Source organism: Nomascus leucogenys, chromosome 20, assembly GCF_006542625.1.
Source record: "Nomascus leucogenys isolate Asia chromosome 20, Asia_NLE_v1, whole genome shotgun sequence".
In the NCBI taxonomy this organism is placed as follows: domain Eukaryota; kingdom Metazoa; phylum Chordata; class Mammalia; order Primates; family Hylobatidae; genus Nomascus; species Nomascus leucogenys.
In genome coordinates, this window is record NC_044400.1 from 44,371,531 (window position 1) to 44,443,139 (window position 71,609).

Below are 71,609 nucleotides of genomic sequence, written 5' to 3' on the forward strand. Positions count from 1 at the left end.
GAGGTTTGCACCCCTGCAGCAAACTTCTGCCTGGACATCCAGGCATTTCCATACATCTTCTGAAATCTAGGTGGAGGCTCCCAAATCGCAATTCTTCTGCACACCCACAGACTCAACACCACATGGAAGCTGCCAAGGCTTGTGGCCTGCACACTCTGAAGCCAAGGCCTGAGCTCTACCTAGGCCCCTTTTAGCCACAGCTGGGACACAGAGCACCAAGTCCCAAGACTGCACAAAGCAACAAGTTCCTGGGCCCAGCCCACGAAACCATTTTTAATTCCTAGGCCTCTGGGCCTGTGATGAGAGAGACTGCCAGAAGACCTCTGACATGCCCTGGAGAAATTTTCCCCATTGTTTTGGCAATTAATCTTTGGCTCCTCTTTATGCAAATTTCTGCAGCCAGCTTGAATTTCTCCTCAGAAAATGGGTTTTTATTTTCTATCACATCATCAGGCTGCAAATTTTATGTTCTACTTCCCTTTTAAACATAAGTTCCAATTCCAAACCATATCTTTGTGAATACATAAAACTTAATGCTTTTAACAGCACCCAAGTCACCTCTTGAACACTTTGCTGCTTAGTAATTTCTTCCGCTGGATACCCTAAATCATCTCTATCAAGTTCAAAGTTCCATAAATCTCTAGGGCAAGGGCAAAATGCCGCCAATCTCTTTGCTAAAACATAGCAAGAGTCACCTTTATTCCAGTTCCCAATAAGTTCCTCATCTCCATCTGAGATCACCTCAGCCTGGACTTCATTGTCTGTATTACTACTAGCATTTTGGTCAATGCCAAAATGCTGTAGGAAGTTCCAAACTTTCCAGCATCTTCCTGACTTCTGAGCTCTCCAAACTGTTCCAACCTCTAGTTACCCAGTCCCAAAGTTGCTTCTATATTTTGGGGTATCTCTACAGCAGTGCTGCAGTACCTGGTACTAATTTACTGTATTAGTCTGTTCTCACACTGCTATAAAGAACTGCCCCAGACTGGGTAACTCACTCACTATCACAAGAACAGCAGCATGAGGGTAACCACCCTTATGATTCAATTACCTCCCACCAGGTCACTCCTATGGCAAATGGGGATTATGAGAACTACAGTTCAAGATGAGATTTGGGTGGGGACAGAGCCAAACCGTACCATTGATGATGATGATGATGACAGCCAAAATTACTAAGCATTATGTGAAATACTATGCTGAACACTATATGTTTCAGCTCATTTTACCATTTCACAAAGTATGGGGTATTGTTATTCCCATTTTACAGAGGAAAAACAGGTCACACAGCTACAAAATGATGGCAACCAGGTCTGTCATACTTCAGAGCCCTAGAGACTAGTCACATTATACAGTCATACATTGCTAATGAAGGATTACATTCTGAGAAATACATCATTAGGTGATTTAGTCATTGTGCAAACATCATAGTGTATTTACACAAACCTAGATGGTATAGACTACTACACAAATAGGCTAGAGCCTATTGCTCATAGATCACAAAGCTGTACAGCATGTGACTCTACTGAAGACTGTAGGCAATTGAAACACAATGGTTGTGTACCTAAACACAGAAAAAGTACAGTAAAAATACAGTATAAAAGATTTTTTTTATAAAAGGGTAGACCTGTACAGGGCACTTATCATGAATGGAGTTGTAGGACTGGAAGTTGCCCTGGGTGAGTGAGTAGTGAGTGAATGTGAAGGCCTAGGACATATCTGTATAATACTGTAGACTTTATAAATACTATATATTTAGACCACACTAAATTTATTTTTAAACTTTTCTTTCTTCAATAATAAACCTTAGCTTTCTGTAACATTTTTTACTTTAAAAACTTTTTGACTTCCCCCCCACCCACCGAAGACAGTGTCTCTCTGTTGCCCAAGATGAAGTGCAGTGATGCTATCATGGCTCACTGCAACCACCAATTCCTGGGCTCAAGCTATGTTCCCACCTCAGCCTTCCAGACAGCTGAAACTACAAGTGTGCACCACAACACCTGGCTTGTTTGTTTTAATTTTTGTAGAGACGAGGTTTCACTATGTTGCCCAGGCTGGTTTCCAAATCCCGGGCTCAAGCGATCCCTCTGCCTTGGCCTCCCATAGCACTGGGATTACAGGTGTGAGCCATTGTACCTGGCCAACTTTTTAAACTCTTTTGTAATAACACTTAGCTTAAAACACAAGCACATTGTACAAATGTACAAAAATATTTTCTTTCCTTTTATCCTCATATTCTATAAGCTTTTTTTCTATTTTAAATTCTTGTTAACTTTTTAAACTCTTTAAGTTAAAAAGGAAGGCACAAACACACCCCATTAGCTTAGGCCTACACAGGGTTAGGATCATCAATATCACTGTCTTCCACCTCCATGGTCCACTGGAAGGTCTTCAGGGGCGGTAACATGCATGGAGCTGTCATCTACGATAACACTGCCTTCTTCTGGATACTTCCTGGAAAAACTGCCGGAGGCTGTTTTACAGTTACCTTGTTAAGTATGTGTACACTCTAACAATAACCAATAACATAAACCAGTGACATAGTTGTTTATTGTCATTTTCAAGTATTACCTAATGTACACAACTGTATCTGCTATACTTCCATACAACTGGCAGCACAGTAGATTTGTTTATACCAACACCACAAACACAATACATTGCGCTGCAACATTAGAAGAGCTAAGGCACCTCTAGGAGATATGAATTTTTCAGCTCCATTTTAATTTTCTGGGACCACCATCATATATGCACCATTGTTGACTGAAAGTCGTTCTTCAGCTGTGACTGCAGTGATTTCCAATGATACTGGTTTTATCCCTGCTTCTTCCTAGGTGCCTCAGGATAAAAATCAAGTCTCTACCAATTTCTGGCATAATCCCTAATGAAAACAGAATTGTAATTCTGGTCTCTATTTTCTAAACATTACAGACACATTTAGTTTTGAGCATTTCGTAGACTGTGTTTGCATTCTTCTTATGTATTCATTTGGGAGGGTTTAGAAGGAGCATGGTTTTGAAGAGGACTTATAATCATTTCCTGATTTTGAAGATGTACTTCTGGAGAGTGCTCTCACAGTTACAGAAGTGAATCTGATTTTGCTAAGTAATAGCACTTTTGCTTTTTATCCCTTGCAAAAGCCCCAAAATCTCACAAATCACTAAAGAACTTACTCATGTAACCAAACACCACCTGTTCCCCAAAAACCTATGGAAATAAAAGAGAGAGAGTAAAATAATTCGATTGGTGACACAGATCCAAAGCGTTTTTTCTCAGAAAGGTGACTTAAAATATGGTCACACAAATTTTAGCCAATACCAGCTCATGAAGTATGGTCTTGGGGGAGGTTCTTTTAAATTCCAAGAGTCCCAGAATCTCCAAAGGTAAAATGAGAAGCATAATATAAAATGTAGCTGTTTGTTCATATAAATCTTTATAGTATACAAATACTTTCACATACACTACCTCAAATAATCCTTTCCTAGCCACATTCTACAAATGAAAATATTGAGGCCCAGAGAAACTAAGAGAATGTCCACAGATTGGAACCACTATTTGAGGACTTCCTGCCATCACTCCTGATGCTATTATTTATAACTCCTTGATAATGTTTTAACACTTGGGCTGCTAAATTGGATGTAGTGTGCGATTAGCACACGTTTTTAAAGTTTGAATGCTTTTAGGCAAACCAGGTACTTTCCAGCTCAGTTCAGTCTTCCCACTACTACCAATATTATCAATTCATGTGTGTGTGACATCATCTTGTGTTTATTTTCCTTAGGTAATAGTAATCACCTACTTGAACACTTGGGGTCTGGGCCATTTATTTTTTCTTAAGAGCCTGATCAATATTCAATAGCAACAATTTTTTAAAAATTCCTCAAGAGGCCGGGCACGTTGGCTCACGCCTGTAACTGCACCACTTTGAGAGGCCGAGGTGGGCGGATCACAAGGTCAGGAGAGCGAGACCATCCAGGCTAACACGGTGAAACCCCGTCTCTATTAAAAATACAAAAAATTAGCCGGGTGTGGCCACTGCACTCCAGCCGGGTGACAGAGCGAGACTCCATCTCAAGAAAAAAAAAAACAACATTCCTCAAGAGTCTATGTGACTTTGTACCATGATTTAGAACCAGATTTACTAAGTGGTTAATTTTGATAACCCAAACTTCTTTTGTACTCTTCAAAAAGGCTTTTTGCATACTCTATTTAATGGTGAAACTAAAAAGTGAAAATATAGATGGGCTAGACAGTCTATAAGTTAAAAATTATTAGAAATAATTAACCAGTGTTAAATTCTACTGATATCTGTAATAATGTATTGTTTCAAGGCAAAATAAATGGAATATTCGGTGTATGGATTATGCAATACTTCTTTTCCCCTTGGCATGACATAAAAGATCCATTTATAAGAGACCCATTAATAGTCAAAAATGTTCATTTGCAAGAGTAGAGTATCTCCCCTTATCCTTGCTCAAAACTCTAAAGACATCTAAGAGTATCTGAAACCATTCTTCTCAGACTGCACCAATAGCAAATGTATTCCACAAATTCTATAAATTTTTAAAAAAGAATTAATCATGTGAATGCCCAAATTATGATGGCATCCCAAAGAACATTCACGGGCACATTTCTGACACTGTTACTTACCATATAAAAATGCACACTTCAATGGCTGGGCGCGGCGGCTCACACCTGTAATGCCAGCACTTTGGGAGGCCAAGGTGGATGGATCACAAAGTCAAGAGATGGAGACGATCCTGGCCAACATGATGAAACCCCGTCTCTACTAAAAATACAAAAATTAGCTGGGCGTGGTGGTGCACGCCTGTAGCCCCAACTACTTGGAAGGCTGAGGCAGGAGAATCACTTGAACCCAGGAGGCAGAGGTTGCAGTGAGCTGACATCACGCCACTGCACTCCAGCCTGGTGACAGAGCGAGACTCCGTGTCAAAAAAAAAAAAAAAAGCACACTTCAGTGAACAATATCTGAATGAGGACTGTACTCTAAAGCTTTCCTTCACAACTATCAGTAAGAAATTTACTGACTTCTCAGTGGAATTTTAGTTTCTCAGTCTTAAATTGAGACCCCAAAATGTCCTTCTACTTGTTGCATAAATATAATGGAAAAAATTTGCTCACTTATGCACCTTGAAAACTAGTAGTATGTATTAACAAATGATAATGGTCTAAATTTTTTTTATAGCATGAAAAGGTTAAAATCATGACCAGGAAGCCCTTTAGAACCTTGCTTAGATAGGTTAGTGTAAAAACCAGCTGGAAATAAAATCAACAGTCAAAACCTGTTTCCTTTTCCCCCAATTTTTTTTAGTTACAAGCAAAATGAGAGCCACTAGAATTATTTTTCAGAAAACTTGCCACCAGGGGGCAGTTTACTTGTAATTAAGGTAAGATTCTAATGTTTCAAAATTTAAGAATCTGATAATTACCAGTAAGTGGAAAATGAACAAAGCATGATTTTATAAACCTGCTTTAAGGTTGAGTATATTAATAGCAAAGATTTAAAAACACTGATGATACTGAAAGCATATTACCACTGTATGTATGTATAACATTATAGCAGCCAAAAAACCATTTCAGAATAAGTATAATGAACACAAAAACCCAAATAGACTTGTAATAAGTCTCCTTACGGATAACTTTGCCACAATATCAAAAGGCAAACACCATCACCAAAAAACCCTCTGGTAGGTTATTAGGATGTTTACTTTGAAATTTTTTTCTTATTTCCAACAATATATCCATATAATTAAAAACATAACTAAAAATATAAAAGAGCACAAATGAAAATATTTTCCTTGAAATGGTTTCATATTTTTCTTTTGTTTTTTAAAGGAGATGAGGTCTTGCTGTTTTCCAGGCTGGTCTCAAACTCCTGGGCTCAAGCGATTCTCCCACCTCAGCCTCCCAAGTAGTTGGGATTACAGGCATGCAATCACCATGCACAAAGTCCAGATTCAATATTTTTCCAAGAAATGTTTCTTTTGCTTATATTTTGAAATTAAGAACTGTCCTCAGGACAGGAAAATATAAAGTTCATTAAAAAAATTAATTCAAAATAAGCCCAATAGCACAAGAGCACAAAAAGGAAGTTTAGCCATCCAGATAAAGTAGTTTTTTTTTTTTTTAAAGCCCATTTCTAAACACTTCAAAAGATGAATTACATGCTTTGGATATTACTAAGTTGAAGTGCCAAACACAATACTATGAATTCATAGTATCAAGACCCATTATTTTAAAGAAATCTAAGTATATGACTGTATCTTGTATAAATTAATGACAAAAAAAAAGAAGTATCTTTTTATTCTGGATCACCACAAGTTTTATTTCTGTGTCTTCAGAGTCTTGGTTTGTTACTTAAGTGGAATGGTCTATTACTGTTGGAACACTAGGCAATAATGGTTGTAAAGCTCCAAATTTGTAGGATTTAAAAAAGATACAAACTACTATTTTTTTAAAATATATAAAATTTTAAAGTAAACCTGTGATTAAATTCACAAACTGACAATCTAATTACTTGATATTTATTAATATTTGTTTTAAGGGCAACTTAATGAAGGCAATGGTACCAATATTAAATTTATCTTAATTTAGTGGCATAGCCCCAACTTACCCCCACCCCCTTCTTTGGTTAACAGGACTCCCTTCCTTTGTGGAACTTAACTGCCTCCTATTCTGTTTCTGGCGACACCACCAACCAAAACCCCATATACTCAGGTTTTCAGGGAAAAATAGTTGGATACACTATCTCCACTGGGAGGGAGAGAATAAAAAGTAGAAAGGCAAAATCTCTTTCTATAACTTCCCCAAGAAGGAGATGTTTATCTCTGCATTTTCCGGAGGGCAACAATATATGGAGAGAAGTCTTCCCTTTACTAAAAAATATTGGAATTTCCCCCTCCCTTCATAATATACTGCAATAAAATCATGTAAGCCTTTTTACCATCAGGGCATTACTCTTAATCATTTCTAGTCATCCAACCTAAAAGACCTATGATAATTATCGTTAACTTTTTATATTGATCTTAAAAAGCATCTTAATATGTTAGAGATACATAATTAAAATTTTACTAAGTTATTTAAAATAACATGAAATGATTTAAACCAGGAGAAAGGAAAGTGAACAGGGATGAGGGTAGGGCACATTTCACCATAGCCAAGGATTGTGAGGGCTGGGAGATCAGAATATGGAGGTTCATTACACTATTCTATTTTTGTGCATGTTCAAAATTTGCCTTGATAACATAAACTTTTAAAAGACCTTTGTTGACACGTCACCTGCTTAGACTGATAATTCTCAAGGATCTCAGTGCACCACTTTCTTGGAGTTTCTCCATTCAACCAGCCTTGAGGAATGAAATATTTTTCCCTTCACAAAGCTCAGAATTATTTTATAAACAGCTCCAAATATTTCCATATGCTAAAGGAAAGAGCATTATGAATCAATAATGCATATGTCCCTAAGAACTCACACTATGAAATCTTTAGGAAATCAATTTTCCTAACTCATTTTATTTATTGCATTATCACTTTTCCCCTTATGTAGATAACTCATTTACTAATTAATATTTATTCACCTGTCAGAATTGCCTTTATACAACTGATTTCCATAATGCTCTTAGATTACAATCTCCAAACGGACAAGGATTTAACTTCCTTGTACAGTGTATTGCTTAATGCCACTTGTTAAAAAGCCGTAGAAAATTCTTAACACCTAGAAGGGAAATATATTTCTTTGTTATCCTGCGTTGACTGATGACTGTATGCTGTGAATCATTATAGGGCTATAACTGATCTCTAGAGTATAAATTTCACTAGATTAAAAAAAGTACAGAATCAAGCAAACAGCTGAGACATCAATGTAATTTTTCTTTCCTTTTTTTTTCCAGTTACACCTTAGATCACATTTTTACCAGTTTCACATCAGACCTCAAAATCACGGCATCTCTATTATTTATGATGGGCTGAGGATAAAAGAAGTGTGTTCAAATTCACCTTATTCTAACAAAGGCAATTAAGCTCAAAGGAAAGCTGATTTCTAACTACAAACGTTCTTAGTTCTTTTGCAAGATAACATTTTTGTATCTGCTTAAATCCAGAGAGATTTTTATTCCACAATTAGATTTTAACATCAATAAAATCTTATATATAACAATACAGATGAAGGAACAATTTAATTTGCATTGAAATAAATATTAGACATACAAAGTATATACAGTGAAAAAGGGTCACAATAAATTACAAGTAGAGACATTATTTCCCTCAATCACCAAAGAAAGCCCTTGATACTTCCAATTTCACACCATCAAATTTATCATTCTTGCTGATTTAAGCAGAACACAAAACAAATATGGATCCCAGGGCTTACTTTCACAGGTACCAGCATGGATAATTTACTATCGTGATCCAATTTGGAAATCAGTAGGGACCAGTAAATCACTGCATAAAAGAAAGAGTGAATGAGGTCCTTTTTCCTTAGTGTCAGCAGGCTATGATTATTATGTTTATTAGATTTTCTTGAAAGGACTTCACATTTTCTCAAATATGCAGGAGAACTGTATTTCCCCTCTAAGCCCTACATTAGCATTTATGTGCTTTGGTCTTGAATACAGGGGAATGAATTTTTCAATTTATTTTATAAATTTATATAGTCTGGATAGTATTGGCCTGAAGAATGTAACTCCCCAACCTGTACAATATTAGATATTAAAAATGGATTCAAGAGAAGTTACTAAGAAATGCTGACATACTGCATACACAAATTTTTAGTTCAATATATGCCATTATACAAAGCACCAAAAGTAATGCATTTATAAATCAAGCCATTTTTTATGACCCTGTTTCTAATCTTTGTAACCCTTTTACATTTGTTCCAATATACACACATCATAAATGTCACTCACTCAACACTTCACCGATTTGGTCTCAACTTAAAAATATATACGTAGGCAAAAATTAATGTCAAAAGGAACTGTTCTAACGGTTACAAGAGAAAATAGTAAATATTTGGAATTAAACTGTCATGAACCAAGAAAAAAAAGGTTAGTTTCAAAGTGCTAGGCATATCAAGTGAGTAGCTTCAGAAGGCTAGATAACATGAAAAGATTCTTAGGCCATTCTTTCTCCTGGAATATGAGCTAACTGTTAGATTTCAGCAAAGATATCCATCTATAATTTTTTCCTATTGTTTTCTAAGAAAGGAATCTGCTTTAAATTTTAAAATACTGTGCTTTCTTTATCTCTTGTCACATCAACTCACACTGCAGGTCAGACTTGCTACATGCACAAGAGGAGAAAGACTATATAGTGTTAATCCATCACACTTGACTATGTTCCTTCTAAAGAACCCATGTGAACATCGCCTTAAAACATAAATATTTCCTAGAATAGTTACTACCAGGAAACCTCCCAAACTTTTAGCAGCTCCTTTCTTCTCCTTAATAGCAGATCCAATCATAACTTATATAAGACTGCTCCCTTAAAACAATCTCTGGAAATAACTCCTAGATTTACACAGGTATGCCTTTGGTATACTAAATGTTGAGCTATAATATCATATAGGCTCTGTGGAATTCTCCTAATCCTAGAGAATTCCAATGAGTTGTTAAGGGAAACTAGTTGTCTCAGCCAGGCTTAGTGGCTCACACCTATAATCCCAGCACTTTGGGAGGCCGAGGCGGGCAGATCACTTGAGGCCAGGAGTTCAAGACCAGCCTGACCAAAATGGTGAATTCCTGTCTCTACTAAAAATACAAAAATTAGCTGGGCATGGTGGTGCACACCTGTAGTCTCAGCTACTAGGGAGGCTGAGGCATGAGAATTGCTTGAACCCAGGAGGCAGAGGTTGCAGTGAGCCAAGACTACACCACTGCACTCCAGCCTGGGCAACTGGGTTGAGAATCTGTCTCCAAAAAAAAAAAAAAAAAAAGAGAGAGAGAGAGAGAGAGAGAAACTAGTTGTCTCTACAAGCCAAGCTTAACTTTCAAATCTAGGTGCCATTCCTAATATAATATCTACAAATTTCGATATGCTTTTATATTACTATCAAAAGTCCAAATTTTAAAAGAGGTTGAACGGGCTATATCTAGTCTACCTACAAAATGATAATGAAAACATTTTAAGTACCATTTTTCTGCACATCTGAAAATGAAGGAGAAAGGTTAATTTTATATTAGTGTGTTTCGGTGATGTAGGCACTTAGCATGAAAAGAAAAAACTGGATAGACCATGATCTGAATGATGTCACTCCAAATTGTGGCCTATTTTACTGTTTTCCTAGAAAGCACATATTGACAGGGTACTTCTTTTGAATAATTCAGTATTTTAAGAACGTAGGCCAGGCGCAGTGGCTCACGCCTGTAATCCAGCACTTTGGAAGGCTGAGGTGGGCGGATCACGAGGTGAGGAGTTCAAGACCAGCCTGGCCAACATGGTGAAACCCCATCTCTACTAAAAATACAAAAATTAGCCGGGCATGGTGGCGGGCACCTGTAACCCCAGCTACTTGGAGGGCTGAAGGAGAATTGCTTGAATCTGGGAGGCAGAGGTTGCAGTGAGCTGAGATGGCGCCATTGCACTCCAGCCTGGCCAACAAGAGTGAAACTCCGTCTCAAAAACAAACAAGCAAACACACAAAAAATGCTTATTTAATATTTTTTTCAATCTTGAATGATTACATATTTAAAAGGGCCATGGAATTCAGGGAGTTAGTTTTATAGCTGACTCAGCACTTTTGGTGGCATTTAACCTTCAAACACAACATGTGAAAATGGGGGGCTACCTGAGGAAAGAGTGCCACCTACTGATTATAAGCATAACTGTCCATGGCTACTTCTTCCTTGAAGTTTTCATTTCAAAGTGTCAAAATCAGTCTAATTTGTGTGACAGCTTTGAGACTGTCAGATTCTAAGGAGACTGAAGAAGGAAAAGGTGGTGGTCAGAATAACTATGTTATTTAACTATGTTAAAGTAAACTCCTTAGCATTAGTTAAGGTTCTTTACCTCAATCTCTCAAAATTAATGTTATTCTGAACTAAAACTTTTAAAAAAAGAAAACCTAAATCTCTCAGTTCTACTTGTCTTATTACACATATACTCATCTTCTTTTCCAGAAAAAATAATATTCATGTCCTAAACTTAGAAACCTAACCTGAAGTTTTGATCCAGATTTTTAGGAAGAAGGAAGTATTGATAGTTTCATCATTCTTAGCTCCATAAAAGAACCTATTAATTTTTCATAACTTTTAGCTTAGTATTATAGTTGGCCTTGATTTTCTCTGTAAGGGACGTTCTTAAATATTCAAGTCTAATTTTCTTTAAAAAGTTCGCTTGCTTTCTTTCTTCCAGGAGGATCTACCTCTGAATTTTATTCCAAAAAAAAAAAAAAACTAAATACAAATTGCATTTAATAAATTTCTCTTTAGATTGATATTAGAGTTTAAATTAATAAGGTACCAACTATACGAAAGGACAGAGAATCCTTGCTAAAATAAAGTAGATTTTGTATAAGGCTTCCATCTATCCAAAAAGGTTTAATATTTAAAAATGCCAGAAGAACAATGGTACTACACCACTTCCAGAAGAATTAGACAGTCTGGATGTTAAATGAACTTCTTTTAAACCTGTAACTAACAATAAGTTCAACGATGCAGAAAGAGTTAATTTCTCTTACTACATTCATTCTATATATTGCTATTGAATTTCCTTAATTTTAATTTGATAGGTATACATGTAACACTATGATTTCAAATTCCAAATCAGCTGGTTGTAGATATTCCTATTGCAGAATTTCTAACTATGAGTTCATGCAAACTAAACATCTAGTAATGCTCAAATTGTAAAATTTACTTTTTTGGGAGTTTAAGATTACCTTTTTTTGTATATTAAACCTTCCTTTAAGAAACAAATCTGTTTCAACTTGTCAAACATGAGTATATCAGAAATATTATAACTCTGCTAAAATGACACAAAACCTCAATTTAAAGCACTGAGTGTTGTTTTATACTGTAGTAGTTTTAATGTTAAAGTGCTTTTTGTTAAAACCAAGATGGATTATTGACCAATTATCTTGACCAACAGTACTTTTCAAAATAAAGAGGAAAAACTCAAAACAGAGACACACAGATCTTTAAAAGACAATCATAATCATGGATCATGGTATAAACAGAGCACACAAAAGGAAAATAAGAAATGAAAAAAAAACTGTTGAAATTCAAATAAGTTTTATACTTCAGTTAGCAGTATTGTTCTGGGCTAATATCTTACTTCAGATAAATGTTCTACAGTTATGTAAAACGTTGACATGAGAGGAGCTGAGTAAAGGGTATGCAAAAGAACTCTTCTTGGCCGGGCGTGGTGGCTCACGCCTGTAATCCCGGCACTTTGGGAGGCCGAGGCAGGCAGATCACGAGCTCAGGAGATCGAGACCATCCTGGCCAACATGGTGAAACCCCGTCTCTACTAAAAATACAAAAATTTTGTATTTTTACAATACAGCTGGGACTACAGGCGTGGTGGCGTGCGCCTGTAGTCCCAGCTACTTGGGAAGCTGAGGCAGGAGAAGCACTTGAACCAGGGAGGCAGAGGCTGCAGTGAGCCAGGATTGCGCCACTGCATTCCAGCCTTGGCGACCGAGAGAGACTCCGTCTCAAAAAACAAAAACAAAACAAAAAAAACTCACTTGTACATTTCTGACTCTTCTATAAATCTAAAAGATCTTTTTAAATTATAGGAAAAAACTAATAGCTTCAAAATAAACATGACTTCAGCTGCCAAAATTTCTTGATATAATTCAAGACTTCATTTTTTAAAACATAATTAGAAATCAACGTTATGTTTACTTAACATTATAGTCATTTTATTGCTCTAGAAAGTTTAGTTTCTAAAACCATTAGATTACTTATATAGTGACAATAAGACTAGCCACATACACAAAATCAACTGTATGAGGCTGCTTCTCCAACTTAGTGGACAGATATTACAAAAATACAAAAATAGCTGATTATAGTTAAGCTATCAAGTATAATTTTTCATGTATTTATCCTAGGAATATCCCCTTTTTATAGATTAGGAAGATGAACAAAAATAAAACTAATGTTGCTGATAAATTACTAATGAATGTATTTGAGAAATCCAAATTACATGCAGACAGAAACTGGTCACAAAAACCATTACATTTCTCTATACTAAAACTGTACAATGTTTTAAACATTTCCAATCATGCAACGGTAACAAAGATCAGCATGAATTTTATAAGAGTTGATGGGAGTTCAATGAACAGGATTTAACACATTTTACAACCCAAATCAAAGTTGCATAATACATCCAATTCCCCTAAATTTATCTATGCATTAAGAGACTGAAATGCACACTATTCCCCCACAACTCCTCTCCCTACCCCATTCCCAATCAATTACCTTACCTATAAAACCTTCCATTTAACCTTTTAAGTCAGATTTGATGGGTAAACATGTAATCTACAGTATACTCTCCATTATTATTTCAGAATAGACACACATAGTCAGATGCTGAATCCTCGTTAATTCCTTTCAAAAGGCATCTAAACTGTTGCAATTGTCTATGAAAATTCAAGGCCAAGAAACCAAGAAAACTGGCAGTCAAGATTCTGAACTAGGTAGTTCTACAAACTATAATACGAATAATCTATATGTCCACATTAGCAAAAGAAGGATTTCCTATTTGAGAAATGTTTCTCAATGGCTCTCTGAAGGGAAAGCTGTGTCACTACTGCTTTCTGCTTTCAATGGCTAGGTGACCCCAAATATTTATCCAATTGGCTAAGAGGCTTACAGTTGAGCCTTTTAAAAAATTCTCAAGGCCACAGAAGTACTTATGGAAATAAAATTTTAGAAGATCATAGTTTAAGATACGTAGAATTCTTCTTATAACGGTACATTCAAAACACATCTGTCCTAACAAAGCAGCATAAAACCAATTAAGAAAACAATTTGAAATTAAATACACTGAGAAATGTTAAAATCATTAACCAAAATTACTGAATGGTAGAATACTGTTTCAAAATGTACTGAATTCACATATGTCTATCACCATAATGAACTCATGCCAGATATAAACTCAGGTTACCAATTAGGTTGAAACAAATTTTAGAGCTATTTTTTACAAGAGAAATAAATGTACTTCATGATATAGGCACAACAGCATCTTTTTTAAAAAATTGGTACATTTATCACTAGATACAGACTTCTTTAACCATTAGCAACACAGCGCAGTAAAATTTTCTCAAAACTTTTTAAGCTTGATTTAACATGCCAAGAAAATGATTATTTTTCCACTGAGATGCATTTATGTAAATTATGTAAATTGGACTGAGGTCAGTGTAACACCTGGAATTTACAACCCCTAGCAGAAGTACCAGCTGCTAATAATGCTTATACTATATTTGTAGCTTAACTAGATGTTAAACTATGGAACTGTTGGTGCCAATCTGCTTATAAAGGCAATGCTCTGGAGACAAAGTCTTCTCACAAACAGTGGGCAAGCAGGTTTCATTATTATGTGTTCAACAACAATCCTCAGTTCATTAAATAAGGTCCTGCAAGATAAAATAGTTTTCTTTGAGAAACACAAGGAAAAAGCAATACACAGGCTTACCTCATTTTATTGTACTCCACAGTTATTTCATTTTTTACAAATTGAAGGTCTGTTGCAACACTGCATACAGCAAGACTATCAGTGCCACTTTCCAACAGCATGTGCTCACTTCATGTCTCTGCGTCACACTTTGCTAATTCTTCCACTATTTCAAATGTTTTCATTATTAATCTATTATGGTGATCTGTGATCTATTCTGTTATGGTGATCTCTTTGGTGTTACTATTGTAACTGTTTTGGGGCACCACAAACTGCACAAATACAAGATGAAGCACTTCATCAAGGCCATTCCTGGTTGGTCTCTTTCCCTCTCCCCAGACCTACCTATTCCCTGAGACACAATATTGAAATTAGGCCAATTAATAACCCTGTAGTGGCTCAGGTGAAAGGAGGCCTCCCATGTCTGTTACTTTAGATGAAAACTAGAAATGATTAAGCTTAGTGAAAAAAGCATGGCTAAAGCTAAGACAGGCCAAAAGCTAGACCTCTTGTGCCAAATAGCCAAGCTGTGAATGCAAAGGAAAAGTTCCTGAAGAAAGTTAAAAGTGCCATTTCTGTGAACAGATGAATGATAAGAAAGCAGAACAGCCTTATTGCTGATGGTGATGCTATTGCGCACTTAACAGACTACAGTAGAGTGTAAACATAATTTTTGTATGCACTGGAAAACCAAAAAAATTCATCTGACAGCTTTATTGTGATATTCACTTTATTGTGGTAGTCTGGAACCACTCCCACAATATTTCTGAAGTATGCCTCTAATGCTAAACAAATGCTCATAAAGGAATATACCATAGCCATTAGAATTTGAAGTAAAAGAATAACTAGCATGCATTGTAGTGAAAACACAAAATACAATGAAATTCTCAAACTCAACACCTACATCTTTTATGGGTGGAAACACTCATTTAACAAAGGTATTTAATAAATGGCTATCTCTAAAACCTCAGATTATATTTAAAAAATTATATATATATATTTTAGAGTCAACTAGTTTTCAACTAGTTTTTTAAAACAGAACAAGAAAAAATATATAACATGGACAGTGTTATATATTTATTCACCCACTATTTCCTTAAATGTACATATTGTCCCTCAGAGATTTCCTCTTCTGTAAAATAATTCTGAGTTGTGGTGAAGTTTAAATGCAATACAGAAGATGCTCAATAAATGTTACTTCCCAGTTGGATCAATACACTGAACTATGACTCTTTTATGCCTTCCGACTAAAGCCCAAGTCCTCAGCATAACACCCAATACCCTCCACAATCTAGTCTCAATCTAATTTTCTGCCCCATCTCCTGCCACTCCCTGCCCTCGCTCCTATCATCGACTTATGTTGCATGTTTGTGCCCAAAACCATGTGGGCTTTGCCTATGCCTTAACTGTGCTCACTGCCTACAATGTATTATTCCATACTGTGCACATCACATATATTATACAGGCTAGTATACACAAAATCATGTATACTGTACTGACATTTATAAGTGATATGAAGGATCATCAAGGGTAATTTTAACCAATGACAATTTTCACCTTATGTGCTGACTCATCCTGTATAAAGATGCAACTACTATTCTACCTTTTTGTGTCCTGTTTTACTTTTATGGTTAGAAAAAAAGCAACAAATCTACTTTTCTAAACAAGTATTTAATATGCTTGCACAGAAAGACAATAATATTTGGAGTAATGCATAATTTTCCAAAACCTGCCCTTCCTGTATCTCCTGTATTCGTGAAAGTACCATTACAACTCTAAGGCTTCCAAGCCAGAAACCTGCGGGTCTTTAACTTACTCTTTTCTCTCGAGCCCTAATATCCTACCTCCTAATACCTTTCATATTTGTCCCCTTTTCCTTTTACCACTGGATTAATTCAGGCTCTAGACTACTCTTAATAGTCTCCAAATTGATATTTTTCTTCTCTTGGTGAGCTTGCAATCCATTTTCTGGAATATTTCTAAATCAGATTTCATCATGGGGGTTCCCAGCCTCTCCATGTTACAATCTTCAAAGGCTCTCCTTACCTCAAAATAAAATCCAAACCCTTTCATGATCTAGTCCTTTCTACCATCTACCTTTCTGGACACAGATATTTATCAATTCTCTACAGACTTTCTGAGCTCAAGTATGCTAAGCACTTTTCAGGCACCCATGTGTCAGAACTCAGGCTCATTCTTTAAAAGACTTGGCTTATGTTCCCACCTCCTCAGTGAATTCTTACTTGTCTCTGTCTGTTCTCTATGCTTTCAGAGCACCTTCATCATCACACTGATTTACATGGCTGTTTAATTTATTCAGCAGTGAGTACCTCTGAAAGAAGATATTTTAATTCCACATAAGTTCATCAACATACAATCACTGTTTTAACCAATCAGTCAAATGAATAAAGCTAGAAGACATGAGGACTAATGAAGTCAATTGCTTTCGCTAAAGTCACAGTTAAATCTTTTATTACTGGCTGCATCGCTGGCACAGACCAAGTCAGAGTTCCTTAACAGCACGGACAACAGAACTTTGAACAATGATAAAATTTTTGCATATCTGTGCTGAAGGAGCAAGTCAGAGAGTTCCTTAATGGCACTGACAACAGAACTTTGAGCAATGACAAAATTTTTGCTTATGTGTGCTGATCCACAGTTGCCACCAGCAACACATGGCTTTTGAGTACCCACCTGAACTGTGCTCAAAAGGAACTGAGTTCTAAGGTTTATGGATTTTATTTAAATGGTCAAATGTGGTTGCTGTGCTGTATTGGACAGCACAGCTATAGACAATTTGCACTAGAGATCCAAAAAGAACTGAAACCACCAACTTGAGAATAAACATTGTAGATGAAAATGGTACAAATTGTGAATACAGATGGTCTCAAAACCATTAATTAAAAAAAGTGTAGTATTGAAAATGTAGTTTTATAGCCTGTTTATCAATATTTACAAGCTGAAATATTTTCCATTACCTTTCCACTGGTTTGATTAAAATGGGTGCTTATAAGACAGCTTTGAAGATGTTTACCAGCACATATTTGTGTTATCTTGATTCACTGCTATCCTTTCCTTTTCAGTCCACTGAAAACTAAATTCTAGATGTACTAATATGATTTAAGGGTATGTGGAGAAAATCGGAATGGAGAAGGAGGCACAAAGAAGCACAGAAAAACAAATTTTCTGATTAAAATAACAGATGTCAGGGCAAGAGACTACAAGATAATGTCTGAAATGAATATAGGGACCAGAAAGAAAAAAGGCTAAAACTCAAGAAATCAAGTAAAAATGAATGTTAATTTGCTACTAGAGACTCACTAAGAACGAATGTCTAAAATAAGTTCTGTTTTAGAAAGTATTACAAAAAAGACATTGTCTAATAGAGCACAAAAACACTGAACAGAAAATCAGATCATAGAATAACGAAAATGAACTAGTAAGAACCTAACAGTCTAAGTACTTTTAAAATACTACTTCACTTCACCCCCAGGAGTTATTTCCTCTACCAATGAAGAAATCCAAATTTAAATAACTCGCCTAGTCACACAGCTAGTTAATGATGGGCCAGCATTCAAATTCAAGTTCTTTTTACTGTACTTCTGAAAATATACAGATTGCTGTAATGCACTCATTGGATTTCTGGCTGAATTCTACTACATTATTTTAAACTTAAAAATAGACTATGTTAATATTAGTATCTGAGTATCATGTTAGTTTTACTCCAATGCTTGAGATCAGAATGCATAATTTAGTGTATATTAATTTAAGCCTCCATTCCTGAAAACTACAGTAATTCCCTAAAATTTCTCTGCTTCCCCATTTTTCTGCTTCAAACTCTTCTGGCACAAGGCTATCAGAAGAATATTCTGACCATGTCAAAACCATCATTCCCATTCACCTAAAAGATAAATTCCAAACTTCTTCTCCTAAAACTCAAGAAATTTTATAATATGGCTCCAATATACCTTTCTAATCTTAGCTCCAGCAATTCACCATTCAGAATCTCCATTAGAGTCAAAACAGCTCTACATAAAGTTCCTCAAATATGGCTTGTGCTTCTCGTCTCTCTTGCTCCTACTATTTCCCCACCTAAAATGCCTTTCCCTATTTTCATTATTCAAAAACTTTACTCCTCCCACAATCTCAATTTTGTGAAACCTTCCTGGGCTCATCTATCTTCTGGCCCAATGATCTCTCTCCCTTCTGTGGACTGCAGTACTGATAAAACAAAGCAAACGTATGGCATTCATTATCTATTGGCTTGTGAATTCTGTATCCTAACCATTGTTTATCTAATTGACATGTGTTTTGTTTCTTCAACTAGGAAAGTTGAGAGTGGAATCTATGTCTTACACATTTTAAAATTTGCTAAGTTTTAGCAGTGCTTTAGAGGTGGCGTAGATAACTGCAGTCTCAGTTTCTAAAAAGAAGTACAACCACTTCCTCACCAACCCCAGTACATTCTAAGGCCTAGAACTTAAATTTACAAAAACACTGCTTGCTTCTGAATTCTAACACATTAGCTAAGTAACTCTCAAGATTTACAAATACTATATATTCACAATACTCTCAACAAATAAAACATGCCTAAAATAATCATCAGCTTACCGACAATATGGGTTTCTTCGAGACGAATATCGAAGAGTAAGAAATCTATAGTATATAAAAGGTTGGAGCAAACTTCCTTGACCACTGAAATAAACAAATACAAGCGTGATAAATATACATTATCAATTCATGTGTATACTCTCAAAACTTAAAGGCAGTTCAACTAGAGAATATGTGTATCTTCATTCATCAAATGGTCATAGTGAAATCTACCATGTCTAAATCCAAGTTATCCTTAAAAAGGATATAAAAGAATGTATATGATTGGTAAAGAGTAAAATGTTGTTTAATTTTTTATAAATGTATTCTTATATGTATTACTTTTGAAATTTTTTAAAATACTAAATAAATCAGAAAATGTTAAATAATTCCATAATTACTAATTGATGAAATCAAGTTGTAAAGCTTCATAAAACATGCAAATGAAAAATGACTTATTTTATATATATTAAAAAAAAAAAACACTCTCCCCCACCAAAAAAATTACACTGGCTCATTAGTAAATCTACATAGCCTATACTAATTATTGTTCTTGGTTAAAAAACACAATTACAATATCCCAAGAATTATATATATGTTTATGAAATACCAAGTCTGGAATTCTTCCCTAAGAAAAACTATCTGAATTAAGACATTCACTGAAATAACTACAAACAAAATGTGGCAACAACCTAATGTGAAGCGTAAGGAAGTAGAAGTAAACAACTTATATTACGGTTATTTAATGGATTTAATATGCAACTACCTAGAATCTTGGTTATGAAAATTACATAGCAACTTTGAAAAAAGCAGAATATAAAACTACACATATTATGACAACTGTATTTTTTTAAATTGGAAGAAATATATTAAGATGCCAAATGTGTTTTATTAGGTTTTTTAACCTTTTCTTCTAAATTGTATTACTTTCATAACAAAAAAAATTTTCACGATTACAAACTTACACTAAACAAATGCAACATCCATTTTCCCCAATAATTTGACAAATTTTTATCTTTTTAAAGTGAAAATGTAAGAGACACAACACAGAAAATATAAATAGAAAATATTCACTTAAAAAACAAGTTTCCCATCATCCAAGTTAGCCCCTTCCTCAAACTTAATACCACAATCTCAAATATGTCCTTTGAGAAATTTATATATACAAGTGTATATAATGACTAACATTAAGATGGTGCTCACTTTATAATTCACTAAATCTGTTTAACAACTCTAGGACAGAGATGGTTTATCATTTCCAAAAAACTGAGACAGAAACGTTTATGTCCTTACACACATACACCCCGCTAAATATAAATGGAGAACACCCTACACAACTAAGTTTAACTTATTATATATCTTGGTGATTATCCCATATCACAACACATAAATTACCTCCATCTTTTTTACAGCTTCAAATATACCATCTAATGCTTGGACTATTATGTAACAAGCTCCCTACTAATGAATATTTGGGTGGCTCCAGTCAATTAGAAATAAAGCCACAATGATCCTTTTATCTGTCTTTGCACACGCGTGCAACGCATGTGTAAGATAAACTCATAGACTATGCATCAATTTTTAAATACAGGGCTTGAAGCATTACTGGCACAAATATAACTTGATAAAGCCTCCTAATATTAGACAGTGTGTCTACCACAAAGGGTAGCATATTAGGAATAGCAGTAATGTAAGATTGTTCTTAATTTTATTGTTTAGGTTATATTCAAGCTACCTACTTAAGGCATTAACAGCTTTTCCTAATAAGAATTAAGTACAACTTTATAAGCTGATTTTAATTTTTCAAACAGAATTATTTCTCTATTTAAACATTTCTGGTAAATTCTCATCTTTTTTACAGTAATCTTAAAAAATTAAGATGGTAAGTTTGTACAAATAAACATTTAAATTAAACATTTAAGGAGCACAATTGAATTAACATACCAATGCAGTCAAAACCTGGTGCTCCTAACAAAAAATTCACTATAGTTCCAAAGTGAAGTTTTTGTCTAAGTTTGAACGGCATCTCAGAATTTCATTAAAATTATTTTAATCAGATTTAAGAGAAGCGTAAGAAATTATTTTGCTTACTAAACAGAATCCGGAGGTTTCAGGATATAAACATCAATTATATCCATATAAAAAAACTAGTCTCGGTATCTACCTTTTTTTTTGTTTGTTTGTTTTGAGACGGAGTCTCGGTCTGTCGCCAGGCTGGAGTGCAGTAGCACAATCTCGGCTCACTGCAACCTCTGTCTCCAGGGTTCAAGCAATTCTCCTGCCTCAGCTTCCCGACTAGCTGGGACTACAGGCATGTGCCACCATGCCCAGCTAATTTTTGTATTTTTAGTAGAGACGGGGTTTCACCATATTGGCCAGGATAGTCTTGATCTCTTGACCTCGTGATCTGCCCGCCTTGGCCTCCCAAAGTGCTAGGTTTACAGGCTGTGAGCCACCGTACTCGGCCTGGTATCTGCCATTTTAACTTTCATCTAGTTACATGAAACAAATCACAGAACCTGGTCTGACCCAAAAGCAGGATTACGTGACACAAAAACCCGAGAAAAATGAATAACAAAAGGGAGCAAAAAGTTCCTTTTATTAATTAATAATTAAAGTTTCTAAGTGTAGATCAGGATCACAAAAGAAAGAGGTGGAAAGAAAAACCTACAAACGATGGGAAAAACATTAGAATGATCTTGTCCCTTTTTCTGTTGTCCCAGATTACATTACCCTTTTCTTTTATATGCTTTCAGCTTCTAGGATAAGAGGAGGCTTTTATGAAATTTTAGGGTCAAGGTTTTAGAGTTAATTTACAAATACAACTGCATCAAATCTACTTGAGACCACACAACTTAAGCAACACCTGCCAGTCCTGGAGTTCTCAGAAGAAAGCACTACTTAAAAGAACGAAACAGATATATATTTATAAGGAAATCTATAAAGCTCTGTTCTTAGTTTGAAGAGACTGCTATAGAAAGAAGTAATTGTCAAGTACATGAAAACTTTACTAGTTAATCAAGGCAAGGTACATTTAAAATTATAAAATATAACTATATGATCAATAATGACAGTTTGTTACAAACTAACAAGATTATGAAAAACAGGTAATACAGACATTTTAAAGAACAATTTAGCATGGTCCATTAAACACAAAAGGCACCTAGCTTGTACTAGCAAAATCAATTCTGGTATCTATGTTAAAGAAAACACTGGCATTAAGTATAAGCAGGTAAAAAATAATTACTGTGTCCGTATTTGGAAAAGTAAAAATTTGGCAACAAATTCCATGATCAGGAGATAAGCTGGAATGCTATATGGCTAAAAAAAAAAAAAAAAAAAAAAAAACAACGGAACTGGATATGCCAAATCAATTAGGTTATGAAAACATACAAGTGGGAAAAAGGTACAGAATAACACCTTTTTTTTTTTTTTTTTTTTTTTTTGGTGAGACAGTCTCACTCTGTTGCCCAGGCTGCAGTGCAGTGCAGTGATACCAGCTCACTGCAGCCTCCATCTCCCAGATTCAAACAATTCTCCTGTCTCAGCCTCCCGAGTAGCTGGGATTACAGGCGTGCACCACCATGCCTGGCTAATTTTTGTATTTTTTTTTCTTGTTTTTATTTATTTATTTATTTATTTTATTATTATACTTATGTTTTAGGGTACATGTGCACAATGTGCAGGTTTGTTACATATGTATCCATGTGCCATGTTGTTTTGCTGCACCCATTAACTCATCATTCAGCATTAGGTATATCTCCTAATGCTGTCCCTCCCCCCTCCCCCCACCCCACAACAGTCCCCGGAGTGTGATGTTCCCCTTCCTGTGTCCATGAGTTCTCACTGTTCAATTCCCACCTATGAGTGAGAACATGCGGTGTTTGGTTTTTCGTCCTTGCGAGAGTTTACTGAGAATGATGTTTTCTAGTTTCATCCATGTCCCTACAAAGGACATGAACTCATCATTTTTTATGGCTGCATAGTATTCCATGGTGTATATGTGCCACATTTTCTTAATCCAGTCTATCGTTGTTGGACATTTGAGTTGGTTCCAAGTCTTTGCTATTGTGAATAGTGCCGCAATAAACATACGTGTGCATGTGTCTTTATAGCAGCATGATTTATAGTCCTTTGGGTATATACCCAGTAATGGGATGGCTGGGTCAAATGGTATTTCTAGTTCTAGATCCCTGAGGAATCGCCACACTGACTTCCACAATGGTTGAACTAGTTTATAGTCCCACCAACAGTGTAAAAGTGTTCCTATTTCTCCACATCCTAATTTTTGTATTTTTAACAGAGACAGGGTTTCACTACGTTGGTCAGGCTGGTCTTGAACTCCTGACCTCAAGTGATCAGCCCACTCTGGCCTCCCAAAGTGCTGGGGTTACAGGCGTGAGCCACTGTGCCCAGCCAGAATAACATCTTTGATGTAATAAGGACTAAACAAATTAACAAACAAAACTCCACATCCACAATATATATGTTCTACAAATTTGTATAAGTATTTTAAAGGACTACATACATAGACACATATTAAACTCCTTACACCTCTGGGAAGAGGACAAAATTGCAACTAGGATTCATATAGTCAAATGTTATTTTAGCTTTTATCTGTAATGTCTCATCACTTGTAAAACTAAAAATTGATAAAACAATCATCTGGGTAGCAAGGTGTATTGTTTTAAAATGTAATGCAAGAATTTCAATGCAGAGGTCAATACTATTTTAATGTTCATACTTTTAAAAGGATGGCTTTCTTTATTCATGTATTACTTCTATAAGATACAAACAAAATAAGGTGATAGTAGGCACTATTAATATAAGAACCTAATTTTAAAAGTTTTTCTCTAGTGTAAGAAACATCATCTCAATAGTGACAAAATGGACTAGATTAGACTTCATAAGATTCTTTCAAAGGTGGTAACTATGAAAGTAATTTTTAAAACGTTAAATGATAAATCACAAGGAATAAGACAAATTCCTAGGTCTACTACCTTTCAAGTTCTCTACTATAAATGACAAAGGTTAGATTAGGCGACTGCTAAGATTCGTCTAGCTCTGCATGTCAATACCTACCTTCAACAGATTTAAACAGAATAAAACTTGAGTTACTATCTTTATTACGTTCAGTCATCAGCCTCCCAAAACAAATATAATTTTTCCTTACCTAAACAGCATAAAAACTGTTGCAGGCATCAGGAATATTTCATTGCAAGCAATGAATTTCAGAATATTTTGTTGATTAGCACTTAATTTGTCCAAGACAGATCTCAGCAGAGGTAAACTATTTGAGCCCCTTGCCTAAAACAAAAGAAAACCAACATTGGAAATAAGTGAAGCATTTCTGATAACAGTAGTTTCTTTCTGTAGGTAAACAGCCTATCCAACAGGCAATACAACCAAATATACTACTTTGGAAATGATGGTATAAAGTTCACAAACCATTTAAGGACAAATATAGTATACTTTCCTGCTTTTTTATATTTTTAGACAATATAAAAAACAACTTTAGTAAAAGTACTTTTCATTCTTAGCTGCTTTTTCTCAAGAACGATTATTTAACAAAAAATAGTGGTTATTTCTCTCTAACTGTGACAAAATCTGACTATCCAGTAATACAGTTAAAATATCTGTGACTCCTTCCTTAGCTAATGTTAGAATTATACAGCAGTGTAATTACTGCTGTGACCAAAGAATTATAGGGATAAAGAAAATGCCCAATACAAAGCATAAATCTGGCTATTTTAATTCAAATTTCTGTAAATGTGCTTGGTAAATGTGCCTGGATATTTTAATTCAAATTTTAGTATATGCTGTAAATGGCCTGGTGCCAAGTTAGGTTTAATGCTCCAACCTAGCAATAAGAAAGAATTTCAGGAAAGCAGCAGTTCTGAAAATTAGTGTACAAGAGATTCATTCAGTACACTCAACTTATCAGGTATGCCAGAATTAAACATTGATAGAACAAGAGATCGGACAGCTCAACAAACTTTAGAGACACAGGTTTCAAAAAAATAGATCTATTTCAAACTTGAAAAATTCCCCTGGAGACTGGGGGGTGATTTTAAGTGCAATCCTTTATCTATAAAATGTTCTAGTTTGTGAAACTTCAACAGTAAACACTTTTAAAACTTTCAAATCGCTAAATAATTCATAACAGGTTTGTAAGGTGTAGAGGGACCTTTTGTGACAAATACCAAAATGTCTTAGAACTTGAATTCATGTCAATGATCTGTAATTCAGAAGTCAGACAAAGAGCAGTTTTACTTACATCAAGGACCTTTTTCGTATATGTGGCAGCATGAAGCAAAGAGAATAACAAGACTGGGAAGATACTCACTAAAGAAAACAATTAAGGAAAACATTTAAAAGTCATCAAGTATTCTGCAAAACAGACTATGTATTATGTCCAAATATACAGATGTGAAACACCTGCTAAAATGAGTTCAGTGGAATGGCTTGTTTTACTGATACACTTTAAGCCAAATCAAATTTTGTTAACTATAAAGAAGAAAGTAAACTATTTCATTTTCTAAAATTCACAGTTCTTTTTTTTTTTTTTTTTGAAATGGTCTCACTCTTCTCCCCCAGGCTGGAGTGCAATGGCACGATCTTGGCCCACTGCAACCTCCGCCTCCTGGGTTCAAGCGATTCTCCTGCCTCAGCCTCCTGAGTAGCTGGGATTATAGGCGCCTGCCACCAAGCCCAGCTAATTTTTGTATTTTTAGTAGAGACAGGTTTTCACCATGCTGGCCAGGCTGGTCTCAAACTCCTTACCTCAGGCGATACGCCTGCCTCGGCCTCCCAAAGTGCCGGGATTACAGGTGTGAGCCACCACGCCCGGCCAATTCACAGTTCTTTTCATGATAAAAATTAGTAGTGAAAAAAAGGTTTTTCCTTCATTTCTACTGGGTAACAATGTAAACACTTGCTAAATTAAATTGAAATCTAGGCCACCCCAAAGGGTGGTAAGTATAGCTTTTAACCCTACGACGGCTTTCTTGGTCACTCGAATTTAGCCTTCAAACACAGTAGTTTCATAGTGCTTTCACAATCTCAAACACTAAGGAAAGAGTCTAAGGTAATGGTTTAAAGAGTAATTCCCCAATTTTTAGTCCCAAAGACTAAAGATCTTTTATTACTTCTTTCCTACGAGGACTCCATTATTTTGAGATACTATACCTAACAAGTTGTCACGGTTATGCTCTCAATTTGTAAAACTTAAAAAGGCAGTATATATTTTGCTTTGTATATAGTCAATTGAAATTCTCATCAGCTTAATTACAGACATAAGGAAAAAATCCTTTTGAGTCCAACTGTTTGGCTTTATGCCATGGATAAACATACATTTTTCATTCAACTTTTTGAAAAATGGAAATTGTTCAAAAGACTCCATTCTCCACCCCAATTTCTGCCAAGTTGATTTAAAAAAAAAATTGTCAAGTAGTTCCACAAAATGATATAGACTGTTAGTCAATCACAAATGGCAAAAATACTTGTCTTAAAAATATTAGCAGTTCCTAAGAAATGAACCATTGTATTTTTCTATACTAACTGAAGGCCTGATACGACAGGAAATGGTGACTGCGGTAACATAACCTGAGTATCAAATTCATTATAACCATAACTCATTTAGGAATTCAAGGGTCCCAGTTTCCAACTGACAAGCAAGACACCAACCTATATCCAAGTATTAGAAGAACCCTAACTCTCTAATATAGTTCTCCAAATTAATATCCTGACCAACTCGTTCCCACCTCTAATAAGAATTAAGAAAATGTCCATTTCCTAAGTATATAAAAAGTTTAAATTTTTTAATGAATCATAGACTACTTTGAAACTGACGGAAGCTACAACTCTCTCCTAAAGTCACTATAAAACTGTTGATCCTTAAAGAATTTAAACTTTGACACATATCCAGACTGAATTCAATAAAAGGGGCAGTGTCAGGTAGTGAAAATAGAGCCCTGAACTGGGAGTCAAGATACCTGAGTTCCACTCCTGTCACTAACCTAATTTTCCTAGGCCAAGTTTCATGCTGTGGCAAATGAGTATGTAGAGACCAAAGCTAGAAATTTCCAATGAGTCTTTTATCTCTAACATTCTGTAGTTCACAAATCCTTGGTAAGAGATTCATAATCTTAGTCTTCAACATTACTTTTAAACTATTAATACAATGTAATTAGAAAAGAGGTGAAATGCCCTATCTGTTATTAATCGAGCAAGGACAAAATATCGCCTTTATAAGAAGAAAGATCAGAAAGCAAGTCTGTAATATTACTTAGAGCCTGCTTTTATTTATTACCGTATCACTTTAATAATCAGATTAGCATTTGCTGCCAATTACTAGTTTATGTTATTCCCACTGTTTACTACATTCTCTTTGTAAGAAGTTAAGGAATATGAAATCCTTAATCTTCAACATTCCCAGGGAAGAGGGGCTACCAAATAACCAACTGTATAAAAAGGCAGAAAGGTTTTCTTCACCAGTCATGAGTCTCATTTGGCAAGACCTCAGGATTCACTCAACAAAACTTACTGAGCACCTGGTCTGTGTGAGGCACTGTTCCCAAAGTTATTGACATATTCAGTTTACCCTACATTAAAACACATTTTCTGTCATTTCTATTTCTCCCTCCAAAGAAATTTTAAGCTACTAAAAGATATGACAAAAAATCTCTATATAACTTCCTGTTATAGCTCAGAAAGGCTAGAATTTTTAACATTGGTGGCTGCAAAGCACTTCAATCAACAGAGGCTGGTCAAGCCAATAATATGCCAAACAAATGTGATTATCATTTACAGTTGCAGTATAATAATCATTTAATGAGTTTTACCTAAAAATAAACCAATACAAATTATGATGGGACATTACAGACCCATGCATTGAAACGGGAAAAATTTTATCCTTACATTTCAAACTACCCACATTATCTCAGTGAAGCAAGTAATTTAAAGGGAATCTCCATATACTGAACATTTAAATGAAGTTACCAGCTTTACCCACATACAGAAAGAAATATTTTTAATGTACACAAGTATTACTCACCCACTAACTGTAGATAAGGTAGGGCTTTTAAGTTAGAAAGACCTTTTCAGCATTACTACTTACTAGCCAATGTGTGGGAAGTGAACACTGACAATCAGCAAATCAGCATCTTTATTAAAAATATACTACAACAATTTTTTTCAGAGTGCTACAAAGATTAAATGTCAAGTTCTTTTTTTTTTTTTTTTGAGGAGGAGTCTCGCTCTGTCGCCCAGGCTGGAGTGCAGTGGCACAATCTCGGTTCGCTGCAACCTCCACCTCCAGGGTTCAAGCAATTCTCCTGCCTCAGCCTCCCGAGCAGCTGGGACTACAGGCACATGCCACCACGCCTGGCTAATTTTTTGTATTTTTAGTAGAGACGAGGTTTCACCATGCTAGCCAGGATGGTCTCAATCTCTTGACCTCATGATCCGCCCACCTCAGCCTCCCAATGTGCCACCACACGTGAGCCACCGCGCCTGGCCTAAATTCAAGTTCTTATACTGGCAAAATTGGTGCTCAGGAAATTTCGGTTTCCTCCTATTTCTTTTCCTTAAGACTTATAAAAATCTATTTAAAAATTTGATACTTCAGGAGCATAGGTATCTAAATAGGTAATGTTCAGTCTCAGAGGCATATTTTATTGTGCTTTACATAACATACAGATGTATCATAAATATTCAAAAGCTCTTAGAGCAGCACTTCTCAATGCACAAAATGATTTGCAGAGATCATCTACAGAAAAAAAAAACAACCAAAAAAGTTAAGTTTAAAAAACCCTACTAACTCTTTTAGTTTCACAACACGTTAGAATACTGAAGACCCTACAGTAAAGAATCCTATTTAAAAATGTTTAACCTGGCCAGGCGTCGTGGCTCACGCCTATAATCCCAGCACTGTGGGAGGCAGAGGCAGGTGGATCACGAGGCCAGGAGCTCAAGACTGGCCTGGCCAAGATGGTGAAACCCTGTCTCTACTGAAAATACAAAAAAATTAGCCGGGTATGGTGGCAGGCGCCTGTATTCCCAGCTACTCGGGAGGCTGAGGCAGAGAACTGCTTGAACCCAGGAGGCGGAGGGTGCAGTGAGCCGAGATTGCGCCACTGCACTCCAGCCTAGGCGACAGAGCAAGAAAAAAAAAGCTTAACCTAGTGTTCACTATAGAACTTCTTCCCTATTTTTCCCCTCCTTTATGGAATACCCAGTATCATCCCACAACACACCTCTGAAATGTGAAAACATACAAATTCCAAATGAGTTATTTCTCATTAGCTTCATGGATTATTCATGCATGTCCTTATTTTCTACTCTATACACAGCAAATATTAACTTCTTTGTATTGATTATCTCATTACCTGCTTAAATAAGTTATTTCTTGGTTAAATTCCATTTGTGTCTAGTTCACTGGAGGTTAAGATGGAAAGAGCTGGCCGGGCACGGTGGCTCACGCCTGTAATCCCAGCACTTTGGGAGGCCGAGGTGGGCGGATCACGAGGTCGGGAGATAGAGACCATCCTGGCTAACACAGTGAAACCCCGTCTCTACTAAAAATACAAAAAATTGGCCGGGCGAGGTGGCGGGCGCCTGTAGTCCCAGCTACTAGGGAGGCTGAGGCAGAAGAATGGCGTGAACCCCAGGGGGCGGAGCCTGCAGTGAACCAAGATCACGCCAGTGCACTCCAGCCTGGGCTACAGCGAGACTCTGTCTCAAAAAAAAAAAAGATGGAAAGAGCTGAGGACCCCTCTTTTTTAAAGCAAGACATCTGGACACTTTGCCAAAAACATGAATAAAATGAAAAAAAATTTAAATATTAAAGGAAGTTCTGCATAAGCTTGTGCTTCGAAGCGGAATTTGAAAATATCCATTCTAATAGAGAAGCTTACAAGAGTCAAGAACAAAGACAGTTTAAAATTCCTAAATCAGCTCTTCAAAGTTTAGAGTTCACATTTTAAAGTCATAAATTCTTACACTAAACATATCTTCATTCAAATGAAGTGCCAAGAACAAACCCAGGCTTCATGGAATGCCTTCATTGCTGAAATAATCAGAAGAGATCTCTTATATGCTTAGTTGGCAATTTCATTGTTAACAAGGTAGAAAAGGATACTTGTAACTGGGTAGGAATTTACAAAGATGAGTGAATACAACAGGTAGTGGCAGCTGTCCTCTAACAATGCCTGGGCCAGGAATGCTCTGCTTAACTGGAAGTGTGGTAATCTTTGATGCAGCCTCAGAGCACTGGTAAGAGCATTTGCCAGCAAAGCACGTTGGTAAAAGCTTGCTGCTTCATGCAACCTGCAAATTACCAGAGGAAAGGTTATCATGAGACATAAACAACTGCAGTGTCTCTTCCTCCTTTGTGAATTGCATCATAATTGCACAACACCTAAATCACTTGTCAATAGAAAAAAATTACATGAACTTATTCTACCTTTTTAATAGCTTCACTTCATATATATGCCCAACTGAATTTTTTATAATCAATTTATAAAATTGAATTTTATAAAGCAGGATCTTCCTGTCAAGTAATAAGTAAAAATAGTAAAAATGAAAAAAACATGAACTTATCTCATTCCCACACATCAATTTTTCCTTGGATTTTCAATGTGTTAGTTTCACAAAGCACAAGATATAAAATATTCCTCTAACTGATAATGTTATAGGTTGTTAGTATTTTAAGGCTGGAACTTGTATTTTATTTGTCCCTAAACCCTTTACAGGTTAACAAGTCTTACACCTAAAAGGCATTCCATATAAACTGACTCAACAATTGAATATAAAAGGCAGCAATGTGTATAATACATACCCAAGAAGAGGCAGAACAAACAGAGCAGAGCAGTAAACTGTGAACAAGCGAGAAAGCCACATTGCCGTGTCCAGTTTATTGGTCATCATGAATTGCTAAATTTAAAAAGAAAAATACTGTAAGCTATGCCTGCAAATTATGTTTTTAAGCATCAAGACTGTGTGGTTTTTATGTCTACTCAAAATATTTTAATCTTCCTCCATTTGTTTTTTAGATCATTAGGTGAAAACTCTAAGGCAATTACATGTTTCATGTATATGCTTAATGACAAGTCCAAACACCTTATAGTTTTCATGTGGAAAGCACAAGAAGTACTTAAACAGAAATAAATAGAAAAATATCAGCTGACATTTTAAAAAAATGCAAAGACTAATTAATTAGAAAAAATAATCTTAACAGAAATTCAACTACAATTGTCTGTGTTCCTTTAACACTTGTAATATTGGCTTCATCTATTTTAAAAGAACATTAAACAAAAACTAATTGCTCTCAAGAGATCCATATGCCTATTCTTAGCAAAAAAAATCTCAAATCCAAATAGGTAGGTCTCAGAGCTGAGTAAAACATCACATAAAGCCAGTATGGATTAAAGAAACCTTTTGAAGAAGAAATATAAAACCATGATAGTGGTAACAACTAAACTCATTCGCCTTGTAATCTGCCTACATGCCCAAGGGCCTGGCACACTCTAGGTGCTCAAAATATGGCTGACAGGTATTAAATGGCCACCTGCCTCTCTGATCACACCACTCTCTTTATCACCTCCATGTTCCCCCACAAGTCTTACCCTAGCTTCGGTGGTCCTAGATTAAACTTCCGTATACCATTTTCTTCCCCATTTTTTTCCCATTCTATCTTTTCCTTTGCTGCTTCCCCCCAATACTTATGTCTATTACCACTAAAGCAGAATCTTAAAATTTATTTTCTCATTAAAATGTACCTTATATTCAAAAGTGGCTTTTACATTTTTTGTCTAGGATCTTTGCAATTTTAACATCGAGATCCATATACATGGATATATAAACAAAAGTTTCACAAACAATATTTACCCTATTGTATATAATAGATTTTGACATTTTCTATTTAATTTTTTAAAAATAGCTGGTGTTTTCGCTAAACTGACTTCTCAACTCATTAATGGGTCTACCTGAAGTCTAAAAACACTGCTCTATGTAATTTAATTTCATTATCTTTAAAAAAAAAACTATAAAAAATTTGAGAGAAAAATGCAAGTACATTGTAAAATTCCAGGCTGTTCTATTTTATGTCTTTTTAACCCACATGTAGGTAATTTCAGAAATATGAAATACAACTTTGATTTATCATTAAATTCAGACTTACCGTACTGTGACTCCAATAAACTGAAATGATTAGCAGGAATCAAGTGAAGGATGAATCCAGCTTACTGTGCTCAGTTTCTCAACAAATATTACAACTGGGCACCACAGTTTGAAAGTTAGTTTTAGAACATTCTCCTTAAAATCTATTTGTTCAGGGTGTTTATTTTGCAATAAATCATTGAGCTATGCATTTCATTTTGTACACGCTTATGTGTATTATACAATTTTAAAAGTTTAAGAAAGTGTATTGGTATACATTTTTTAAGAGTAAACTGTCCAACCATCAGGCAAAAAAAAAAAAAAAAAAACACTAGATCTTTGGGTGAAAAATTGTTGCGGAGCAATATTCGCACAGTCTCACAGTATCATGCCAAAGAACACTTTTTAATTAGAAAGGAAAAAAAGTTATCTTTAAAATGGAGAAACTGGTGGACACCACCTTAATCAAATAATCAAACAAATTCTGCAATGATGGGATAAATCAATGTAAAATGCTTCCTCATATATAATACAGATATACATATTAGATGTACATATATGCTGCAAAGTATGTCTGGACTCTTGAAAACTATCAGTATCTTAAAAGACAAAAAAGGGGAGGAGAGGGCAGAACTGTTCTAGATTAAAAGGGAGTAAACAAGATACGGCCAGTAAATTGAATGCATGCTGAGACAGGGTCTGGCTCTGTCACCCCAGGCTGGAGCGCAGCAGCACAACCCACCTCAGCCTCCTGAGTAGCTGGGACTATAGGAGCGCACCTCCACTACCGGCTAATTTATGTTTGTTTGTTTGTTTGTTTGTTTTGAGAGGTTTTGCTCTATCGTCCAGGCTGGAGTGCAGTGGCTCAATCCTGGCTCACTGCAGCTTCAACTTCTCGGGCGCAAGCAATCCGCCCGCCTTGGCCTCCCAAAGTGCTGGGATTACAGGCGTGAGCCACCACGACCCGCCTGATTTTTTTGATTTCTAGTAGAGATGAGGTCTCGCTATGTTTCCAAGGCTGGTCTCCAACTCCTGAACTCAACCGATCCTCTCGCCTTGGACTCCCAAAGTTCTGGACTTACAAGAGTGAGCCACTGCGCCCGCCCATCGATGCATACTTTTTGACTGAATCCCAGATGAAGAGAAAGCAACTTTAAAGGACAATTATGGAAATTTGCACTTGGATTTTATATTAGGTAATATTTCCCAAATGTGGTAACTGCATTGTGGTCACACAGAATAATACTTAACTATTATGGATTAAAAAGTAGAGGACAATAATGCTCCGGGCACAAATAACTTGTTGGCTCCTGATCAGCATCTTAAAAAAATTACAAAAGCATAATGATATCTCCCTTCATAAAGAACAAAGTGAAGAAGAAAAAGACCACCGCTCTCCTCCCTTTGCATAATTTCTATATACAATGGTATAAACTAGGCAGAAACGTTCTTTGCCAGCACTCGTGTGCTCCACGTGGTGTGTGTCATGGATCATGTGTGTCATGGCACATGTGTGTCATGGCACAAACTCATGTGGCATCTTTAACCTTGGGGCCTACGATAAACAAAAGACCGAGGTGTGAGAAGAGGAAAGAAGGCCCAATTTCCATGGCATACAGGTGAGAGCCACCAGCTCCAGGTCAGCCTATTGTCGCTTCGGAAACAAACTTGCAGTTCCCTCCATATCTTCGCTCAGGACCTCCCCTCTCCCCGCTCCAACTTCCCCACCCCAACTCATTAATCCCATTCCTGAAAGCACTGAGCTTCTGGAACGCCTCGGGACTCGCAACGCTTCCTGCTTCTTCCTAACTCTTGCAAATCAAGCCAGGCTACCCTGCCCTCGCACTTACCACAGCGCCCGCCCCTTGAGGGCCGTTCGGGGTCGTATCTGCCATGGGGGCTCACACTAGCGTCTGCGACGCTGCAACCACGAAGAGAGAAGAAAGCGGAGAGAAAACGTCAGCGCTGGGGCCAGGACCCGGGTACCGGCTTCCTTGCCTCGCGCCACACACAGGCCGGATGCACCCCGCCGGAACTTTGAGCCTCCACCAGGAAAGGGTCTCGCTCGCCCGGTGCAGCCGACTGGATCCAGGGCACCCGCAGCGGCCGGGAGGTACCTGTCCCGCACCGCCGAGATCAAAGAGGTGTTTCCAGAAAGACGGGAGCGAAGATGGAGCTTCGGGGTGAAGCCCTTAAGAGCCAACCTATGCCGCCGGCTCCAGGTTATTGCCGAACCCGGAAGCGCTCCTTTCATTTCCGTGGGGAAGAGGCGGTGACGAAGAGGGGGAAACGGGAGCGGTGCCCAGAGGCATGACGGGAAGTGTGGTTTTTTCCTCCTAATTTGAGCTCCACCCGCCCTACCCGCCGATTGGCCCAGTGAGCTAAGAAATCAGGATGGGGGAGCAACTTTTGCGTTAAATACAGCTCACAAATGATCCTTCCTGCCCATTCTCAAACCATGAAATTTCTGCACTTCCCGATACAGAGGCCTCAGAAACATCTTTGATTCCTTTCTCCAGGGGCTCACTAAGCCCTGTGGTTCTACGTCTATTATTAATTCTTTCAACAGGTATTTATGAGGCCTGCTATGCGACAGGCTCCATACTTGGCATGGCGGATAAAAAGAGGAATATGACACAGATTGCAAAAGAGAGACAAGTAAACGGAAATCAGAGCATAGTGATTGTGTAATATGTGCAGAGGCTGATTTAATCACAGGGAGCACAGAGGACGGTACCTAAATCAGAAGGGGTCTGGGGAGGTTTCCTGGAAAAGGTAAGTCTGGGCCTTGATCTTGAAGAACAAAAAGTTGGCTGAAAGTGTTACTGGTTATAGGTTGTCCAAGTTCTTGGCTTTTTGAACATAGAATTGGACAAAATGCACAAAGCAAGGAAAGAATAAAGCAACAAAAGCAGAGATTTGTTGAAAATGAAAGTACACTCCAGAGTGTGGGAGCATGAGACAGCAGCTCAAGGGCCCTGGATACAGAATCTTCTTGGGTCCAAATACCCCCTAGAGGTTTCCCATTGGCCACTTGGAGTTGACTTCATGTAAATGAAGTGGTCCACAATCAGTCTGACTGGTTGCGCAAAGCAACCAATCAGAGGCTGAAGAAGTTACAAAGTTACACTTCTATGCAAACGTCTGATTGGTTACAAAAAGCAACCAATCAGAGGTACTTTCAATTTCCCAACTGCTGCACAGAACAGGTGGGGGCTTGCAAAGGGAGTAGTCTCTGGTCCTTTTTTTACTTAGGGGTGGACAGTAAGGGTTTTCCTTTCAATTTAGTTCCAGGAAGTCAGCGAGAAACGGCATTAGGTTCCCTACCGCCATACCATATTCTCCTGCCTCAAAAGGGGAAGGGGACTCCATACAGAGTAACAGAAAGTGCAAGAAGTAACAGGACAGCGAGAGGACTAGTTGAGTGTGACCAGAGTGGTGGTACCAGTCAGGGGATTGTGAAAGATTTGGGCTAGAGAGGCAGGCAGGAGTGTACAGAGGAAAGGATCTGAACTTGACCCTGAAATCCAGAGAACCATGGAACAATTTTAATCAGAAGTGTGACATCATGAGATTTAGAAAGATCTCCCTGGCAATAGGGTGGAGGATGAACAGAAGGGCAAATTAAAAGTCAGGACATTAGTTGTGAAGCCATTTATATATATATACATAAACTAAAAATAAAATCCTAAGTCAGGGGTCTGTCGACTGACTGGACAGATCCCTTTCTTGGCCAAGGGGACCCCCGCCATGATGGGACAGGAGATCAGATATGCCTCATTATACCCCCTCCCTTTTGTAGTTTAGACACAACTGACTAGCAACTACTTAGGCGTGGAAAGTTAGGGTTTTCCTTTCAATTTAGTTCTAGGAAGTCAGCCTATGTTTAACATGTTAATGTTACAATAAAGATCATAACATTGACAGAACAAACTCTTTGTGGGAATAGGATACCAAATTATAAACAGGACCTAAGGCCATGCCAGGCAAGGGTTACGTCATGCACCCCCTACACTTAAAAAATAAACTATGTTCTACCACAAGAGTTTTTTTTTTTTTCTCCCTCTGGCAGCTAAACAACCACTGGCCTAGAGAGAAGCAATATTAAAATAATTACAACTAATCCAGCTCACAGACACTAACTGAACCCCTGCTATACCAACCATAGCTACAGCTTTGATTGCACAAGAGACTGATTTCAGTAACATTCTCCAGATAAGACCACTGACCATAGGCTGGTTCTGGCCACTTCACAGAGACCATGCACTTGTGTGCCTTCATCTCTGCTTCACCTTTTGAGGTACAAAGCCTAACTGTAATACATTAAATGTTAAGTCTCCACCCCAAGGAGAACACAGGTTGTATGTAACATGCATGTTTTTCCATACGCTTGTGTCAGGACTACTTTTATGAATATTCATAGCTCTTCCTGTAACCTGTTTAATATGTATGTTTAGCCAACCTATTCAGCATAAAGCTCCTACCCCAGCTCCTCTTCCTTTACAGTGCCTGTCTCTGGTCCTTTCTGGAGGCAGTGCTTCCCAGCCCATGAGATGGCCACCTTGCAGGCTGTATCTCCTTATAAGAAATAATCTCCTTTTCTAAATGTATAGATCTTGTGAGTTTTAAGTTAACACATACATGTAGGAAAGAAGTGATGAGATTCTGGATTGAGGCAGTGTTGTTGGGGAAAAGAAGAGGAAAGATGACTTGGAGGTGGCTTCTAAGATGTGGTGACTAACTAGGTATGGGTGTGTAGGAAAGGGAATGTCATCTGCTGAGACCTGGAGAAGAGTGTAGAAAAAAATGCATTAGAAGAGCAGTAGATTAAGAATCAAATATGAAGGGGCTAGGGAGAGGGAGCAGACTGGGGACCTACTGGAAAGCTGCCACCCTGTTGGAAAACCATGAGACTGTGATGCTCTTCCTCTGTCAGATGTGTGGTTTTTCACTAGTATCCATGGGCAGACCAGATGCTAGTCGGCTGCAGCCAAGAAATCAAATGGGGTTCTCTTGAAACAGTACAAACCTCTTTTTCTAAGGCCACTGCCCAGGTTCAGGCCCTTCAGATCTCTAGCCTGGATTACTCATCCTCCTAGCTGAGCTAAAATGCCACCTCCTCTGCACTCTTCCCATATCATTTACTCCATATTTTTATAGCACTTACACTTTTTAACATTTCTTAGAATTATATGTCTACTTGCCAGTGTGTGTGTTTGTGTGTGTCTATGGTAGTCAACTCAGGCTGCCATAACGCAATACCATAAAGTGGGTAGCATAAGCAACACAAATTTGTTTTCTCACAGTTCTGGAGGCTGAGAGGTTTAAGATTAAGGTGCCAGCAAGGTAAGTTTAATTTTGGCCACCGGCAGCTGCCATTTTCTGTGTGCTCAATTTAGGAGGGGGTAAATGATCTCTCTCTTCCTCTCTTCCCCTTCTTATAAGGTTGCCAGTTCTATCGGATTAGGACCCCATCCTTATAACTTAAGTTAGCCTTAATTACTTCCTAAAGATCCTGTTTCCAAATATATACAGTCACATGAGGGTTAGGGTCTTGACATATGAATTTTGAGGGACACAATTCAGTCCATAGCTTATATATTTTTTATATATGTATGTAGGTACATATATTTTTTACTGATTTAAAGGATCATCTTATTACAAAAATATTAAAATACAAAATGTTCTCTATTGTAAATTCCATATAGCTAATTAATCTCACAGATACTTCTTTTGATTTTGCTGAACTCTTATATCCATAGCAATATACAGTTGCCTTTGATGAATGAGTGTAATTCCATGAATGTTGCTTGATATTTTTGTTAAAGAGTAAAATGAAAGTGAAACAACTAAGACACATATCTTCAACTTTGCATATTAAAAAAAATGCAACTTTACTCCCCTAAATAGTTGTATTTAGTGTATGGGAATAGCCCTAATCCCTGCCAAAATTTGCTATTTTTAGTTCTTGCCAATATTAGGTATATAAAATGGTATGTCATTATTTTTTCAATTTGCATTTTTGTGAGTAGTAGAGAGGCTGAGCATCTTTTCACAACTTTATTGGCCATTCATATTTTCTGTCCTGTTGGCTTTTTTTTTTTGAGACGCAGTCTCACGCTGTCGCCCAGGCTGGAGTGCAATGGTGCAGTCTCGACTCACTGCAGCCTCCACCTCCCAGGTTCAAACGATTCTCCTGCCTCAGCCTCCCGAGTAGCTGGGATTACAGGTGCCCGCCACCATGCTGGGCTAATTTTTTGTATTTTTAGCAGAGATGGGGTTTCAGTATGTTGGCCAGGCTGGTCTCAAACTCCTGACCTTGTGATCTACCCGCCTCAGCCTCCCAAAGTGCTGGGATTACAGGCGTGAGCCACTGTGCCTGGCCTCTGTTGCCTGTTTTCTACTGAGCTGTTTGTCTTTTATTATGGTCCATTATTATTGATTTGTTGGCAGTTTAAAAATTTTTGTTAAAATTGTGTTTTGATACTAGTTTTTTGTTATATTGTTACTGGTAGAGGGTCTTGACTGCAAGTTGTCCAGATTCTTGGCATTTTGAACAAAGAATTAGACAAAACACCCAGCAAAACAAAGAAAGACTGAAGCAATGAAAGAACAAAAGCAGGGATTTGTTGAAAACGAAAGTACACTACACAATGTGGGAGCTGCCCGATGCAGAATCTTCTTGGGTCCAAATACCCTCTAGGTTTCCAGTTGGCCACTTCATGCTCACCTCAGGTAAATGAAGTGGTGGCCTGCAATCAGTTGCTTTGTGCAGCCGATCAGAGGCTGAAGTGGAGTTACAAAGGTCACACTCCTGTGCAAACATCTTCACCTTCCCCTTCCTCTCTTCCTCTTCTTATAGGGCCACCAGTTTTATCTAATTAGGACCCCATCCTTATAACTTCAGTTCACCTTAATTACTTCTTGAAGATTCTATCTCCAAATACATACAGTCGCATGAGGGTTAGGGCTTTGACATACGAATTTTGGGGAACACAGTGTAGTCCATAGCTATATATGAAGTTACAAAGGTGAAGGCTAAGGTGAAGTTACAAAGTTGCACTTTCACACAAACAAAGACTGAGCCTCAGTCAGTCAGATTGGTTGCGACAACCAATTTCCCATCTGCCACGCAGAAAAGCAGGGGTTTGCAAAGGGATAGCGTCTGGTCTTTTTATTACTTAGGCATGGAAAGTTAGGGTTTTCCTTTCAATTTAGTTCTAGGAAATCAGCATGAAACGGCCTTAGGTTCCCTGCCTCCAGACCCTGTTCTCCTGCCTCAATATGAGTTGAAAAATTTCCTTTCCCTTTCAAAGCTGAATAAAAATACTAAACGACTATACAGGAGAAGGATGGTGTGACAATCTTTCCTGCAACCTTAGACCCCAAGCTGAAGTAGAAACTGTTAGGCCATGGCTCTGTGAATCTGCCAGATGAAGACAAATGAAAAACGGGCACAAACCACGTTACTTTCCAAATGGTCCATAGTTTCCCTGCCTGATTATTGAAAGATGATACTCCCCATTAAAACTCTTTTTAATAGGTTGAGTTCCTTTTGCTGACTGAATCAACTTAATCATATTAGTCTAATAATGGAGTTCTTTCAAGTTCACTCTTTGCTTCTTCTGCATTCTCAGATGTGCTGAATATAGACTAATAAAGACCACAAATGTGAGCCTATAATGGAGGTTTTAAAAAGGCTTCTAAGAAGTAATCATTTGTTTTGAATGAATAAAAATCAGAAGGTAACAACTTTGTTAGATTTGTACTACAGTTATCCTTACAGTGTTCAATTTTACCGGCAGCTAGATTTTCTTCTTCTTTTGTTCTTCCCCTAAAGCATAAGCATTTCAAAGGCAGACTGTATTTTCCCCATTTCTGTGTCATTTCCCCAGGCTTCAAACAAATCCATAAATATTGATGTGGATATCAGGACGGTGTTTCAAGCAATTTAGATACAGTATAAAATATACTGATGCCACAGTAGAAGAAGTTGAAGCCACTTTGCCAAGATACTTGGTTCTGGTAAGATATTTTAATGGTTGGTTTTAATTGTTGAATGCGATGACATCTATCATTTTTTTCTGCAAAAATTATCATTAATAGTTTTATGTTTTGTGTTCTGTTTAATGTATAGATAATATTTGAATCTCCTCTTTTATTGTTTCTAACCATTGGAATTTGTCTTCTTTTTTTCCTACTGTTTTCCTACTGTATTTCTTTATTTTTTATTTTTTATTTTTTGAGACGGAGTTTTCCTCTTGTTACCCAGGCTGGGGTGCAATGGCATGATTTCAGCTCACCGCAACCTCCTCCTCCTGGGTTCAAGCCATTCTCCTGCCTCAGCCTCTCAAGTAGCTGGGATTATAGGCATGCACCATCACACCTGGTTAATTTTGTATTTTTAGTAGAGACAGGATTTCTCCATGTTGGTCAGCCTGGTCCCGAACTCCTGACCTCAGGTGATCCACTCGCCTCAGCCTCCCAAAGTGCTGGAATTACAGGCATGAGCCACTGCGCTCAGCCCCTACTGTATTTCTTTACTTTCTTCCTTGATCATTCTTCTTGGTAATGAGATAACTTCTCAAGTATACATGGTTGTCTTAGTCAGGATTCTCTTGATTGCAGGTGACAGAAATTAAGCCCAAACAGACTTACGGGGGACAAAAGGCAAAATAATATGACTACTCTGAAAAGATCAGAGGTAGACAATCTTTTAGTAGACATGCGTATATTTAAGAGCCCAAATGACATAAAAGAAAACTGTGTTCTTGTCTCTGCTTCTCTCTGAGTTGACTTCATTGTCAAGTTGATTCTTCTTCAACTTTAGTCCATATTCTACCAGATTAGTAAGACCAGCCTGTGGAAAGTGCCTCTTGCTCCATACTTTCAATTTAATGAGCCAGGCTTGATTCTAATTGGATCAAATTTGGTCCCATACAAATTTCTACACCAATCATTTAGTTTGAGAGACAAATTGACCATGCTTGGGTCATTCACTCACTCTTGCTTGAATGGAGAGTTCTGAAGGGAATGTATGAAAGATCATTACAGCAGGTAGCTAGCATAGTATGAGGAGGACAGGAAAGGGCACTGCACCCCCGTCCCCACACACACCAAGAGTGTTGGGTAAGCATCAGGGGATGGTTGGGCTGTTGTTAACTGTCTCTCTAGAATAATAATTAGTTACAGGACGCACCAGGGAAGGGCAGTCTCCTAGTAGATAGAAAATACCTGAAACTGGTGATCAGCAGCTTCCTGATAAGATCTCAGGAGTTGGGCAAGTAGGTTCAAGCAAGACAGCCCACCCCATGGGAAGAATCAAGGGAGGAGTAATGAAAGATCCCAGAAGTAGGCCAACATGCAAAGCCCCAGGTGAAAAGGTCAAACCATGCACTTGATCTCTCAAGTCGCCCACTTGGCCCTCCTCCAAGTATACTTTACTTCCTTTAATTCCTTTCTGCTATTTGCCTCTCGGTTGAATTCTTTCTTCTGAGGTGGCAAGAATTGAGGTTGCTGCAGACCCATACAGATACAGATTTGCAGCTGGTAACTGAATGAACCTCATTTGACGCTCTGTGTGTGGCTATAATAAGAACAATGTATGGACGCCAGGTAAAGCAAAAAAAAAAAAAAAAATTGATTCTGCTACACTCCTCCCATAGGGTCAGGGTCAATTCCTAAGTGTTACCTAACTTATTTTAATTGAAAGTAAGAAAATCCAAATGTAACACAAACCCCGAAGCTGAAGCAGTTGACTACCAAGAGGCCATTATTCCATTTGGCTAGAAATTGGCTGATGAAACAAGAATTGATTCCAGAGTTATTGATGACTTGGCTCTCCCCCTGTTTTCAAGGGGGATTCTACTGAACCATCAAGTCATCAATTTGCTCATTTCTGCTTCCATCAGTGATTAATAATTCTGTGGTTGGATAGGGTATCTTTGCAATTGCTAAGTGCTAAGTCATTCATTTCATTAGTAATACATTCCTACTTTTATTTGCTGCCTGAAAAGTAAGCTCCATAAGCTCTTCAGTTATAGCTTGAGTATGAGGTCTTAACTAAGAAATGAAAATTATTGTTACCTTTAAAAACTGGTAATGTAAGAAAAACTTTAAGACTTTAGAATGGGTGCGTGTTCAGTGGAATGCTGAAGACTGGGGATTATCTAATGCTGTATCAGTGTATCTTTGTCTTTGACTAGGCTATGTTTTAAACTCTTTAAATTGTAAATAAATGATAGCAATGCAACTACTTCTTATCTATTACCTCTCTATTGATGATGTGACAAATTATGACAAGTTTCATGACCTAAAATTACACAAGTTTATTATCTTATAGTTCTGAAGGTCAGAAGTCTCACACAGGTCTCTCGGGGATAAAATCAAGGTCTGCAGGGCTCCACTCCTTTCTAGAGGCTCTAGTGGAGAATTCATTTTCTTCCCTTTTCCAGCTTTAGAGCTCACCTTTGATTATTGGACTGCTTTCTCCATTTTCAAAGCCAGCAATGTTGCATCTTTCTGAACATTTCTCTATAGGCACAACCCTCTCTGACTCTCTTCTGCCATCCTCTTCCACTTTTTTTTTTTTTTTTTTAAAGACAGAGTCTCACTCTGTCTCCCAGGCTGGAGTGCAGTGGCATGATCTCCACTCACTGCAACCTCCACATCCTAAGTTCAAGTGATTCTCCTGCCTCAGCCTCCTGAGTAGCTGGGAATACAGTCATGTGCCACCATGCCTAGCTAAATTTTTTTTTTTTTTTGTATTTTTAGTAGAGACGGGGTTTCACCATGTTGGCCATGCTAGTCTCAAACTCCTGACATTAGGTGATCTGCTTGCCTCAGCCTCCCATAGCGCTGGGTGAGCCACCATGCCTGGCCCAGCCTTTTCCATTTTTAAAGACTTGTGATTATTTTGGACCCACTTGGATTGCCCAGGGTACTCTCCCTGTAAGGTCAGATGATTAGTAATCTTAATTCCATCTATAACCTTAATTCCCCTTTGTCATTTAATTTAAGAAATTCACAGGTTCTGAGGATTAGGATGTGGACTTCCTGCGATGAGAGGCATCCCAGGTATGGGAAGGATGGTATTATTCTGCCTACCACATCTATAGACATGCAAATAAATTCTGCCAAATGGAGACTGAATTGACTTTTCTACCTATCTACTGCTATATAAAAATCCAGTTTTGTTTCTATTTGTAAGTTCATTTCAATATTCCTTTATTCTATATAAATTTGTAGTCTTTGAATGGGGTGTGGTGGCTCACTACTGTAATCCCTGCACTTTGAGAGGCTGAGGCAGGAGGATCATTTGAGGCCAATAGTTTAAGACCAGTCTGAGCAACATAATGAGACTCCTGTCTCTTAAAAAAAAAAAAAAATTTTTTTTAACTAGCCAAGCATGGTGGTGCAAGCCTGTAGTCCTAGCTAGGATTGCTTGAACTCAGGAGTTCAAAGCTATAGTGAGCTATGATTGTGCCACTGCATTCCAGCCTGGACAAGAGAGTAAGACTCTCTCTCTCTGTTAAAAAAAAAAAAATGGAAAAAAACAAGGAAAAACTTGTAATCTTGACTTCTCCATTGAATCAGTGTTAACAGCCTTCCCAGTCCCCTTATTAATTAATGAGCTACACAAAATCTTTGACATGTATTTATTTTATAGATAAAATAAAATAATTATTTTATAAAGATTACATAGTTATAATGTCAAATTTTACCTTTTTTGAAAATGTATCAGAGACTTAGCTACTAGACATAGAAAAACTATATGTATACTAGAAATATATTCTAGAGCTTCAGAAACTAAGTCTATCCCCCACTCTTTTCCATCTTCTTATAAATTTCAACATGCACAGGAGATGGACCTCGCTGGGACTGTAATGGCTAGCGGTTGAAAGTTGGAGATCAGATTGCTTCTCCCTGACACTTGAAATTCAACTTTGCACCATAATCAATTCAAGGGAATTGTTTACAATCACCTTTTCATTTATCTAACTGGGTCCTGGAGAAATTTTACAATCTGCTTTTTCCCCTGGTTTTCAAAGTTTTGTTTATTTGAGTAGTTTCTAGCCACTATCATGTTTGCTCCTGAGAGGCATGCTGAGAGAGAGGGGAAAAAATTCTTGGGCTAATTACAGAGTGTAGTACACTGAGGTGGAGGTGGACTCCTGGCAGGCTCAAGGTATGGCTAATAAAGATGACAGTTTTGAAGCTGCAGGAAGCAGTGGCCCAGGCAACAGCAGGCCCCAAAGCATGCCCCATCCAGCCATACACAGAGAAGTGTATCTCAGCATGGGGTGGGGGGAAGGGGAGACACAGACAGATGCCTCCACAACAGTGCCTCCCATCCCACCTGGCTGCCTGTACCCTCTTTCTTTCTTTCTTTCTTTTTTTTTTTTTTTTTTTGAGACAGAGTCTTGTTCTGTCACCCAGGCTGGAGTGCAGTGGCGCCATCTTGGCTCACTGCAACCCCTGCCTCCAGGGTTCAAGAGATTCTCGTGCCTCTGCCTCCTGACTAGCTGGGCTTACAGGTGCCCACCACCATGCCTGGCTAATTTTTGTATTTTTTTTTAGTAGAGACAGAATTGCAGTATCTTAGCCAGGCTGGTCTCAAACTCCTGACCTCGTGATCCACCTGCCTCGGCCTCCCAAAGTGCTGGGATTACAGGCATGAGCCACCTTGCCCGACTGCCTGTACCCTTGTAGCTATGCCCTTTCTAGTCCTCTGGAGAGCCTGCCACCCCAACAATAGCTGAGATGGTGGCTCTCCTGTGCATGCATGTACATGTGTGTGTGTGGACATGCACACCTTCCTTGCCCACAGCTCCAGGAAAAGCAGCCCCAGCAGAGCCACAGTGGCTTTCTCTGTGGGTGGACAGCGCACCTGTACATACAAACCCCACTCAGGACTCAGATCCAAGCAGAAATACCTCCTGCAGCCTTGTCCATCACCAACACAGTAGAAGAGGGTCCTCCATGGGGGAGAGGGGTGCCCACTAGAGGCCTCAATTGGCTAGACATGTAGCAATGGCCCATGGCAGACTCACCAGTTGCCTTTCACTGCTTTGATGTCACTCAGGAGGTTCCAGGCTAGAAAGATGCCAAAGATCTGGAGGAAGGTGATACTCACAAAAACCTTGGTTATGACGATCAGGTTGTCCAGCAGCCACTTCTCAAACTGACCCATGCAGCGTCTGGTGTGGATGGAGCCCTGCTGCTCCAGCTCCAGTTTAAGCCAGACATCACAGTGAAGTGGCATCATTGTCTGGGGTAACATACGAGGTTTGTTGCCTCTTGCCAAGGAAATCAAGGACATGGACACACGCAGGAGTGAGTTTAAGAGTGGAGGTGAAATAAGGGGAAAAGAAAATAGCTTTCTCTTCTGCAGAGAGAGAGGGGCACCCGAGTGGGTCTTCCGGTCCCATGACGAAGTGCACAGGGGTTTTATAGACTGGCTTGAGGAGGTGGTATCTGATCTACACAGGGACCAAAGAATGGTTGGACCAGGTGAGACATTTACATAGTGCAAGAGGAAGCTGGCCGTCCCACCCTGGCCTTCTATTATGCAAGTGGCTTCTCTACTTTACCAGCTCCACATTGTCTGCTCCTTACTTTTCACATGGTTGGCAAGGAAAAGGGAAGATGGAGCCGCCATGTTGAACATGCCTAGCCCCCAGGTAGCCTTCTCCTATTGGAACAGCTGCTAGCATTCACCCGTGCAAGCTTCCAGCTTGCTTATTTATGTCTGCAGCTCAATTTTACAGGCGGCTTTGTGTTAGAAACACATGCTGTAAAGGGAGGGGATGTTCATGGAGACTCAGAAAAAGGAAGTCATGTAGAGAGGGCTGCACTGGCAGCAGTTGTAACCTCTGGTTGGGGAGGCAGCCATTCCTGCAGCATCCCTACAAGGAGGAAGCCGGGGTAAAAAACTCATCCTCAAAACTGGCTGCACCTATAGTCCCAGCTACTCGCAAGGCTGAACCAGGAGGACCACTTAAGCCCAGGAGTTTGAGGCTATAGTACACTGTGATTGCCTTTGTGAAAAGCTACTGCACTCCATCCCAGGGAATACAGGGAGACTTGTCTCTAAAGACAACAATGACAAAAACCCATCCTCTTTATTCCTACCTCCTTCTGATCTCCTACCAGGGATCCCCAATGGCCAAATCCAAATTGAAGCCAGAGAGCAAGTAAATTCATTGAAGCAGCCCAAGCAGGTCAAATTCCCAGGGTCAAGAACAGGATGGAGAAGTGTAGAGAATGAATCTGGAGAGGCAAACAGAAGATATTCAGCACAAACCCTATGAGATGGGTAGTTTTATTGTGCCCATTTTATACATGTGGAAATTGAGATGCAGAGGGGTCAAATAATGCGCCCATAGATAACAGGCGGATAAAAGTGGCATTGAAATCCAGAGTCTGTGTTTAATCACTGTCTATACTGCTACCACTTTTTTCTCCGTGATGTCTCCTGCGTAGTGCCATATGGAATAGAGGTCCTCAACAAATACATTTTAAAAGAAAACAAAATGAAAGAAGAGATTAAGTAAACTATTTATGAAGACTTTAAGTTAGTTCTCTAGAACAGTGGTCGCCAACCTTTTTGGTATCAGGGATTGGTTTCATAGAAGACAATTTTTCCACAGTCGGGAGTAGGGAATGGTTTTGGGATGAAACTGTTCCACCGGAGATTATCAGGCATTAGAGTCTCATAAGGAGCATGCAACCTAGATCCCTTGAATATGCAGTCCATAGTAGGGTTCAAGCTCCTATAAGAATCTAATGCCACTGCTGATCTGATAGGAGGTGGAGCTCAGGTGGTAATGCTTGCTCACCCAGCGCTCACCTCCTGCTATGTGGCCCCGTTCCTAACAGATTAGTACTGGTCTGTGGGCTGGAGGGAGGGGACCCCGATATATTAGTCCATTCTGCTATAAAGAACTGCCTGAGACTGGGTAATTTATAAAGGAGAGACATTTTATTGACCCACAGTTCCATAGGGCTAGGGAGGCCTCAGGAAACTTACAATCGTGGCAGAAGGGGGAGCAAGCACATCCTTCTTCACATGATGGCAAGAAGGAGAAATGCCAAGCAAAATGGGGAAAAGCATCTTATAAAACCATCAGATCTCATGAGAACAGCATTATGGGGCTAACTGCCCCCACGATTCAATTACCACCTACCAGGTCACTCCTATGACATATAAGGATTATGGGAACTACAATTCAAGATGAGATTTGGATGGGAACACAGCCAAACCATATCATTCCAACTCTGGCCTCTCCTAAATCTCATGTTCTCACATTTTAAAACACAATCATGCCTTCCCAACAGTCCCCCAGAGTCTTAACTCATTCCAGCATTAACCCAAAAGTCCAAGTCCAAAGTCTCATCTGCGACAAGGCAAGTCCCTTCCACTTATAACCCTGTAAAATCAAAAGCAAGTTAGTGAATTCCTAGATACAATGGAGCTATAGGCATTGGGTAAATACACTTGTTCCAAATGGGAGTGCCGAGTCCTACCCACAGACCCTGACCCAGTGACTGATGAACAAATGCACTAAGACACAGATATCCAGTGAAAGAGCAGGCTAGGGGATGGAGCCACTCACAGACCCCAAGGAGGGTGCTGTAAAGAGTCAGCAGCCGGGGCCTCAATTAGCCAGAGAAGTTTGCATTTATTTAGTACAGATTAAATGACAAAGGTCTTGAGTAAACACCACTAGAGGGTAATTAACGTTGCCGACCTCCCAAGTAGAGAGCAGTTATGCACCGCAGATAATCAAAGGTATTTATTGAGCACTCAATCTGGATTACCCAATGATGTCTTGCATATGACACCAAAAGCACAGGCAACAAAAGAAAAAATAGGTAAACTGGACTTTATCAAACTTTTGATACACAGACTTTGGTGTATCAAAAGACATTATTGACAGTGAAAAGACAACCCACAGAATGGGGGAAATAACTGCACATCATATATCTGATAAGAGATTAATGCCCACAACATATAAAGAATTTCTACAATCCAACAACAAAAAAACAAACAATCTGATTAAAAAATGGGTGAATGACTTGCATAGACAGTTCTCCAAAGAAGACACAAACGGCCAGAGTAGGCACATGAAAAGAGGCCCAATATCAGTAATCACTGGGAAAATGCAAATCAAAACCACAATGAGATACCACTTCACACCCATTAGGATGGCTCTAATAAACAAAGCAAAACAATCTCCAGGAAATAACAGAGGTGGAGGAATTGGAATCCAGTGAGCCGTGATTGCTCTACTGCACTCCAGCCTGGGCAACAGAATGACAGCCTATTTAAAAAAAAAAAAAAAAAATCTACTGCAGAGGTGGCTGACAAGATAGCCAAATGGGAACAGCTCTGGCCTGCACCTCCCAGTGAGATCAATGCAGAAGGTAAGTGATTTCTGCATTTCCTTTTTTTTTTTTTTTTTTTTTTGAGATGGCGTTTCACTCTCATTGCCCAGGCTGGAGTGCAGTGGTGTGATCTTGGCTCACTGCAACCTCTGCCTCCCAGGTTCAAGCAATTACCCTGCCTCAGCCTACCGAGTAGCTGGGATTACAGGCATGCACCATCATGCCTGGCTAATTTTGTATTTTTAGGAGAGACGGGGTTTCACCATGTTGGCCAGGCTGGTCTAGAACTCCTGACCTCAGGTCATCCACCCACCTCAGCCTCTCAAAATGTTGGGATTACAGGCATGAACCACCACGCCTGGCCTGCATTTCCAGCTGAGGTACATGGCCCATCTCACTGGGACTGGTTACACAGTGGGTGCAGCCCACAGAGGGCAAGCCGAAGCAGGGTGGGTTGTCTCACCTGGGAAGTGCAAGGGGTTGGGGAACTCCTTCCCCTAGCCAAGGGAAGCCATGAGGGACTGTGCCATGAAGAATGGTGCATTCCAGCTCAGATACTACACTTTTCCCATGGTCTTCGCAACCTGCAGACCAGAAGATTCCCTTGGGTGCCTACACCACCAGGGCCCTGGGTTTCAAGCACAAAACTTGGAGGCCGTTTGGGCAGACACCGAGCTAGCTGCAGGAGTTTTTTTTTTTTTTTCATAGCTCAGTGGTACCTGGAATGCCAGCCAGACACAACCTTCACTCCCCGGGAAAGGGGGCTGAAGCCAGGGAGCCAAGTGGTCTAGCTCAGTGAATCCCACCATCACGGAGCCCAGAAAGCTGAGATCCACTGGCTTGAAATTCTCACTACCAGCACAGCAGTCTGAAGTTGACCTGGGATGCTCAACCTTCATAGGGGGAGAGGCATCCACCATTACTGAGGCTTGAGTAGGTGGTTTTCCCCTCATAGTGTAAACAAAGCTGCTGGAAAGTTTGAACTTGGTGGAGCCCACTACAGCTCGACAAAGCTGCTGTAGCTAGATTGCCTCTCTAGATTGCCTCTCTCTGGGCAGGACATCTCTGAAAGAAAGGCAGCAGCCCCAGTCAGGGGCTTCTAGATAAAACTACCATCTCCCCGGGACAGCACACCTGGGGGAAGGGGCGACTGTGGGCACAGCTTCAGCAGACTTAAACATTCCTGCTTGCCAGCTCTGAAGAGAGCAGTGGATCTGCCAAGGACAGCGCTCGAGCTCCGCTAAGGGACAGACTGCCTCCTCAAGTGGGTCCCTGACCCCCGTGCCTCCTTATGGGGAGACACCTCCCAGCAGGGGTCAACAGACACCTCATACATGAGAGCTCTGGCTGGCATCTGGCAGGTGCCCCTCTGGGATGAAGCTTCCAGAGGAAGGAACAGGCAGCAATCTTTGCTGTTGTGCAGCCTCCACTGTTGATACCCAGGTAAACAGGGTCTGGAGTGGACCTCCAGCAAACTCCAGCAGACTTGCAGCAGAGGAGCCTGACTGTTAGAAAGAAAACTGACAAACAGAAAGGAATAGCATCAACATCAACAAAAAGGATGTCCACACAAAAACCCCATCCAGAGGTCACCAACATCAAAGATCAAAGGTAGATAAATCCACGAAGATGAGGCAAAACCAGCACAAAAAGACCGAAAATTCCAAAAACCAGAACACCTCTTCTCTTCCAAAGGATCAAAACTCTTCGCCAGCAAGGGAACAAAACTGGACAGAGAATGAGTTTGACAAAGTAGGCTTCAGAAAGTGGGTAATAACAAACTCCTCCAAGCTAAAGGAGCATGTTCCAACCCAATGCAAGAAAGCTAAGAACCTTGACAAAAGGTTAGAGGAGTTGCTAACTAGAATAACCAGTTTAGAGAAGAACATAAATGACCTGATGGAGCCGAAAAACACAGCACAAGAACTTTATGAAGCATACACAAGTATCAATAGCCAAACTGATCAAGTGGAAGAAAGGATATTAGAGATTGAAGATCAACTTAATGAGATAAAGTGCGAAGACAAGATTAAGAAAAAAGAATGAAAAAGAATGAACAAAGGCTCCAAGAAATATGAGACTATGTGAAAAGACCAAACCTACTTTTGATTTACCTGAAAGTGATGGGGAGAATGGAACCAAGTTGGAAAATACTCTTCAGGAGATTATCCAGGAGAACTTCCCCAACCTAGCAAGACAGGCCAACATTCAAATTCAGGAAATACAAAGAACACCACAAGGATACTCCAGGAGAAAAGCAACCTCAAGACACACAATCATCAGATTCACCAAGGTTGAAATGAAGGAAAAAATGTTAAGGGCATCCAGAGAGAAAGGTCAGGTTATCCACAAAGGGAAGCCCATCAGACTAACAGTGGATCTCTCTGAAGAAACCCTACAAGCCAGAAGAGAGTGAGGGCCAATATTCAACATTCTTAAAGAAAAGAATTTTTAACCCAGAATTTCATATCCAGCCAAACTAAGCTTCATAAGTGAAGAAGAAATAAAATCCTTTACAGATAAGCAAATGTTGAGAGATTTTGTCACCACCAGTCCTGCCTTACAAGAGCTCCTGAAGGAAGCACTAAATATGGAAAGGACAATCGGTACCAGCCACTGCAAAAACATACCAAAAAAAATTACCAAATTGTAAAGACCATTGACACTATGAAGAAACTGCATCAACTAATGGGCAAAATAACCAGCTAGCATCATAATGACAGAATCAAACTAACACATAACAATGTTAACCTTAAATACAAATGGGCTAAATGCCCCAATTAAAAGACACAGACTGGCAAATTGAATAGAGTCAAGACCCATTGGTGTGCTGTGTTCAGGAGGCCCATCTCATGTGCAAAGACACATGTAAGCTCAAAACAAAAGGATGGAGGAATATTTACCAAGCAAATGGAAAGCAAAAAAAAACAGGGGTTGCAATCCTAGTCTATGATAGAACAGACTTTAAACCAACAAAGATCAAAAAAGACAAAGAAGGGCATTACATAATGATAAAGTGATCAATGCAACAAGAAGAGCTAACTATCCTAAATATATATGCACCCAATACAGGAGCACCCACATTCATAAAGCAAGTTCTTAGAGACTTACAAAGAGACTTAGACTCCCACACAATAATACTGGGAGACTTTAACACTCCACTGTCAATATTAGACAGATCAACGAGACAGAAAATTAACAAGGATATTCAGGACTTGAAGTCAGCTCTGGACCAAGTGGACCTAATAGACATCTACAGAACTCCCCACCCCAAATCAACAGAATATACATTCTTCTCAGCACCACATCACACTTTTTCTAAAATTGACGACATAATTGGATGTAAAACACTCCTCAGCAAATGCAAAAGAACAGACATCAAAACAAACAGTCTCTCAGACCACAGTGCAATCAAACTAGAACTCGGGATTAAGAAACTCACTCAAAACCACACAACTACATGGAAACTGAACAACCTGCTCCTGAATGACTACTGGGTAAATAATAAAATTAAGGCACAAATAAATATGTTATTTGAAACCAATGAGAACAAAGACACCACGTACCAGCATCTCTGGGACACAGCTAAAGCAGTGTTTAGAGGGAAATTTATAGCACTAAATGCCCACAGGAAAAAGAAAGAAAGATCTAAAATTGACACCCTAACATCACAATTAAAAGAACTAGAGAAGAAAGAGCAAACAAATTCAAAAGGTAGCAGAACACAAGAAGTAACTGAGATCAGAGCAGAACTGAAGGAGATAGAGACACAAAAAACCCTTCAAAAAATCAATGAATCCAGGAGCTGGTTTTTTGGAAAGATTAACAAAATAGACCACAAGCCAGACTAATAAAGGAGAAAAGAGTGAAGAATCAAATAGACACAATAAAAAACGATAAAGGGGATATCACCACTGATTCCACAGAAATACAAACTACCATCAGAGAATATTATAACCCCCTTTATGCAAACAAACTAGAAAATCTAAAAGAAATGGATAAATTCCTGGACAGATACACCCTCTCAAGACTAAACCAGGAAGAAGTTGAATCCCTAAATAGACCAATAACAAGTTCTGAAATTGAGGCAGCAATTAATAGCCTACCAACCAAAAAAAGCCCAGGACCAGATGGATTCACAGCCAAATTCTACCAGAGGTACAAAGAGGAGTTGGCACTGTTCCTTCTGAAACTATTCCAAACAATAGAAAAACAGGGACACCTCCCTAACTCATTTTATGAGGCTAGCATCATCCTGATACCAATTCCTGGCAGAGACACAACAAAAAAAGAAAATTTCAGGCCAATATCCCTAATGAACATTGATGCTAAAATCCTCAATGAAATACTGGCAAACTGAATCCAGCAGCACATCAAAAAGCTTATCCATCATGATGAAGTTGGCTTCATCCTGGGGATGCAAGGCTGGTTCAACATACACAAATCAATAAACATAATCCATCACATAAACAGAACCAATAACAAAAACCACATGATTATCTCAATAGATGCAGAAAAGGCCTTTGATAAAATTCAAAACCCCTTCATGCTAAAAACTCAATAAACTAGATATTGCTGAAACGTATCTCAAAATAATAAGAGCTATTTATGACAAATCCACAGCCAATATCACACTGAATGGGCAAAAGCTGGAAGCATTCCCTTTGAAAACAAGCATAAGACAAGGATGCTCTCTCTCACCACTCCTATTCAACACAGTATTGGAAGTTCTGGCCAGGGCCATCAGGCAGGAGAAAGAATAAAGTGTATTCCAATAGGAAGAGAGGAAGTCAAATTGTCTCTGTTTGCAGATGACATGATTGTATATTTAGAAAACCCCATCATCTCAGCCCCAAATCTCCTTAAGCTGATAAGCAACTTCAGCAAAGTCTCAGGATACAAAATCAATGTGCAAAAATCACAAACATTCCTATATACCAATAATAGACATACAGAGAGCCAAATCATGAGTGAACTCCCATTCACAATTGCTACAAAGAGAATAAAATACCTAGGAATCCAACTTACAAGGGATGAGAAGTACCTCTTCTAGTAGAGTTACAAACCACTGCTCAAGGAAATAAGAGATGACACAAACAAATGGAAAAACATTTCATGCTCATGGATAGGAAGAATCAATATCATGAAAATGGCCATACTGCCCAAAGTAATTTATAGATTCAATGCTATCCCCATCAAGCTACGATTGTCTTCCTTCACAGAATTAGAAAAAACTACTTTAAATTTCATATGGAACCAAAAAAGAGCCTGTGTAGCTAAGACAATCCTAAGCAAAAAGAACAAAGCTGGATGTATCATGCTACCTGACTTCAAACTATACTACAAGTCTACAGTAACCAAAACAGCATGGTCCTGGTACCAAAACAGATATATAGACCAATGGAACAGAACAGAGACCTCAGAAATAATGCCACACATTTACAACTATCTGATCTTTAACAAATCTAACAAAAACAAGCAATGGGGAAATAATTCCCTATTTAATAAATGGTGTTGGGAAAACTAGCCAGCCATATGCAGAAAACTGAAACTGGACCCCTTCTTTATACCTTATACAAAAATTAACTCAAGATGGATTAAAGACTTAAATGTAAGACCTAAAACCATAAAAACCCTAGAAGAAAACCTAGACAATACCATTCAGGACATAGGCATGGGCAAAGACTTCATGACTATCACACCAAAAGCAATGGGAACAAAAGCCAAAATTGACAAATGAGATCTAATTAAGCTAAAGAGCTTCAGCACAGCAAAAGAAACTGTCATCAGAGTGAACAGGCAATCTACAGAATGGGAGAAAATTTTTGCAATCTATCCATCTGACAAAGGGCTAATATCCAGAATCTACAAGGAACTTAAACAAATTTACAAGAAAAAAACAAACAACCGCATCAAAAAGTGGGCAAAGGATATGAACAGGTACTTCTCAAAAGAAACATTTATGCGGCCAACAAACATAAACATAAAAAGCTCATCATCACTCGTCATTAGAGAAATGCAAATCAAAACCACAATTAGATACCATTCCACCAGTTAGAATGCTAATCATTAAAAAGTCAGGAAACAACATTTCCTGGAGAGGATGTAGAGAAATAGGAACGCATTTACACTGTTGGTGAGAGTGTAAATTAGTTCAACCATTGTGGAAGACAGCGTGGCAATTCCTCAAGGATCTAGAACCAGAAATACCATTTGACCCAGCAATCCCATTATTGGGTATGTACCCAAAGAATTATAAATAATTCTGCTATAAAGACACATGCACACATATGTTTACTGCAGCACTGTTCACAATAGCAAAGACTTGGAGCCTACCCAAATGCCCATCAATGATAGATTGGATAAAGAAAATGTGGCACATATACACCATGGAATACTATGCAGCCATAAGAAAGGATAAGTTCATGTCCTTTGCAGGGACATGGATGAAGCTGGAAATCATCATTCTCAGCAAACTAACACGGGAACAGAAAACCAAACACCACATGTTCTCACTCATAGGTGGGAGTTGAACAATGAGAACACATGGACACAGGGAGGGGAACATCACACACCGGGGCCTGTCAGGGGTTGGGGAGCTAGGGGAGGGACAGCATTAGGAGAAATATCTAATGTAGGTGACGGGTTGATCGGTGCAGCAAACCACCATGGCTTGTGTACACCTGGGTAACAATCCTGCACGTTCTGCACATGTATTGCAGAAATTAAAGTCTATATATAAAAAAAAAGTTCAGGAATTGTGCACACAACTCAGCCTCTTCAAAAAGAGACATGAATGGTAATAAATATGTGTATATACAATCTATGTGTGTACATATATACACCCAAATATATGTTTATAAATATACACACATTTACAAATATCAGCTCATACATAAAGAGACATTATCAATAGTTAAACAGCATAAATAGAACCCCTACATTCTAAAATATAACCACTGTTAAATGTATTGGAAAAGAGAAATAAAGGCACATTTTCTACTTATCAATATTTTAAAGTGTTTGTGAAAAATTTATCACTCTGTGCTTCTGGTAGGTTCAGTTGTCAATTCTGGGATTTTATACCATCTAGTAATAAGGCTTAAATCAGTTATCCCAAGGAAAAATGATCCACCCTGAGATATTTGCTTAATATGGATAATCCAAAATTGTTTGTAAAAGAACATGAACTTTTTCTTAAAACATTTACAGTATTCATCTTTTGTCAAATTTTAGCGATTTGGCTCTAACTTAATTCTTCTTCTAACCATTTTGTAAAGGGAAGTGGGTATGTTCATAAGTCTGTGCAGAATAACAAAGTCCAAATGTAAAAAATTATATTTTTTTTAACATTTGGACCAAAGTCCAAATTATCTTTACAATAATGTAAAGATGCTATCAGGAAATTAATTCCACTGGAATTGGATGTGGTTCAGAGTATTTCAATTATGATGATTTCTGGTGATATGTGTTTTTTGACCTTTGGACTTCTGACACACACACACACACACACACACACACACACTGCTGTAAGTCAGTACATACTAGAATTTTGTATTATTACAAAAAAGAGCCATATTATTAAGGAAGTGCATTATTGCTTAGAGATTAGTGGTTTGATTCCTGAATATGAAACTTTATGGCAGCATAGCAGAGTAATTGCGAACATGGACTTGGGTTCTATTACTTCCTAGCTGCAACCAGGGCAAATTATTTAATCTGTGCCTCAATTTCCTCATCTATAAAATGGGAAGAATCATAGTACCTACTTCATAGAGTTGCTAAGGTTTTTTAAAGTGCTTAGAATAGTGTCTACTTCACAGTAAGTGCCTTGTGCTTGTTTGTCATTATTATTACAAGGTCATCCCCTACAAGGATTACCAACAATTTGACACTAAATCTCTTGTATGGTGGGGAAAGATATTGCCAAGTCATTGTATTCATGAACAGCAGGCAAAATCCTCTGTCCTCTGCACCCCTGACCAGTCTGTGGACCACTTTCCCTCACCATTATTCATGTAGAATTGACCCTTGGCCCTGATATCTGCATTGCTTAGTTGTTTGAAAACAACATTTTAATGCAAGATTTTATTGAATGAATCTGGTTTTGCATCCTTTTCTTAGTCAGTTTGAGCTGCCTTAACAAAATGCCGTAAACTTTAACCAGCAGAAACCTTTTTTCTTGCAGTTCTGAGGCTGAAATTCCAAGATCAGGTGCCTGTATGATCAGGGTCTGGTGAGACCTCTCTTCCTGGTTTGCAGATGGTCACTTTCTGACTGTGTCTTCACACAGAGGAGAGAGACAGACAGAGAGCAAGCTCTCTGGTGTTCTCTTCTTATCAGCACCTAATCCCAGGTCCCTTCACTCTCAGGACTTCATCTAAATGTAATTATTCATAAAGGCCTCATCTCCAAATACTATCATATTGGGGGTTAGGACTTCAACATATGAATTTTAGGGGATAACAATTCAGTCCATAGCCATTAGCAAACCCACATGTATCAGATTTTTCTTTTTTCCAGATGTTTGTAGATGATGACATGGTCATGAACAAAAGGGGGAGAAATACGTCCACCTGCTCCCTAAACCTCTGTTCTTCTTGATGTGTCTTAACTCACATGACACTGCCTCTTCTCATGGTTTTGCTGAACCACATTCAAGTTTTCCTTTCAAATTGCTGGATCAAAGTTTTCGTCTAAGAAATACTTTTTATTTATTTATTTTTAGAGACAGAGCCTTGCTCTGTCACCCGGGCTGGAGTGTGCGTGGTGCAATCCTGGCTCATGACAGCCTCGACCTCCAGGCTCAAGCAATCCTCCCACCTCTCAGCCTCTCGAGTAGCTGGGACTATAGGTATGAGACACCACACCTGGCTAATGTTTGTATTTTTTGTAGAGGTGGGGTTTTGCCATGTTTCCCAGGCTGGTCTTGAACTCTGGGGCTCAAGCAATACACATGCCTCAGCCTCCCCAAGTGCTGAGACTGCAGATTATGGAGCCACCATGCCTGGCCAGGAAATACTTTTAATAATATAACTGGAATTAACCATACTATACAAATAGTTGTTAATTTTGTAAAGCAAAATAGTTGATACAGGTTGAATTGTGTCCCCTCAAAAAAGATATGTAGAGGCTGCTAACTCCCATTATTTCAGATTGGGTCATTATTTGAAATAGGATCATTGCCCACCCAATTGGTTAAGACAAGCTTATACTGAAGAAGGGTGGGCTTATAGGAAGATGGCTGGAAATCAAGATTGGAGTGATGCATCTACCAGCCAAGGAAGGCCAAAGATTGCTGACAAACTACCAGAGCGAGGAAGAGGCAAAGAATGATTTCCCTACCGGTTTTCCCCTACTGGGGTAAAATGGCCTTGCCAACCACTCTTTGATTTCAGATGTCCAGCTTCCAGAACTATAAGACAACACATTTCTGTTGTTTTAAGCCACCCAGTTTGAAGTACCTTGTTAGGACAGCCCTGGGAAACTAATACAATTGTCTGTCTTCTGGAATTGGAATGTAAATGTAATAGAATAGTTAGAGGCACTTTATGTTCTTATTAAGTTTGTATTCACTTTTTTTCTTTTTAAAAAGTGGTGAGAAAATTAAAGATAACCAGAAACTACTGTTTATTTTTAAAATTCAAGGCTAGCAGAGTGAGTCACAGCAATAAGTTGTTTTTTTAATTAATTTTTTTTGCACGCAAAACAATAAACATTTTCTAAAAATACATACAAACAAAAAGATGCATATCAAACATATTAGGAAGGTTGCACATGGGAAGACGGGGAATAGAAATGGGGAGTGGGAATTAAAGAAAATAAACGAGAGAGGGACTTTGTATGGATCAATGATAATAACTCAATCCTCTATTTGACAAAGAAGAAGGAGAAGGAAGAGGAAGAAAAAGAAAGTGGGATAAAGGATCAGAAAAGGAGGAAAATAGAAAAAATTAGAGTATGACTCCAGGGTATACCTGTTTTGTTGTCGCTGGGTTGGTTGGTTGGTTTGTCTGTTGTATTTTTCGTATGTTTTGCCATGTTGGCCAGGCTGGTCTCGAACTCCTAGCCTCAAGTGATCGACCCACCTCAGCCTCCCAGAGTGCTGGGACTACAGGCATGAGCCACCACGTCCAGCCCCCACATTGCTTCTGGCCTCTGTGGTAGACCTCCCAGACGGGGCGGTCGGGCAGAGGCGCTCCCCACATCCCAGACGGGGCGGCCGGGCAGAGGCGCTCCTCACTTCCCAGACGGGGCGGCCGGGCAGAGGCGCTCCTCACTTCCCAGCGATGGGTGGCCGGGCAGAGGCGCTCCTCACTTCCCAGACAGGGCGGCCAGGCAGAGGCGCTCCTCACTTCTTCCCAGACGAGGCGGCTGGGCAGAGACGCTCCTTACTTCCCAGACAGGGCGGCCGGGCAGAGGCGCTCCTCACTTCCCAGACGGGGGGCCGGGCAGAGGTGCTCCTCACTTCCCAGACGGGGCGGCCGGGCAGAGGCGCTCCTCACTTCCCAGACGATGGGTGGCCGGGCAGAGGTGCTCCTCACTTCCCAGACGATGGGTGGCCGGGCAGAGGTGCTCCTCACTTCCCGGACGGGGCGGCCGGCAGAGGCACTCCTCACTTCCCAGATGGGGCAGCCAGGCAGAGGCGCTCCTCACTTCCCAGACGGGGCGGCCAATAAGTTGTTAAAAGTCAAACAAAAACAAAAGTAAATATGTTGTTTTATTTAATCCAAGAAAAAAAGAAAGCCTTTGCCACATAATATGGCTTATTGCCAGAGGAGTTGTTGGGAAAACAGTTTAAGTACATTAAAAATGACATTTACAGAAGCAACTATCAAATTATTTGTGGAATACATTTAAAATTAAATTCTCATTCCCAATCCCAATATGAAAGAACATTCTTAATATTATGTATGATATTAATTATGCAAAGTAGGTGGAGGATGGCAGACTCATAAGCAAATTGACAATTTAGATAGAAACTACTCTTGGCCAGGCATGGTGGCTGATGCCTATAATCCCAACACTTTGAGAGGCCAAGGTGGGTGGCTCGCTTGAGTCCAGGAGTTTGAGACCAGCCTGGGCAACATGGTGAAACCTCGTTTCTACAAAAAATACAAAAAAAATTAGCCAGGTATGGTGGCTCATGATTGTAGTCCCAGCTACTCTGGAGGCTGAGATGGGAGGATTGCCTGTGCCCAGGAGGTTGTTGAGGCTGCAGTAAACTGTGATTGCACCACTTCATTCCAGCCTGGGCAGCCAAGCAAGACCCTGTCTCAAAAAAAAAAAAAAAAAAAAGGAAAAAGAAAGAAACTCTCTCTGGAAAGTCTAAGAGCTATCTTTCAAGAGTTCTTCAACTGCTTAAAATCGAGGGAGAATATTAGAGATTCATAGGGGTTTCTAAAACCTTATACTTTACTAAAACTGTTTTCCAGATTTAAAACACTTCTTTACATCCTGTCGCATCATCAAATAAAACATACTTTATACTGACTTATGTGGAGAAATCCAAGAATGTCCAAGTCAAGTTCTTTTGTGTCTAACTAACCTCTGTTCAGCAACAAAAACAGAAAGTCCTAAAAGAAGAAGTAATGTGTAGAATAAGCAAGACCTAACCGAGGTATGACTTGTTAGTTAGCACTCATTTATGTGGGAATGAAAAGGAATAGAGACTAAACAGTAACCTGTTTTACCACCTAAAAATACTCATTGATAAAAGTGTGCTGCAAACATATGGTCAGGAAAATAAACCATATATAATACACTTTTCTTCACAAATTCTAAGAAAGTTATGAGTGCCTCTTCCCTCTAGACAAGTTTGATTTAGCACCTACCATGTGCTGGGAGCACAGCATGGAAATATACAAGGAAAGACCCTACTGTCACAGAGGTTACATTATAGTAGAGGACACAAAAAAATAAATCTTGTTCTACAATATGTTCTGTCAAGTTGTTTGAATACTTAATATTTCCATTGAAATAATGATTTTCCTCACAGGAGTGAATTTGATGATTTCTCAAATTTATAAAATTAGGACCATATTTATTTTATTTTATTTTATTGAGACACGGTCTCACTCCATCACCCAGGCTGGAGAGAGTGCAGTGGCACTATCATGGCTCACTGCAGCCTCAACCTCCTGGGCTCAAGTGATCCTCCCAAATCGGCCTCCTGAGTTGCTGGGATCACAGGCGTGCAGCACTGTGCCTGGCTAATTTTTGGATTTTTTCTAGAGACAGGGTCTCACGATGTTGCCCAGGCTGGTCTTGAACTCCTGGGCTCAAGTGATCTGCCTGCCTTGGCCTCTCAAAATGCTGGGATTATAGGCATGAGCCACCGGGCTTGGCGGGACCATATTTTAAAGTCTGTCTCTTCTGGGATCATTATGGCAATAATATGGCGGTGTATACTGCTGGGACAGTTTAGTTGGCAACTTAGCTTAAAAGAAAACAATCAGGCCGGGTGCGGTGGCTCACGCTTGTAATCCCAGCACTTTGGGAGGCCAAGGAGGGCGGATCACGAGGTCAGGAGATCGAGACCACGGTGAAACCCCGTCTCTACTAAAAATACAAAAAAAAATCAGCCGGGCGTGGTGGCGGGCGCCTGTAGTCCCAGCTACTCGGAGAGGCTGAGGCAGGAGAACGGCGTGAACCCAGGAGGCGGAGCTTGCGGTGAGCCGAGATTGCGCCACTGCACTCCAGCCTGGCGACAGAGCGAGACTCCGTCTCAAAAAAAAAAAAAAAAAAAAAAGAAAACAGTCATCAATGTTCTTGAGCATTCTTTTTTGTCACACCGAAGTTCGTTTTACCTATAGCAAATGTAATCAGCTGCTTTTGGTTTGGGGCCTCCCTGTTCACACCACTCCATACAACTCTGCTAATTTTGAGTAGATAAATTTTGGAGCCCCCAAAAGTCCTAAATGAATATGAGTTTAGCAATCAGTGTTCTTGTAACAGAACAAAATAATTTGGGCCTTTATTCTACCTCTTGCAATTCCATGAAAGGCCCATAGGAGAAAACACCTTGGATTTGGGTAATTTCATACAAGGGTCTCCTCATCTTCCTTATGTTTCTTATTACAGCTGTTCTACAGGTTCCCACACTTTCAGTCCTAGCTCCGCACAATCTAGAGTGTGAGGTCCAAACGCTATCATCAAATGATTTAGAAAATCAAGACAACACCAATATTTAAAGAAAAAAAATTATGCCAGGCGCGGTGGCTCATGCCTGTAATCCTAGCACTTTGGAAGACTGAGGCGGGCGGATCGCTTGAGGTCAGGAGTTCGAGACCAGCCTGGCCAACATGGTGAAACCCTGTCTCTACTAAAAAATACAAAAATTAGCTGGGTGTGATGGCGCACGTCTGTAATCCCAGCTACTCCAGAGGCTGAGGCAGGAGAATCACTTGAATTTGGGAGGTGGAGGTTACAATGAGCCAAGACCGTGCCACTGCACTCCAGCCTAGGCAACAGAGTGAGACTCTGTCTCAAAAAAAAAAAAAAAAACTAAAATTACTTGTGCAAGATCACCTAGTCTGTATACAAAAGGAAGGGCTAAGTTCTGAAGTCCTTGTGGGCATGCAGTTTATTCTCTGACATACTGAAAGTATCAGTCACAATTCTCAGTTGCAAGCAAGATATAGCAAATCTGGCTGTTTTAAAGAGAAAAGAAATTTATTAAAGAATATTGAACTGTTCATCTGGAGAAGAAGTCTTACAGACTATACAGCCAGAAGGCACCAGTACATGTGTGTATGTGTGTGCCCCAGATCATACTTTGAAACTGGCCCTGTGAAGCCAGCACTGCTGCTGTAGTGGATCCAGATACACAACTTGAACGACCCCCATCACTCACACAGAACCGGGGACACTTGCACTAAAACCACAGCCACTGACAGCTCTTCAAGCTGTATGTATCTGCCACCTCTGCTGCCACTGTCTTCTACATAGACTCTCCTCAGACAGTGACACTGATGCATCTCTGGTCCCAGCTGCAAGGGAAGCTGGGAAAGTGGGTAACTGACATTTTCAGATTCCAGGGCAGGCTCCAAAGTAGGAGTTGCCTCTGACCAGGGAAGGGGATTCCAATGCAATGGTGAATATGTCTCTTCCTGGCTAAACTATAAGTTGAGTTACCATGCCTTGATGAACAAGCGTGTGAATTAGAAATGAACTTAAGACTTTTGCTGTCTTTATTGTATAACACAGCAAAACAAGTCACCTCTGAGAGGGTGACTGCTCTTCCTATGCTCTCTCTCACTTGCCCCTCCAAGCAGCTGAACACAACTTTAGGTATGACTTAGCATTATCCAGTCCTATACCTTGACTGGCACTGTGCCCACTGCCTGGAGGGCCTTCTGCCCCTTAGCCAGCTGCATGACCTGCATGGCTTGATGAATGCCACTTCCTTCAGGAAGCCTAAAAATTAATTTGCAAAGTAGATTCATTTTGGCCCGGTTCCCTGATGGGCACTACTCTCTTGGCTCTCCACGCTTCCATAGCACTCTGCTGTTACTTTCCACAGCACTTATCTGCCTTGCAGTGCTGTGGTTTCTAAACACACCCAATCTCAGTGGAAATGGCAGTAGTTCCTTTGAAGAGAAATGAGTGCAGGAGTCAAGGCAGGGGTGGAACTTGGAAGCAGGAAACTGTGTTTGCTTCACACTTGACATGAAGATTAACACACTGTGAGATGGGGGTTTTGTGGGAGCTTCATGTGCTCCTCTTCCCCTAGCAGTCACCATCTCATTTGCTCCCATTTTCCTATATGGTGATCCAGAGCACAGCCTTTGCAGCCAACCCTCTGCCCCTTCCCAGTTGGGTGGCCTTTCCAGTTGTGTGGTGTTCAGCAAATGACTGTACATATGCCACAGAGTTATTGTAAAGATGGACTGTGTTAATACTTGTAAGGTGCTAACAATGGGCCCTGGCACCTCTCAAGCTCCATCTTGGCTCAATTTTTTTAGAGACAGGATCTCACTCTTAACCCAGGCTGGAGAGCAGTGGCATGATCATGGCTCACTGTAGCCTCGAACTCCTGGGCTCAAGGCTCAACCTCCCAAGTAGCTGGGACTACTGGTGTGTGCCTTCATGCCTGGATAATTATTTTTTAAAAAACGTTTTTATAGAGATGAGGTCTTGCTTTGTTGCCCAGGCTGGTCTCAAACTCCTGACCTCAAGTTTGATCCTCCCAAGTTGGCCTCCCAAAGTGCTGGGATTACAGGTGTGAGCCACCGTCTCTGGCCCTCATCTTTGTTCTTATTGTCACAATCTTTTAGCAGGCAGAGTCCTTCCTGGTTCTCTTTTGCATCTGCCTCTTTCCAGCCCCTCTCCCAGGGCCTTGCCTATAGGAAAGACTCATCAAGTCCGTTGAAGTGAGACTTGGTGTCTGGAGGGAGGAAGGTGGGAGGGGAATTGGGAGAAGTAGAGCAGTGAACCATGGTGAAATACTGTCATGGCAATAAGAATCCTGAGATAGCCCAAGTCATAAGGCTATCCCAGGTTCAGGGGCAAAAGTTGGGGATAGAGCCCAAAATGATCATTTGTAGTAATGTCAAATACATGATCTTAGAAGGAAAAAAAAGTGTCTACCTTAGTCCATAGAACTTACTTGTTCATTTCGATGTTACATACAGCATGCTTAAGGAAACCTATACTCTTTCATTTATTGCTTTCTAAAAATGGCTGTTGTTCACCACCTCCCTCTTTCATATTCTCAGGGATCACAAGGGATCTTGTTCACAGGGCAGATTGTAATTCAGTAGGTCAGGGCAGGGCCTTAGATTCTGTATTTCAAATAAACTTTCAGGTGATACTGATGCTACTGGTCCACAGACCACACTTTGAGAAGCTAGGATATACAAAATGGGTGAAGAGGGGAGAAAAAAAAGCACATACCATTTTCCCTATCATTGCAAAATAAGCAGATATCAAGGTCAACGATAGTCCATTCTAACTTGAGTTGTTTCAAGATATGTATGGCTGTGGTAGGGTTTTGTCACAATGCATTTCCTTTGCTCTCCCAGCCAGGTGACACTGAAGTGGTCATTTATAACTACATTACTATGGAGACAGGAAAGATATATATTTATCCAAACCTGGGGATGAATTAATCTTAAAAAGATAAATACAAGTACTTCAACAGACGGGGACAATCTGAAGGTTAGGTGGGTATTTCAAGTGGATTAAAGAAGGCTAAGTTATATTTCTTTTTCAAATGTATTTTTCTTTTCATTTTTAGTTGATATATAATAGTTGTACTTTTTAAAAATTTTCTTTAAGTGGTAATTTAAAGAGGCTGGGCACAGTGACTTACACCTGTAATCCCAGCACTTTGGGAGGCCGAGGCAGGCAGATTGCTTGAGCCCAGGAGATTGAGACTAGCCTGGGCAACATGGTGAAAACCCATCTCTATAAAAAAGACAAAAATTAGCTGGGCGTGGTGCTGCATGCCTGTAGTCCCAGCTACTTGGGAGGCTGAGGTGGGAGGATCGCTTGAGCCCAGGAGGTCAACGCTGCAGTGAGCTGTGGGCATGCCACTACACTCCAGCCTGGGTGACACAGCGACACAGACCACTGCTTCAGAATCATCTGGTATATTTTTTCAGATGCGGGCTTCTGGGCCCCACTCCAGATATAATAAAACGATCTCTGAGGGAAATCTGAGAGTCTGAATCTTTTATAAACACCTATCCAAGCAATTCTTACACTGTTAAAATTCAAAAAGCACACGCTTAGAGCCTTTGAGGTCTCTGCTGAGACTTAAATATCATTTGATGAGCTTGCAATACAGTTAATGGATAATAGTGTGAGTGGTGATAGCCTCAATCCTTATCTTGCCATAAAATATTCCATGATTTCTACTTTGGTTTCTTACCCGAATCTTGCAGGAATCTTAAGGTTTGCATAAATATTCTTAGAATCCACTGACAATATGGTCCAATCTTTGTGCTTTTTATTGATATTTGGTAAATACTATTGGTCCACATGTAATATAACCAGACCAATGTTATTTTCACAATTTATACACACAATGGACTATTAAGTACTTTCTTCTTCAATATAGCAAATACAGAATCAGCTAGATGAAGTAAATTTCCGCTCAAAACCTACGGTTATTTACTTGGAAATATCACCCCCGCCAACCCCCACCCTGCCAAAAAAAAATGCTGAATTAAGATTACTTCCATGGTAACATAAGAGCATCTCACAGAGAAAGGAAAATAAATTCATGATATTGCTAGAATGAATACCATCCTTGACTAAGTGACTGTTCAGTGAAAACAATTGCCATTTGGAGGTCTTTTTCTCCCTGGATAAGGTTGTAGTCTCTCTAGCACGGGCACCACTGAGCTACAATTGTATGTATAATTGTGTGGTATCTTAAAGGCATTTTCTGTGTAGTGTTGATCAGAAAACAGCAGAAGTATACCAGAACCAAAAATACTTTTCTTCACATTGTCAAGAGGACTTTCATGCTTTTCATCCATTCTTCAGAAAATGAAAAGCTAATGCCATGTAATCACAATTTCCTGGGATTCTGAAAAACCGTTAAAGAGGCACATTGATGGCATCTGAATAGAAACACTGTAGCGCGTTTTGGATTGGCTCTGTTCTGGGGGTTCTTGACACTCATATGCTCAAATCAGAGTGGTCAAAGGTTTCTTTTGTGTCCAAAACACCCAGACGGTCTGATTTCAACCGTGCATGTGCTTCTGGATGAATGCAGATGGTAAGTTTTCTTTTTCTTTTTTTAGTGGAAAAAAAAAGAAACTTAATTAAAGCCCATATTAATTATGTTGATAGTTGAGGCTTGATAATTATGAGAATTTCATTTTGTAGGTATGGAAAATAGGGTGCTTTAAAGCTGTATTGTCAGATGAAGTGTTTTTCTTTTTGTGTTCTAGATATATTAAAACCAACCAAACACCACATAAAGTTAGCTTTATTAGAAGCAGGAATAAACAGGAAGATTTCTGGCCATGTTAATATTTAATTTTAAGACAAAGTAGCACACCTGTGTTACTAGACACATTAGGCTGTATTGTAAAACCATGTTATGTTTCTTAAACCACTGGCACAGCTTCCTCCTCCCCATATCTTCAAAAACATTGCTGCAGTGTGTGCTTGTATGTAGTATCCTGAAGCAGTTTCCAAGAGCTGCATTGATTCCCAGGAAAATGGTTGTATAGAAACAAAATTGGCTCGTGGTGTATTCCCAGGTACATTCAACAGCCAACTTCATGTATTACTGCTTACTGTGTGATGGCCAGTGTGCCACAGAAACCCACACAGTGTCAGCCATAGTGATTAAACAAAGTGGCATGGGCAATGTCAACAGTCCATGTTTCTGTGTAACAGGACATCTGATTTTGCTTCTCCAAATAGGAAGTGGCTCTTCCTATCAAAAGGGAGCGTTTGCCTCTTGCAAAGATGATGAATTAACCTTGGCAGTCAGATGGGAGAGTCAGAGAGCTGCAGCCCCAGCAAGCCAGGCTCTGGGTGAGTAAGCAAGTCCATAAGGACTTGAAACTAGAAGCAAGTATCTCAATTGCTAGGGATGAGAACAGCATGGATCACCCAGAAAGGGAGCACTTCAGGGCTAGGCATGCTCCCTGGCCACCTTTGAGAGGGTAAACCCATAGGATATTCAAGTTTGCTGTAAAGGTCTCATCTTAGATCATGAGTTCAGTTTTCAATAAAACTTTTTGTGCCTGCCTTAGTCTGTTTTGTGTTGCTATAACAGGATACCTGAGGATGAATAATTTATAAAGAAAAGAGGTTTATTTGATTCATGATTCTTGTGACTGGAAGGTTCAAAATTGGACAGCTGCATCTGGTGTGGGTCTCAAGCTACTTCAACTCATGTGGCAAGTGGAAGGGGAGCAGGTATGTGTGCAAAAGGACTGCATGGCAAGAGAGGAAGCAAGAGAGAGAAACAGAGGAAGTCATACGCTTTTTAACAATCCACTGTTGGGGAAACTAATCCATTCCCTGAAGAACTCACTCACCTCCTCAGGGTAGAGTATTAATCTATGTAGGAGAGATCTGCTCCTATGACCCAAATACCTCCCACTAGGCCCCACCTCCCAACACTGCAAAATTGGGGATCAAATTTCAACATGAGTTTTGGCAGGGACAGACCATATCCAAACCATAGCAGTGACCTGCATTAAGTCCAGTGTCAAAGAAACCGTTTAACATGTTATATGCAGAAATGTAGATGTGGTTCATCTGGTGTGAACAGGAAACTTTTTCTCAAAAGAATGAAAACAGATACTTAGTCTTCTTTACTGAGTTCAGTAAAGCTGGCTTTGGTCTGGATATGCCACATATGAGTCTAACATGTGTGAAGCATCTTATATGTTATCCTGAATGAAACAGTTAAATAATCATATTTGGGTTGTGTAGGATCCACCATTATTTTGTAAGAAAGAAATGAATAAAAATAAACTGAGAGCTGAGATTTTCTGGAAAAAGAAAGGCTTTGAATAATCCAAGTTCATAGATAAGAGATATTTACTGCACCTCTAATACGTGCAACGCTCTGATAGGTGTCACAGTGATAAGGTTAGTGGAAGGTGTGGAAAGGGAAAGGGGTTGGGTCTAACATAGGGTTAATTCTAATCCCCTACAACTTCTACATTGGTGAACAGCAATGCTCAGAAGAGAGATCCTGTGGCATCCTGAAATGTTCTGTAATCATAAGCAAGGCCATTTATCATAGGGTTGAAGCACGTGCTCTCTGGAAACTCATTACCTGGGTTTAAATTCCAGCTCTATCATTTTCTAGCTGTGTGACAGTTCTCAGCTTCCTCATCTTCACAAGAGCAATAGTAACCATACCTATTCATAGAAAAGGCAGAATTAAATGAACTTAAGTACCTGATGTACTTAGTATTATGTAAGTGTTCACTATTATTGTCAAGTACTACTGAAATTGACATTCAGCAGTCCATGTATTCCATTACACACTGTGTACTAATTCTTTGCAAATGATTAGCCTATGTAAGTTATATCAGCGACTGTGAGATAACCGAATTAGAATTCACAATTCCCCAGCCATTCTAGAAAAATGGAAATTTGCTGTACAAAAATTATGGCCCTGTCCTCAGAATTGAGGGTATTCCAAGAGTATCTGGAGGAATCTTAAAGTTATGTTTTTTATTGAATTTGACATATTATGAATTCAATTCTTATTGTTCATGGAATATAATTCATATTAATTGAAGAAAAATAATTCAGACTGGCCTGAAGTTACAAAAGCATGCTAACTTTCTTGTGAGCTGACAGTACTTGTCCACCAGGGGGCAGTCCATTCATTGAAACCAAGGACAGAAATAACCAGAATAAATAAAATCTGTAATTTAAAAATAAAACGCATTTTAAATTAGTTTCAGTTTCAATACAACTTTTATAGAGATGCAATGACATAGCAGAACCAGTCCTTGCTCCTGCCTTCTGGTAGATGGACAATCAAGAGACAGAATAAAGCAAAAGGTAGTACTAATCTACAATCCAGTCTCAGGGCCAGCTAGGTAAATGAGAGGTCTGGGGGCACTCTATGAAGTGAACTGAACCAAGGCTAAGTTCACTGTACAGAACAGGATTTAAATGCAAGAGAGCTAGTGACAATCAGAGGGAGTATTAAGTCCTTAATTACATAGATGTTCATCAAAGGGCATTTTATAATTCCTGCCTCCTCTAAAATGTGGTGAAAGCAGCAGTAGCTGTAATAGCAGAACCATGAGCTTCTCAGTTAAGAAATGCATCCCCAAGTTCAGGACTACTGGTCCATATCTTGGCAAATCTAAAGGACTTCACATCCAAATAAATAAATGACTGTTTCATATGCCAAGAAATGGCATTTAGCCTTAGAATAGATGCATCCCACTGCCAGAATACAGAAACCATATTTCATGATAGAATAAAATCAAATATTTTAAACTCTGAACCTTCTCTGCATCTTGGTGAAGCCAATTTGGTGGATTAGATTTTTCGTAGCAAGGAACCAAGGAACAGTTGAGTTCAAACATACTATTACATAATCTGCAATTATCCAGGAACCAGTGGAGTATAGTGGAAAGATCAATGACCTTGGTGTTAAAAGAGCCAGTCATAAATCTTAGTGTCTCTACTTTTCATTTATATACCCTTGGGCAATATATATGTAAGGGAGTTTTGCAAAACTATGTGGAGCACTGTATCATACATTCACAAGGTTTTATCAATTACAAAGGACTTTTCAACACACTGTTTCCTCCTAAGATCTTCCTTAGATGGAATTTTGCAAGGGTTAAATGAGATAATTCACATAAAGCACTTGGAGGGTGCCTGAGAATCAGAATAAATGCAATAAATGGCAGCTATTATTAGTAGTAGTAGTATTAGTTTGACCCTCATGCCAATCCCATGTGCTAGAGATTGTCATCTCCACATTGCCAGATTTTAAACAACTGCAGCCCAAGAGAAATAAAGTGACTGGTCTAAAGTCACAAAACTGGAATATTAGCGCCTTCAAAGGTTTTTTCCCTTTGAAGTGAAAGTCCAAGTGGATGCCCCACCATTAACTTTCCCACTCTTCTGGTCCTGGCCTCATAGAGTCCCTGACCCCAAGAGCTCCTTCTGTGCATCAGTATAGAACAGAGGCTCTTAACCTTCATTGCACATAAGAATGCTCTGGCGAGTTTTTAAAAGTACTGAGTCTCAGACCCCAAAGCAGTCTAATGAAATCGGAATGTCCTATAGGAGATTTCTTCCTCTTCCACTCTAGCCACAGTTACTATGCCTGAATCTGGAACTCAAAATCAGTTCCCCCAACTCCAAACACAGCACCCTTTCTGCTGCCACATGTGAACGCTGTCAGCCCCAAGAAGGGAGGCACCAATTACAGAAAAACAAGACTTTAAAAAATGGAAGATGGTCAAAGAGGTGGATTGCCAGGAAAATGTAAGGGGTTTAGGGAACAAGGTGCCTGAGGAGGAGTCAAACTAAAGAGAATGAATAGACAAGCAGGTATTGGCTCACTTTTCCAGACATGGGGGAAGCAGGCAGCATGAATCATCCCCCTAAACTGGATTAAAAAAAAAAAAAAGAACTAGTATACTGCTTAACTGCATCGTGTCTTTGTGGAAGTAGGGCAGAATCAATCGGCATTGGCCAGGCTCAGTGGCTCACGCCTGTAATCCCAACACTTTGGGAGGCCGAGGCAGGCAGATCACCTCAGGCCAGGAGTTCGAGACCAGCTTAGCCAAAGTGGTGAAACCCATCTCTATTAAAAATACAAAAATTAGCTGGGTGTGCTGGTGAGTGCCTGTAATCCCAGCTACTCGGGAGGCTGAGGCAGGAGAGCACTTGAACCCTGAAGGCGGAGGTTGCAGTGAGCCAAGATCACGCCACTGCACTCCAGCCTGGGTGAAAGAGTGAGACTTCATCTCAAAAAAAGAAAAAAAAAAAAAAAAGAATCAATCGGCATGCCAGGGAACTCTCAGATGAAACTTCCTTGATAGTGATTGCTATTGAACACAGATGTGTGCTTCTGAGGTGGAGAACGGGTGGTAAATTTTTTGTACTTCGTAAGAGTATAACAGAGTAATCAATCTAAATGTGAATGTCTAGTAGAATCCATTAGCCAACATATTTTTACTAGTCAAGCTAATGGATATCCTTCTTAGCTCCAAACTCACCTATGAGAAAACGCATGCCACTGAGGTCAAGTAATCCTGATAAATTGAGATCAGATTCATTGTCTAGATAACCATAAAATACGGAGATCTCTTCTCATGATCTTCCAATGACAGTCTACCAAGCCCTCTCCTTATCCCCCATCCCCAAATGCAGCAGGC

The 71,609-nt window shown here is 39.2% G+C and overlaps 1 protein-coding gene across 1 annotated transcript; it reads right to left on the reverse strand.

Moving 5' to 3' along the window:
• Positions 1-7,874: 7,874 nt before the first annotated feature.
• Positions 7,875-34,636, reverse strand: TMEM33 (transmembrane protein 33). Its single transcript, XM_003258631.3, has 7 exons — positions 34,227-34,636; positions 31,058-31,152; positions 30,359-30,546; positions 25,496-25,563; positions 24,392-24,525; positions 19,240-19,323; positions 7,875-14,590 (listed from the first exon to the last, which is right to left on the reverse strand). Exons 1-7 carry the CDS (start codon positions 34,269-34,271, stop codon positions 14,461-14,463), a joined length of 744 nt encoding a protein of 247 aa, XP_003258679.1. The 5' UTR covers positions 34,272-34,636; the 3' UTR covers positions 7,875-14,460.
• Positions 34,637-71,609: the final 36,973 nt, after the last annotated feature.

What these genes read in the sequence shown, in the direction of transcription:
- TMEM33 (XM_003258631.3), bottom strand. Translation starts at nt 34,271, where the DNA reads ATGGCAGATACGACCCCGAACGGCCCTCAAGGGGCGGGCGCTGTG. An exon ending in AAATTCCTACCCAGTTACAA is followed by an intron (nt 25,564 to 30,358) that starts GTATCCTTTTCT and finishes TGTTTTCTTTAG; the next exon opens with TGAGTATCTTCCCAGTCTTG. An exon ending in ATACGAAAAAGGTCCTTGAT is followed by an intron (nt 24,526 to 25,495) that starts GTAAGTAAAACT and finishes CTTTTGTTTTAG; the next exon opens with GCAAGGGGCTCAAATAGTTT.